At 38.9% G+C, this 72089-nt stretch overlaps 2 protein-coding genes across 3 annotated transcripts; one reads left to right on the top strand and one right to left on the bottom strand.

Moving 5' to 3' along the window:
• The first annotated feature begins 16881 nt into the window (after positions 1–16881).
• LOC306860780 (1-phosphatidylinositol 4,5-bisphosphate phosphodiesterase gamma-1-like) lies at positions 16882–59026 on the top strand. 2 transcript variants are annotated; one of them, XM_079402697.1, is made up of 33 exons: positions 16882–17104; positions 17616–17897; positions 24908–25060; positions 25176–25269; positions 25789–25836; positions 27101–27185; positions 27397–27480; positions 28087–28109; positions 28931–29000; positions 29123–29224; positions 31065–31183; positions 34138–34223; positions 35354–35474; positions 35589–35757; positions 35859–35981; positions 36073–36174; positions 41094–41281; positions 41566–41766; positions 42199–42318; positions 42399–42579; positions 43200–43277; positions 43383–43486; positions 45547–45640; positions 45741–45807; positions 46635–46786; positions 46993–47089; positions 48762–48986; positions 50121–50269; positions 51139–51253; positions 51342–51503; positions 52564–52652; positions 52735–52979; positions 56502–59026. In XM_079402697.1, the coding sequence occupies exons 2-33, from the start codon at positions 17681–17683 to the stop codon at positions 56539–56541; spliced, it is 3903 nt and encodes a 1300-aa protein (XP_079258823.1). In that variant the 5' UTR covers positions 16882–17104; positions 17616–17680; the 3' UTR covers positions 56542–59026. The 2 variants fall into 2 exon arrangements, with proteins under 2 accessions (XP_079258823.1, XP_079258822.1); XM_079402696.1 differs by having other exon boundaries at positions 45738–45807.
• LOC306860781 (zinc fingers and homeoboxes protein 3-like) lies at positions 58283–71109 on the bottom strand. The gene is made up of 3 exons (XM_079402698.1): positions 70986–71109; positions 59864–63262; positions 58283–59750 (listed from the first exon to the last, which is right to left on the bottom strand). Exons 2-3 carry the CDS (start codon positions 63114–63116, stop codon positions 59740–59742), a joined length of 3264 nt encoding a protein of 1087 aa, XP_079258824.1. The 5' UTR covers positions 63117–63262; positions 70986–71109; the 3' UTR covers positions 58283–59739.
• Between the last annotated feature and the right edge of the window lie 980 nt (positions 71110–72089).

Raw genomic sequence — 72089 nt, 5'->3', positions numbered from 1 at the left:
ATAATCAAGTAAACCTAAGCTGCTTCATTCCAGTAAATGTTTATCTTGAAATATTACAGATAATATAAAAGTTATTCTTACATTTATGAAAAAATCCGTATAGATTTCACAACAAAAAGACATGTGAACCACAACCTTTACAATTATACTAAAAAGGCTTTTCTTGGTAAAAATGTATAAACTATCAATCAGACGACAGAAGGCATGGAGTAGTAGATTGTGTGCAGAAGGTTTTTCAGCAAAGTATTAGTCATTTAGAGGCTTTAGAATTTGCATATCAAATATAATACTGTAGGCTTTAATGTGATGTGCACCGTCGGCTCTGTTCTTTAGACATCAATTCTGAATAAACATCTCCAGGAGTTGATGGATGGGTTGACGCATCCATTACCCTCCAACAGCAGCTCAAGGAACTGACCAGCCGTGAGTCTGTCTCTCCTCTTTTCCATGTCTGTCTACTAATTGGCTGATGCCCAAACAGTTTTGCAGTTTCTTTATTTATAGCTGGTATTTTGTTTCTAAATTCTTTAAATGACTTAAAACCCCTTCATCCTGATTGTTATAGCTGATGATAACATCCCTGAGAAGATCCTCTCATATAACAGAGCACTGTGGCTGTTCTCTGAAACCACCAGAGGACACCACCAAAAACCTTTGAGAAACCCATGCACAATTTACAGACCAAGGTATGAGTGATTAATATCACCATCAGTAATTTGAATTCTGGCCTTTTTGCTGTCATCAATAAACAGAAACCTTGTGTATCGGTATTGTAGGTAGACGAGAAAAACAAACAGCTCTCTGCTGCCAAGAAGGAACTTAAAGCAGCCAAAACCGACACCAAGACGCTTCATGATGAGAAAAATAAAAACTAAGCAGTCTTTTATTTAAATCTTTTGTTTTCATTTTCTGAAAAACGGGAAACTGATCCAATATTTATTAACGCAGGTAGTAAAAAAGAGATATAAAGGATTGTTAAATCAGAGCCATACATGTTTTCTCTGATAAACGTGTGTGTTTGCTGCGTTGAGGGCTGTGGAGACAAAGAAGGCAGTGCAGAGGATATCTGAGCAGCTGATGCGCTGATTTGTGACTGCATGTTTTGATTTTGAGTCCGGGGTAAGTATACAGCACGCTGCTAACACTCCCACCACCTCTACTCCATCTGTTTCTCTGCACAGACCCTGTGCACGATCTTCCCAGATGTCCTTCACTCCGGCACCAGGACGCTACGGACCCTGGGTGCACCAGCAGCGGAAGACGAGAGCCAGACCCCGGGCGACGACCTCTCTGCCTCCAGTCTTCGAGTTCTCCACCCGCAACCGCTTCGCTCCCCTCCGCGAGACGGAACACGACACTGTAATCGTTGGAGACTCCATCGGCCGGCACGTCCGTGCTATGTTAGCTGAAGGTTAATTGCACACTCACTGTTTCCCGGGTGCTTGTGTTCTCGATGTTTCTGCGCTCCTGAAGGGCGATGAGAGCATTGGTGCTGTTGTGCTGCACGCGGGGGTTAACAACACCAAGCTGCGGCAGACGGAGACACTGAAGAGGGACTTCAGGAGCCTGATCGAGACGGTATGCAGCACATCGCCCGCGACAACGATCATCGTGTCAGGACCGCTTCCCGCGTATCGACGAGGACACGAAAGGATCAGTAGATGTTTTGCTTTAAACGAATGGTTATTGTCATGGTGTAAAGAACAGAAACTGCTCTTTGTTAATAATTGGAATCTTTTCTGGGAGCGTCCTAGGCTTTTACGTGCTAATGGCCTGCACCCCAGCAGAGTCGGAGCGGAACTCCTGTCGGACAACATCTCCAGGATGCTACGCTCCATCTGACTAGTAAGCCAATTCTTAAATCAAGTCAAGTCAAGTCACCTTTACTTATATAGCGCTTTTTACAATGCAAATTGTGTCAAAGCACTGCACAATATAAAAAAAAAAAAAAAAAAGGAAAGTAATGTGTCAATAAGTTTAAATAGTGTCTTTGCAATAAGGTCGGCGATATCGCTGGAAATGAAGCGTCCCCAACTAAGCAAGCCAGAGGCGACAGCGGCAAGGAACCAAAACTCCATCGCTGACAGAATGGAGAACAAACCTTGGGAGAAACCAGGCTCAGTCGGGGGGCCAATTCTCCTCTGGCCAAACAAACCAGCAGTTCAGTTCCAAACTGCAGCAAGTCAGATTGAATGGGCTCAGCTGGTTCCAGTGGTCTTTTCCGATGGCTGTCTAAGTGGCGGGGTCCTCAATGGGGATCTGTCTCTGGCGTTCATCCAGGTGTTTGGCCTCTGCCTACGATCAGGGACACATACGTCATCTCCCGGCGCTGATCCTCCATCTCAGGTGTTCGGTCATCTCAGATCATGTAATGGTTAGATCCAGACTGAAGTTCTGTAATTCCTGGCTACCACGGGATGTTAATCCCGTGGCAGAAACGTAGAGACAAGCAGAGACATGATTAGCGTAGCTGCTGTTCCATCTAAGCAAAAATAAATTGTTCAACCCAAGCTAAAGAATAATAATAATGTACATTTGATCAGATATAACTGCAGTGCAAGATTATAAAATGCATTATGTGTATGCTTGGCTAAAGAGATGTGTCTTTAATCTAGATTTAAACAGAGAGAGTGTGTCTGAACCCCGAATGTTATCAGGAAGGCTATTCCAGAGTTTGGGAGCCAAATGTGAAAAAGCTCTACCTCCTTTAGTGGACTTTGCTATCCTAGGTACTACCAAAAGTCCAGAGTTTTGCGACCTTAGAGAGCGGGTTGGATTATAGCGTGGTAGAAGACAAGTTAGATACGCAGGTGCTAAACCATTTAGGGCCTTATAGGCAAGTAATAATAATTGGTAAATGATACGGAACTGAATAGGTAGCCAGTGCAGAGACTGTAAAATTGGAGTAATATGATCATATTTTCTTGATCTGGTAAGAACTCTAGCCGCTGCATTTTGGACTATCTGTAGCTTGTTTATTGAAGATGCAGGACAACCAGCTAACAGTGCATTACAATAGTCCAGTCTAGAGGTCATGAATGCATGAACTAGCTTTTCTGCATCAGAAAGAGGTAGCATGCTTCGAAGCTTGGCAATGTTTCTAAGATGGAAGAATGCTGTTTTTGTAACATGGGAAATATGATTTTCAAAGGACAAGTTGCTGTCTAAAATAACACCCAGATTTTTTACTTTAAAGGACGTAACAGTACATCCGTCTAGTTGCAAATTATAATCCACGAGATTCTGTGTACTGTTTTTTGGTCCAATAAGTAATATCTCTGTCTTATCTGAATTTAGTAGGAGGAAATTATTGGTCATCCAATCTTTTACACTTTTTACACAATCTATTAGCTTAGATAGTTGAGAAGTTTCATCTGGTCTTGTTGAGATATATAATTGAGTATCATCAGCATAGCAATGAAAACTTATCCCGTGTTTTCTAATAATATTTCCAAAGGGCCAACATGTAAATTGAAAATAGCAGAGGACCTAGGACAGATCCTTGTGGTACTCCATACTTTACTGGTGATAATTGAGATGACTCCCCATTTAAATGAACAAAGTGGTAGCGATCGGACAGGTAGGATCTAAACCATCTTAAAGCCTGTCCTTGAATACCACTATATTTTTGTAATCGATCTATGAGTATATTATGGTCTATAGTGTCAAACGCAGCACTAAGATCAAGTAATACTAGCAATGAGGTGCAGCCTTGATCTGAAGCAAGTAGTAAGTCATTCGTAATTTTAACAAGTGCAGTTTCTGTACTATGATTGGGCCTGAAACCTGATTGAAATTCTTCATAGAGATCATTTTTTTGCAAAAAGGAGCATAATTGAGTAGACACAACTTTTTCTAAAATTTTTGACATAAACGGAAGATTTGAAATGGGTCTGTAATTTGCCAGTTCATTAGAATCTAGTTGTGGTTTCTTAATAAGAGGCTTAATAACCGCCAGCTTGAATGGTTTTGGGACGTGACCTAAATATAACGATGAGTTAATAATATTGAGAAGCGGTTTTTCTGCTACGGGTAACAACTCTTTCAGTAGTTTAGTAGGTACAGGATCTAATAAACATGTTGTTGGTTTAGATGCACTAAGTTTATTTAGCTCTTCCTGTCCTATAGTTGTAAAGCACTGCAGTTTTTCTTTGGGTGCGATGAATGAAGCTGAAATACTAGACGCAGTAGAATCTACATTTGTTATTGTATTTGTGATGTTATCTATTTTATCAGTAAAGAAATTCATAAAGTCATTACTATTAAACTGTGGGGGAATATTTAGATCGGGTGGCGTCTGTTTATTTGTTAATCTAGCCACTGTGCTAAATAAGAACCTTGGATTGTTTTGGTTATTATCTATGAGTTTGCGGATATGCTCTGCCCTGGCAGCTTTTAGAGCCTGTCTATAGCTGGACATACTGTTTTTCCACGCAATTCTAAAAACTTCTAATTTAGTTTTTCTCCATTTGCGCTCAAGATTACGAGGTTCTTTCTTGAGAGAATGGGTATAACTGTTGTACCATGGCGCAGTACGTTTTTCTCTAACCTTTTTCAATTTGAGGGGGGCAACAGCTTCTAATGTATTAGAGAAGATAGTGCCCATGTTGCTAGTCATTTCGTCTAGTTCATGCGTATTTATGGGTACACAGAGCAGTTGAGATAAATCAGGCAGGTTATTTGTGAATCTGTCTTTGGTGGCTGGAACAATAGTTCTGCCCAGACGATAACGCGGAGCCATATAACTAATATCAGTAATAGGCAGCATGCACGATACAAGGAAATGATCAGTAACATCGTCACTTTGAGGTACTATATCTATATCAGTAAGATCAAGTCCATGCGATATAATTAAATCTAGCGTATGATTAAAACGATGAGTGGGCCCGGTGACGTTTTGCTTGACTCCAAAAGAGTTTATTAGGTCAGTAAACGCAAGTCCTAACGCATCATTTGTATTATCAACGTGAATGTTAAAATCTCCGACAATTAGCAGTTTATCAACATTAACTAGTAGATCTGAGAGGAAATCTGCAAATTCTTTTAGGAAATCTGTATATGGCCCTGGCGGTCTATACACAGTAGCCAGAGCAAGAGATAGGAGAGATTTATTTTGCATATCTAACAGTGTAACATTAAGCAGAAGTATTTTGAATGAGTTAAACCTCCTGTATCCTGTTTTCTGAGTAACATTGAGAATATCACTATATATTGTTGCAACACCGCCGCCACGACCAGTCTGACGGGGCTCATGTTTATAACAGTAGCTTGATGGAGTAGACTCATTTAGACCAAAATATTAATTTGGTTTAAGCCAGGTTTCAGTCAGGCAGAGTACATCAAAATGATTATCTGTGATCATTTCATTTACAATAACTGCTTTGGGTGCGAGTGATCTAATGTTTAAGAGCCCAAGTTTTAAAAATAGTTTTTGTTCACATATTTTGCGTTTTTCTGGTTTAATCACGGTCAGATTTTTTCTAGATCCTGCATTGAATTTATATTTTGATCTCGCTATTCGGGGAACAGACACAGTCTGTATAGATTGGACAACGCAATTACTTCTATTTTTTAAGTGGGTAGAACAAAAGTCGTCATAGCAGTTATTTGAGAATTGGCTTACTAGTCAGATGGAGCGTAGCGTCCTGGAGATGTTGTCCGACAGGAGTTCCGCTCCGACTCTGCTGGGGTGCAGGCCATCAGCACGGAAAAGCCTAGGACGCTCCCAGAAAAGATTCCAATTATTAACAAAGAGCAGTTTCTGTTCTTTACACCATGACGATAACCATTCGTTTAAAGCAAACAGTCTACTGAACCTTTCGTTTCCTTGTCGATACGTGGGAAGCGGTCCCGACACGATGACCGTCGCCGCGGGCGATGTGCTGCGTACCGTCTCGATCAGGCTCCTGTAGTCCCTCTTCAGTGTCTCCGTCTGCCGCAGCTTGATGTCGTTGGCCCCCGCGTGCAGCACGACAGCACCGATGTTCTCGTTGCCCTTCAGGATCGCAGGTATCTGCGCAGAAACATCGAGAACACGTGCACCGGGGAAACAGTGAGTGTGCACTTTACCTTCAGCTGACGTAGCACGGACATGCCGGACGATGGAGCTTCCCACGACCACAGCATCGCGTTCCGTCTCGCGGAGGGGGGCGAAGCGGTTCCGGGTGGAGATGAAGGACATCTGGGAAGATCGCGTTCTGGGTGCACAGGGTCTGTGCAAAGAAACACACGGAGTAGAGGTGGTGGGGATGTTGGAAGCGTGTACTTTACCTTCAGCTAGCGTAGCACGGACGTGCCGGACAATGGAGTCTCCAACGATCACAACGTCGCGTTCTGTCTCGCGGAGGGGGGCGAATTTGTTCCTTGTGGAGATCTCGAAGACAGGGGGGGGAGAAGTCGTCACCCGAGGCCTGGCTCGCGTCCTCCGCTGCTGCAGCACCCAGGGTCCGTGGTATCCCAGCGCCGGAGTGAAGGACATCTGGGAAGATCGAGTCCTGTGTGCACAGGGTCTGTGCAGAGAAATACACGGAGTAGAGGTGGTGGGAGTGTTAGCAGCGTGCTGTATACTTACCCCGGACTTGTGAGCGTCAGCCCGGGATGTTTCCAGCGCAGCTCTCCGTTCCTTCAGCTGGGCCTTTTTCTCCAGCAGGTCGTGGATCTGTTTCTCCACGGCCTCCAGCTCCAGCTGCACCGAATGCAGCTCGAACGTGTCCTCACCTGCACTCAGAGGTAGACACAAATCCGCCATTTAAGCAAGTAACAGTGAAACGATAGTAATGTGTGTGAATAGAGGATTTGCAATGTAAGCGAGATTAGCGGCTGCCACGCTGCCGATGCTAACGGGCTATAAGCTAATAGGAGACTCGAGAATCAGAATAAAACTAGTGATAAACAGGCACTCTGATCGGATTTGTTATAGAACGCTATAGTGGATATATTCACACGTTATAGAAAAGCCGTTTGAATAAGGCAGTCGAAGCCCCACTGTCGTCGTTAAAGCAGGTTCAGTGGCAAACGGTTCCGTATAGCGCACTAACTAACAACCCGACCAAACGCGCCAACCCGTTTGACTAAGGCTGTCAAAGCCCCACTGTCGTCGTTAAAGCAGGTTCAGTGGCAAACGGGATCACGGAGAAAAAAACAAAACAAAAAAGGCGAAAAGGGCAAGGCCCTGTGTGTGTGTGTGTGTGTGTGTGTGTGATCTCAGTCTGGGTGTGTGCCGGAAGCGTTCTCTGGTGGCAAGTGTCCTCTGGTGGCCGGGAGCGTCCTCAGCAGTCCAATCTCTGATACGTGATCAAAGGCCTAAATAACTGCTATGATGACTTTTGTTCTACCCACTTAAATGATAGAAGTACTTGCATTGTCCAATCTATACAGACTGTGTCTGTTCCCCAAATAGCGAGGTCAAAATATAAATTTAATGCAGGATCTAGAACAAATCTGATCATGATTAAACCAGAAAAACGCAAAATAAATGAAGAAAAACTATTTTTAAAGCATGGGCTGATAAACATTAGATCACTCGCACCCAAAGCAGTTATTATAAATCAAATGATCACAGATAATAATTTTGATGTACTCTGCCTGACTGAAACCTGGCTTAAACCAAATTAATATTTTGGTCTAAAAGAGTCTACTCCACCAAGCTACTGTTATAAACATGAGCCCCGTCAGACTGGTCGTGGCGGCGGTGTGGCAACAATATATAGTGATATTCTCAATGTTACTCAGAAAACAGGATACAGGAGGTTTAACTCATTCAAAATACTTCTGCTTAATGTTACACTGTTAGATATGCAAAATAAATCTCTCCTATCTCTTGCTCTGGCTACTGTGTATAGACCGCCAGGGCCATATACAGATTTCCTAAAATAATTAGCAGATTTCCTCTCAGATCTATTGGTTAATGTTGATAAACTGCTAATTGTCGGAGATTTTAACATTCACGTTGATAATACAAATGATGCGTTAGGACTTGCGTTTACTGACCTAATAAACTCTTTTGGAGTCAAGCAAAATGTCACCGGGCCCACTCATCGTTTTAATCATACGCTAGATTTAATTATATCGCATGGAATTGATCTTACTGATATAGATATCGTACCTCAAAGTGATGATGTTACTGATCATTTCCTTGTATCGTGCATGCTGCGTATTACTGATATTAGTTATATGGCTCCGCATTATCGTCCGGGCAGAACTATTGTTCCAGCCACCAAAGACAGATTCACAAATAACCTGCCTGATTTATCTCAACTGCTCTGTGTACCCATAAATACACATGAACTAGACGAAATGACTAGCAACATGGGCACTATCTTCTCTAATACATTAGAAGCTGTTGCCCCCCTCAAATTGAAAAAGGTTAGAGAAAAACGTACTGTGCCATGGTACAACAGTTATACCCATTCTCTCAAGAAAGAAACTCGTAATCTTGAGCGCAAATGGAGAAAAACTAACTTGGAAGTTTTTAGAAGTGCGTGGAAAAACAGTATATCCAGCTATAGACAGGCTCTAAAAGCTGCCAGGGTAGAGCATATCCACAAACTCATAGATAATAACCAAAACAATCCAAGATTCTTATTTAGCACAGTGGCTAGATTAACAAATAAACAGACGCCACCCGATCTAAATATTCCCTCACAGTTTAATAGTAATGACTTTATGAATTTCTTTACTGATAAAATAGATAACATCACAAATACAATAACAAATGTAGATTCTACTGCGTCTAGTATTTCAGCTTCATTCATCGCACCCAAAGAAAAACTGCAGTGCTTTAAAACTATAGGACAGGAAGAGCTAAATAAACTTATCAGTGCATCTAAACCAACAAAATGTTTATTAGATCCTGTACCAACTAAACTACTGGAAGAGTTGTTACCTGTAGCAGAAGAACCGCTTCTCAATATTATTAACTCATCGTTATCTTTAGGCCACGTTCCGGTTATTAAGCCTCTTATTAAGAAACCACAACTATATTCTAATGAACTGGCAAATTACAGACCCATTTAAAATCTTCCGTTTATGTCTAAAATTTTAGAAAAAGTTGTGTCTGCTCAGTTGTGCTCCTTCTTGCAAAAAATGATCTCTATGAAGAATTTCAGTCAGGTTTCAGGCCTCACCATAGTACAGAAACTGCACTTGTTAAAATTACAAATGACTTGCTTCTTGCTTCAGACCAAGGCTGCATCTCATTGCTAGTATTACTTGATCTTAGTGCTGCGTTTGACACTATAGACCATGACATACTCATAGATCAATTACAAAACTATACTGGTATTCAAGGGCAGGCTTTAAGATGGTTTAGATCCTACCTGTCCGATCGCTACCACTTTGCTCATTTAAATGAGTCATCTCATTTATCACCAGTAAAGTATGGAGTACCACAAGGATCTGTCCTAGGTCCTCTGCTATTTTCAATATATATGTCGCCTCTTGGTAATATTATTAGAAAATACGGGATTAGTTTTCATTGTTATGCTGATGATACTCAACTATATATCTCAACAAGACCAGATGAAACTTCTCAACTATCTAAGCTAATAGATTGTGTAAAAAATGTAAAAGATTGGATGACCAATAATTTCCTCCTATTAAATTCAGAAAAGACAGAGATATTACTTATTGGACCAAAAAACAGTAAACAGAATCTCTTGGATTACAATTTGCAACTAGACGGATGCACTGTCACGTCCTCTAAAGTAAAATATTCTGGGTGTTATATTAGACAGCAAATTGCCCTTTGAAAATCATGTTTCCCATGTTACAAAAACAGTATTCTTCCATCTTAGAAACATTGCCAAGCTTCGAAACATGCTACCTGTTTCAGATGCAGAAAAGCTAGTTCATGCATTCATGACCTCTAGACTGGACTATTGTAATGCACTGCTAGCTGGTTGTCCTGCATCTTCAATAAACAAGCTACAGATAGTCCAAAATGCAGCGGCTAGAGTTCTTACCAGGTCAAGAAAATATGATCATATTACCCCAATTTTACAGTCTCTGCACTGGCTACCTATTAAGTTACGTATCATTTACAAAATATTATTACTTGCCTATAAGGCCCTAAATGGTTTAGCTCCTGTGTACCTAACTTGTCTTCTACCACGCTACAATCCAACCCGCTCCCTAAGGTCGCAAAAAAGGTAGTACCTAGGATGGCAAAGTCCACTAAAGGAGGTAGAGTTTTTTCACATTTGGCTCCCAAACTCTGGAATAGCCTTCCTGATAATGTTCGGGGTTCAGACACACTCTCTGTTTAAATCTAGATTAAAGACACATCTCTTTAGCCAATCATTCACATAATGCATCTTATAATCTTGTACTGCAGTTATATCTGATCAAATGTACATTATTATTATTCTTTAGCTTGGGTTGAACAAATCATTTTTGCTTAGATGGAACAGCAGCTATGCTAATTATGTCTCTATTTGTTTCTCTGTTTCTGATTAACATCCCGTGGTAACTATGAATTACAGAAGCTTCAGTCTGGATCCAACCCTTAAATGATCTGAGATGACCGAACACCTGAGAAAAGATAATGCCAACCTCTCAGAGGACCTCAGAGGATGCCAACGCTCAGACAACATACAGAATTACCAAATTTTGCCATAAGTTAAATATATTAAGGTTCTGCAATATATAAATATATTGTGGAAACTTAATTTCCTGTAGAGCTGCTTTGCAACGATTTGTATCGTAAAAAGCGCTATACAAATAAACTTGAACTTGAAACTTGAACTTGAACATGAAGCTGGAAGTTCAGGCCACAGATCGTGAGGAGAATAAACAGATTACATTAGGCACATCTAAACTCAACTACCTGGACCTGTGAATCTCAGTCACCTGTAAGAGAAATCAGTGTTCACATTGACTTTGGCAAGTTGGACTTAATTCTAGTAATCTAACCTAAAGTACTAGTGTGGAAATAGTTTTAAGGTTGCATATGTCCCTTCAAAGTAAAGAGGGGAAAAACATGCAGGCAAGAACAATGGGCTCTGGCGGTTTTCCTCTTGTATGTAATGTCCGTGGGTGGGAATAGTGGCGGTTTAGGCCCCGATAAGGGTCTGTGCCTGAACCAGACTCCTGCCTCTGTGTGTACTGTCATCAGCCCACCTCTCGGCTTATTTTTGGAAAATATCCCTACTATGACACAATGGCCCGTTCACCAGTTTCTAAATGCAAGGACTGTTTGTTTTGGAAAAGCGTGGAAGAATATCCCTTTGACCTTTACTCATGCTAAGCGTGTGTTTGTGAAAGAGACTTTCTCCAGCCACGACATCTTGTTTACTCCTTTCTTCCCTTCACAGGTGCAAAAAATGGGGCGTTCCCATTGAGAAGATTTACAACAAAACACAGCGAGAAAAGTTTGCCTCGGTTATCGACATGACAGATGAGGACTTTGAGTTTTAAAGCTTTTATTTTATTGCTATTATTTTGATGAATTGTATATCAAGAAAATTTAGCACAAGGTAATGTAAAAAATGCAGAACAAGCCAGTAGTTTCTCTCAAAATGTGGGTCTACATGAGTTCAGTGGTTATTTGTTTAACCCATACTGCATTTTTGAAAACAGAAGAGGGCCTGATACTGAGCCTTGCTGAACACCATATCTTTATTCAAGAAAGGCTGTAGTTGTTTCATATCATGCTGTGATAATAATGAGATACTACAACCCCTGCAATCCTTAAATGAAAGAAATCTTAAATGATAAATTGTGTATAAATCGAGTTAAAGGAAAAAAATAAGTTTTTAGCCGACATATAAATAAAAGCGATCAGAGGCACCAATGTCATGATGACGCATTGCAACAAAATGTGAATACAGTATTTTTTTGTTGTTGTTTTAATGTTTCTATCAGGGATGTACCTTTAATTTTTTAATGTGTGCAAAGAAATTTGTTTTACCAAAAGAATATGATTTTAAATATAGCCATTATTACTGTGTACCCTGTTTAGCATTATCCCTATTTTTTTTTTTTTTATTATTATTATGAAATTTAATTTCTGAAAATTTGCTGTGGTATAACAGTTTCTCGTGAAAGGAAATTATTTATATGCTGCACAGAACTAGTTACCAGTATATACAGTATATAAAAGCTAGTTTATTCCAGTTGGTAACTCCTTAATCTATGAATCCATAAATGAAAAAGTCCATCATATGCACTGTCAATAGAAAAATATGTTTCTGACCACTCTGATGTACTTATAGAAATCTATTAGGTAATGTACTTTTTAATTTGAAGTCTTGTAAGGTTCTGCTTACAGTTTTTAATTGCATAGAAATGAATGCAATATCCATCTTTCACCCAAGTTTATTGCCCTGTTTTGTTTTATACCACATTTTAAAAAGTAAGAAAACACTTATCTTAAAGAAAAATATTTTTATACCTGTTGTGAAAAAGGCCCTTTCTGTAGGACTGCTTTTTTTGTATATTTTAAATGGCTATAAATTACACTGAAGCAGAGGTGGGACCAAGTCATTGTTTTGCAAGTCACAAGTAAATCTCGAGTCTTTGCATTCAATTCTCGAGTCAAGTCCCGAGTCAAAATAGGCAAGTCCAAGTCGAGTTGCAAGTCCTCAACTTTTAGCTTCAAGTCTTAAACAAGTCATTAGTGCTCTTTGCCCACAATTAGTGTCTCAGTATTAATTACCATATCAAATTTATAGTAATTTATATCAGGACGTCGGGTAGAATATGTTTTACATAGTTTAAATTCATGTGAGATGGGTGCACTTAGTAAAACTACTCAAGTTCAATTTAGGGATTGTGCCAAAATAGTTAGTAAAAGAATAGCAAAGACAACATAATTTCATAGAAATAACAGCTACAATACTTTGCATGTGTGCATAAGAAGAATATATGCTTCTAGGGCCCGGTTTCACAGACGGGGTTTAGACTAAGCCAGGATTAGATCATAGATCAATTAGGACATTTAAGCAATTTTTATAAACATGCTTAGAAAAAAAACATTACTGGTGTGCATCTTGAGAAAAAACAAAGGCACTTATATATTTAAGATCAGTCAGTGTAAGTTTCTTTCAGTTGAAACAGCTCAGAATTACATTTTAGTCTAGGACTAGGCTTAACCCTTGTCTGTGAAACCAGGGTATATCTAAGCCAATGAGCCATTATTTGGAACCTCAATGAAACAGATTTAAAAACGTGAGCAGAAATGCAGAAAGAACTGCTTTGAAAGAACTAGAAGAAATAGCTGCTACCAAACTTTACATGAGAGAGGAAACCTGCAATATGGATGCAGACAGACTCATGAAGACAGTCATTCAAAAATGCTGTGCTACCATTCTTTATAACTAAGAGTAACAAAGACTAAATGTTATACGTTAAATGTTAAGTTTATAATATGCATAATATGCATAGTTGATCGCTAAATTTAGGGTCTATGTGCTATACAGACTGATTTACAACTCGTGAATTCAATTATTTATCCCGAAAGAAATAAAAGTGAAAAGTGCCTGGTGAAGAGGCAGAAAAATTTAGCCTTTTTTTTAGCTATACATAGACTACAAGTCACAAATCATTTTGTGAAAGAAACACTTCTTCAAATTATATTTTAAAAATGATCACTAGGCCAACTGCTGCTTTTTTTCACCTTCAAATAATAGCAATTTTTATTTTTTTGCAATGATTAATTTTAAATCTATCTTAAATTAAGGTTTATCTAATAATTATTTCGCACCAAATTTTAAACCTTTAAAAATAAGCAGGTTTACATTTTAACCCATCATTTTGATCCTGGATTTAAGTAATATTTGCACCTTAACTTTAAACTCAGATTTAAATCTAGAACTTTAAACTTAATGGAGGTTTAAATAAAATAAAATGCACATGCAATTAAAATATGCAGCTGATTGAACAAAAACAATGGACATCTGACAAAAAAAAAGGTCTATAGTGATAACGACGCTGATCTGATCATAAAGTCTTTCCGAGTCACAGGCCTGAAGTCCAAGTCAAGTCTCGAGTCATGTGACTCGAGTCCACACCCCTGCACTGAAGTCATATGTTACCTGGTTAGAGCTCAGACGTTGTTGTAAATGTTATATGCAAGATAAATAACAAAATTAAACACACCCTCATTTTCTGTAATTTATTGTGCAGTATAACAATATAAGCTTGAATGTTGATTTTGCTTTGCATTAGTGTAGTGGGACATTATCAGGTTACATAATCCTTTTGTGAAGGTTATGTATTCAGTGTAATAACTGTGCATTAACTCTTAGTGTAAGCCATGTTTAGTTTAAGATTGATTTTGATTTATATAGACATTGTTTACAGTAATTTGTATATGTAATTTAAATTAAATTGGGTATTGGATGCTCTGTACTTGTATGAGACAATATTTAGTAAAAAAAAAGAAAATGCCCTATGTAGCAAAAGGACAGATTTACACATTCCTGAAGAAATATGGAAAGGGTTTTTCTTGTTTAAGCATTTGTTTATTAACATTATATGTCTAGAATAAAGGTTTTAAGGTCGTTTTCACATCCTCTGTGTCTTGTGCTTTGAACGTGTGAATGCACCGTGAAGGCAGCGATCTGCACTTGTGGCTTTGGTTTATAACCTCTTCCTATGAGGGCATTGTGCATTTGCATGTATGTCTGGAGTAACATTATGCTGCACACCAATTTTGATTTGCAGAATATGCTGTTCTAAAAAAAAAAAGGTTGAGCTTTTAAAGGAGTTTCAGAATCAGAAATCTATTGACCAAGAGAAGCTTATAAGGATACAGCTCAGGCAAAATGAATGTTTAATGATAAATACGTTGAAGAGTAGTGGACAGGCTGTCAGTTCATAAAGTGATCAGCTGATTCCTCACAGAAGTCAACATAATTAAGTCTCTCCTCCACTGACATAATTCTAGTGGCGGGTTTTAACTTCAAATCCTGGTTTGATAATGATATGAAGAAAAAGTAGTGCACATAAGTAGACTGTATCACGTATATGTTAGGTTATGTAAGATGCAATAGCAACAGAGCAGTCCTGATGTCTAATGTGCATCGTCATCTTTTTGGTTTTGCTAGGATGTGCAGTATCTAGAGCACACTGCATGACTTTGCAGCCACAATGCAATCAATGCACATGACTAGATTTTCATTTCCAGTGTAAGAAGTGAACCAGAAGTAGTTTTTAATACCTTGATCAGACTACCTAAATTAATTAAATAAATAAATAAAATAAAAAATGCAAAATTACTTATTTTATTTATGTCTTAGAATTTCACTCTGCATACTGTTTTACATAAAAAAGTACAGTTTCACATAATTTTTACACAAAATAGGCAGCACACAGTGCATACTGTGCAGCATATAATAAGCAGTACTGTATTCAAGCATACTCTTGCCTATACTTACATAATATATAGTATGAAAAAAACTTATTCAACTTATGATATTCCAAAAAAGTAGGCAAAAAGTAGCAATGCAACTGTTGCTGGTCGGTCACATGACGGTAACAACATGGCGGGTGTAGCATGTCCAGATTTCATACTATGAAACAATTTCAAACTATATGTAGTAACTACTAGAGAGTATGTGATTTCAGACGTAATAGTCTAGGTCACCTGTGTATCCAGTACACAGTACATATTGAACGATTAGCAAAAAGTATTGTATTCTGAACACAACTTTTCTTTTTTTTCACAGAAAATAGGTCAACATAACCACACTAAATAGTGTTTCACATACTTTGTACACAAAATAGTACACAGTGCACACTGTGCAGTATATAGTAAGCATTACACTTGTAATGTATTGCAAATTTTGCCTAGGTCATCTCTGTGTCAAATTCATACAGACAATTCAAATACTGTGTGTAATATACACACTGTCAACAATAGCAAGTATTGTATTGTAGTATGCTATACTAAACAGCCATAATGCATACTATTTAACACACTTTAATAAATAGTATGCAGTACACAGTGCATGCTGAACAAGCAACTAGTATTCAATTCTGAACATAACCACACTGAATAGTGTTTCATATACTTTGTAGATAGTAGGCAGTGCACTAATGTTGCCTAGGCCACATGTGTGTCCAGTTCATACAGGAAAATGATCGCTTATTTTGTTTACTGTGTTGAGACTTGCTGAAATGGCGTTTGGTCTCATACTGTATGGCGTATCTCCTGCAGTGGTCAGTGTGTGCACTTGCTTGGCCATTTGTTGTGATAAACAGGAAAGTGGGTCCAGCTACCCATTTGTTAGATGGGTATAAAAAAGGTTATTATACTGCGGCAGCCGTCGTGTGAAGGCCTCCTCGTGCGACTCCATCACTTTTTATTTTTCCTCTTTTCTACTTGTTTCACTTCTGTTTCAGTTTTTATAACCATTTCTTACTCTGTGTAAGTAAGCTGTTGTTGTTGTTTTAAAACATGTGTGCTTGGCTCGGTGTTGATGTCTGTATAAGTTGTTTATTCACTTTTAGTTGTATTTAATTTGAGTTATTTTAGTACTTCATACTATATGGAAATTAAATAATATATATGTTGGATTTATTTTGCAGTTGTTTTTTGGTGTTTGGCTTAGTGTTATGATAGAAGCATTATTCTTTTGTTATTTTAATATTTTGAATTGTTTTTAGCTTATCTTTTAGTTTTCATTTAAATGTTCAGTATTTATGTAATTTATTTTCGTAAATGTGTGTATATAGTATTTGCAGAGTTTTGACTTTTAGTTACTTTTTCTTATTTGTAAGTCGCTTTGGATAAAAGCGTCTGCTAAATGACTAAAAAATAAAGTCAAATTAAATGTGTAGTATACACACTGTTAACGATAGCAAGTATAGTATTGCAGTGTACTATTCCAGTCAGGCATAATGCATACTGTTAGCCCCACTGAGCAGCACAGAGGAGCCACAGCGCTGCAGCGGCGTCTGGAGAGCGGCGCTGTGTCTTTAAGAGGCCGAGCTCCGCTGCAGCGCTGTGGGATCTGCTGATGGGGGAAGGGCTCATGGCGGAGAGCAGACCTCACACCACCGCCGCTCCGATCCGCTGAACCCGCACAGGACGACATGAGCGCTGCTGAGATCGTGTTTCTGCTTCTACTGAGTCCCACAGAGCCAGCTGCATCCATACACGGTACGACAAAACAAACCTGTGTTATTATGATCATCGTTACCAACAGTATACACGCTCCCATCTCTCTATTAGCCTTTCAAATCTGATCGGTGTGTTGAAACTATTTAGAAATGTGTCGTTTTTAATATTATTATTAATAAGCATCAGTGTTTTTTTGTTTGTATGCATTGGTTGCATCTGTATAAAGTGATCTTATTGATTGCATTCAGCTAAATAATATTAGATGAGCTCTATTTAAACACACTCGAGTTCAGATTACAGTATGCATTAGAGGAAGGATCGGTGTTGTTCATTTATATGTTATAATAATCCATGCATTATCATCAGGCATTCACCATATTGCATTTCTGTCATGTATAATCTGTGTATATAACCACCAAAAAGGCCAGTAAGTTAAATGGACACATGTGGATGATTTTACAGCAGGCCTCTGTGTGTTTTCAATGCTGCTATTATTTCATAGTGTTGTTTTGTGATTTTTCTAATGCCCTTTTCTTCCTTATTTTCATAGGTGTCCTCATCAGGCCTGGGAGGCTGTGAATTATTCGGAAAGGAACTGAAGAACAAACAGGGGAAATGGCTGCGACCGCGGGCTTCGCCTCCAATGGACCTGGACCCTGGACGCTGAGCGACACCGAGGTGAACAATCTCTACCGGGATCTGGAGCTGGGCACTGTATTGACGCTCTTTTACTCCAAGAAGTCCCAGAGGCCGGAGAGAAGGACGTTTCAAGTCAAGCTGGAGACCAGGCAGATCATCTGGACCAGAGGAACGGATAAAATCGAGGGCGAGAGTAAGTTAAGGCTGGTTTAAGTTAACATTGGTGGGTGATAAATCAGTGCTTGGCATTATGGGTTCAGAAAAGGGTAGTTGGTGTTATATTTGCATAATTCATAACCACAGTTTGGGTTTTGAATGTGCTATTAATAAATATGCTTAATGCAATTTCCTTTATAGTGGTTGTTTATAAAAGCCTATTCTGTTTGGGAACCTGCTGTTAATGTTTTCATATGAAGAGCTTCATATTTTAGTTTTCTTGGTAGAAAATGATGGGTGTTATGACTGTTTGGTTGGTCACACTTTAATTTAAAGTCCAGTTCTCGCCATTAACAAACTATTAACTGTGACTTTTGCCTCAATTAACTCATAATTTGCTGCTTATTAATAGTTAGTGAGGTAGTTTGTGTGTTGGGTAGGATTAGGAATATGTTCATGCAGAATATGTGCATTATAAACAGCCAGTATGATAATGATAGGCATGCTAATAAGAAACTAATGAGAACTGGTCCCTATACTCAAGTGTTACCGTTTGGTTTGATATTTGCGTAAAGTATAACAATTTTGGTTTCTACAGCCTCAAAATGCATCTTCAGCCTCTGGATTCTCAGTGATTTGGCTGTGAATTGAATTGTTGTGATCATGTTTTGTTTTGGCGAGCAGTAGGTTATGGGCTGTGTGCTAACACGTTTAGCCGTAGTGTGCTGCTCGTCTGGGCTCTGATTGTAGGGCAGGCCCATCTGCGCTGCTGTTTTCCTGCGGCGGGATGTCTTACACACAGCTGCGCTTTGCTCCGGATGCACCAGCCACACTAAACAGAAGAAAAAACACCCAATGAGCCTCAGCGAGGTGTAATTGTGCATCTGAAGTTATATGTGACGCTCTTACATCAGACGTTTAGTAGCTCTGCTGAATGTTAGGATTTAACAAACCGATCACTGGCGTGTGAGGTTGTTCAAGTCGTCGATATTTAGGTGTGTGTGGATGGATTGAATTGACCCGCATTGTGTTATGAAGCATATACTCATTTAATTTTATCTCTTGATAAGAACTGTTATGGTCACCGGGATTAGACTGAAGATGTGGAAAATCTGTAAATGTCCACATACTTGTAACTCCAGGTCTGAGAAAGTAATGGAAATGAATAAAATCCTAAAACTGCATGGGAAAATCCACAGCTTTGGAGAATATCAGTTATGCCGTTTAAATATTTCCGTGAACAAGCTAATGTTAAAAATATCCAGTAATCATACATTTATTGGTCATAAAGTAGTGATAAAATGATTTTTTTTCAAAATGAAACCAAAATTAAAATGATAATTTAGTCAAGAAATGAAAATAAAGTTAGGGTAATTGGGTTATTGAATTTGGTATTTGACATGTTTTTGGTCGAGGTTCAGCAGACGGGTGTTACTTCATGGAGACGCTGTCAAAACACGCCGTAGGAGAATGAAATTTGACTTTCATAAATGATTTTAACCAACATTTTGGTTTTGGATGATAATTTTGGGTTGCCCAAATTTCGGTGCATTTCTAGTCAAAAGATGGGAAGTCCGACATCGCTGTGTTTGATATTTGCAAGGTACTTTTGATTGGGGAAATATGGCTTACATTTGCCACTAGTTAACCACTACTAGTGAAGTTTTGGTTTCATTTGCTCTGTTTGTCACAAACACATTGTATGTTTTTAATTTTTTCATGGTGACTTGTGGAATTGTTATCCTGGCTCTATATATTCTCTCACATTTACATCTATTTGATCTTCGTGTAACATTTAGCCCACATTGTTTTCAGAGGCTGTTAATGGCAGGTCTTTAGAAAGCGCTGCTTTATGTGCAAAATGAAAGAGTAGTTTTGGAATGCAGTTTTACCGTATGGACCAGTTAAAACCGTCTCAAGCACTTGTTTGTGTGCAGCTTTTGCGTGGCAGGTGACGTACAGATTTGAACTCGCACATCTAGTTCAGATGAGCTTGGTGTGGTCTTCATGCTCAAATGATCGTGCTAACACGTTTCTTTATTTTGACTGATAATCAGTGTGTTGCTGCTTATCAGCACGTCAGATAAGCTCACTTATGAATGTTTCGGTTGGTTTGTAAGCCGAGGTGGATCTACCAAAACGTCACGCTCCGATATCACAGAATCAGCCGTTAATAAAGCTCACAGTAACCAAAGGTGTAATCGCGTGTTTGGACAAACTGTGCTTTTAGAGATTTTCATTTTGATGGATTTTCCTGGATGTTCCTGTGGTGAAACTCTCTTAAGGTGTGTGTGTGTGTGAGACAGGAAGACTCTCGGTTGTGCTTGTGTTTCCTGCTGCCCTGTTTGGAATTGTCAAGCAGTTCTCTTGCACCAAGCCTGAGCTCCAGCTGCCTTTGTCCTGTGTGTGTGCGTGTGTGCGTGTGTGTGTGTGTGTGTGTGTGAGTGTGTGTCTCAGAGAGGGGCTTCCTCCACAGGCTGTTGTGTTTGTACTCTCCAACTTTATCATATAAAAAGAAACAGATGGAGCAAATGTGGACACTAGTATCTGGCCCTGCTGACTGAGGTCATATGTTGGGTGTTACGCAAGGACTTTATTCTTGTAAATTGTGGCGAGTCGAGTTGATCAGAGAACAAATCTGACTGATTTAGTTCATGTGGATTTGGGTCAGGAAGTCGTCTTAGAGAAAGACTTAATCTAAAGAAGTTAAAATAAAAGTTTTGTTGAAATAAACTCTTGGTTTAGAGTTGAATGATATGTTAGTGAGAATTCTGTGTCTAATCTGATCGTTTGATGGAAGTAAACCGAAAGATCAGATTGATTTCTCACATCATCAACATTTTAAAGCAAATTGATCTTTTTTTTTTTTTTTTTTTTGACATTCAAAAGCTCATCTACTAATTAGAGTATTAGTAGACTGTCTGCTTAATATCTTCTAACACTTTATTTTGATGGATCCACAACATACTAACCCTGAACCCACCCTAACAGTCTACTCTGAGAGTTAGCAGACATGTAAGTTACTTATAGTTCGTAGAAAGTGGACAATCAAAATAAAGTGCAACCCATTTTAATGACAATTGACCTTAGGATTATGATTCGCCTACTTAATCATGTCTTACTCACACACTATCTATCAAACACAATATCATTGCAAGTCCTCTTAATCATTGATATACCTGGTGATTTAGGAATAAATTACTTCAAATGCATTTGATTATCAGGGCAAAGAACAAAGCACACCATTTTTTTGAATCTATTAGTTTTTGTCAATACCTAGGATCTGATTCTGAATTACATATCACCTTGTTACCTTAATGTTGGGAATATGTGAAAAGGTTGAGTTAGTATGACCGATAGGGTCCAGAGTAGAGATGCACCGATTGCAGTTTTCTTGGCCGATTCCAATTTCAGATTTATTTTTTGTAGGAAGTGTGACCTGCCGATACCGATTTATGCCGATTTTCTTTCTAAGAACTATAATTGACCGCATATATTAACAAAAATCTATGCGAATTTCAGTGCACAAATTATTTACATAATAAAATAAATTATTAAACATTACAATTCCCCCAATCTGGACTAAGTTACAGATTTTCTCTTACTTAAACAACTCTCAAAATAAAGTGCTCTGGGACTGGAAAGAGGAAGAAATATTTACCTGATGTCATGTCCTAGTATGTTTGGTATGCCCCCCCTAACCCGAGTAAATGTCATCTTTCACATCAAATTCTTTCTGAAACTGTAGTGTTTCTATTGAAATGAAATCAGTATGAACAAACTCTATGTTTCCACTGCTGAGGAAACAGAAGCTGCATCTGAAGTGACATTAGATGCATTTACACAGTTTGGTGAAGCTGAGGTGCCATGAATGCATTTACTCTGCAACATTTCAAATGCATAATTTAATAAGATTAATGTTTTTTTAAGTGTTTTTTATATATATATATATATATATGTATGTGTGTGTATATATGTGTGTATATATATGTATATGTATGTATGTGCACATACACACATAATAAATATAAACAGTACACTCACATGTGTTCTGTAAACACTTTTATTTTGTATGCGATTAATCATCTGACAGCACTAGTTTGTACACCGTGCATGTGTGAAGTGTCTTCTGCTCCTCGTATGTGATTGGCTGAGCAGCACTGGGGCTTTTTGCTGCTGGTATGACTGGTTTGTGTTTGTGCGATGCTGACTGAAAGTGGAGAGAGAAACGGTGTTAAAGTCTCGGTACAGAATAAATATTGGTGCAGCTACATTTAATGTATACAGTGAAGACCATGCAGTGTTATTTTACATTTGATTATCAATTTCTGTACCTGAATACTGTTAGACTTACCTGAAACATAGTTTATTTCATTTGTATCTTTGCTCTATTATATTTATCTGTGCTTGTAATTTGTTTATTGTCTTTGCTGATTTACTCACCTAAAATCACCCCATCATTGATTTATTTATTTTCCAGTTAGATGTATTCCAGACATCTGGTGATTTTTATTTATAATTTATTTATTTTTCCATATCGCTATATATATATATATATATATATATATATATAATTTCTAGATTATAAGTAATCAGCCTTGTGAAGGCCACGTCGTGCCTATCAACGACCCTTAGCTGCTCTAAATCACTGGGATTATTGCTATATTTCACATTTTCAGACCTCTTAAACCCTAAACAATATTATATCATTAAAAATGCCTGTATTGGGCTCTATAAGTGTCACTCTGTCTTACAGTTTAAAGACTAAATTTGATTAGTTTCTACAAAACGCTGTAGTTAGGTCCAGAATAATACAGAATTCACGGTTTATGACGTGACTTCATAAGGAAACGAATGTTACTGAAAAGCTAGATGGAGCTGGTGTTGTGTCGTATTTAATGACACCTGTGTCTTTGTCAGAGCAGCACAGGATGAGTGCGGTTAGGAGAAACGGGAGACACACACACACACACACACACACACACACACACGCACACACACACACACACACGACTCTGTCTTCTGCTGAGACTTACAGCCAGGCTCCAAAATTAACCTTTTGCCACCCCTTTAAATAGGCAAATTGAGCCATGAATTTTGAAAATATGTACATTTATTTACAAGCATATATTTATATTAATATATTTTATATTATATATAAATACATATATTTAATATATAAACATAACATATTTTTCTGAAATATATACATGTATGTGTATTATATATATTCATGATAGGCTGTTGAAATATCAAAAATGTGTCTTAATCAAAACTTTGCCAGTGGTTTTATTGCTGTCATTTTTTTTTAGTTGGCGACTTCTGTTATTTTTTTTAAATATGTGGTCTTATGGTTATGGTAACTATGAAAGTGTAATACTCCTGCAACTCTGACAGAAGAGCACTAGCAACGCTGAGGTCACGGGTTTGATTCCCTGAAACGTATCCAGTGTATAGCTTGAGAGCAATTCAGGTTGCTTTGGACACTAGTCTGAATGTGGTAAAATGAGTTTTCCTGATGTTGTGGTGTTTTGCTTAAGTTACTGATTACATGAGTTATAAAACTCTACCTGTTTTCTGAAGTAAGTCTCTGGTGTCTGTGTTTTATTGCGACCTCCAAACGCAGGTAATCTGGTAATCAAGTGGTTTTTGCTGCAGTAAGCTTGTGAAGTGGCTTTGATACTGCATTAGAGACATTAGAGGAAGTGTTTAAATAATCCTGTCCAGTTAAACAATACTGAATCTAATAAGAACATGAATGGAACTACACTACCATTCAAAAATCACTGACATTTCATTCTTTTTTTATTTTTGAAAATATTTGTATTCGGCAATAATGAATGAAATTGATCAAAAGTCACCGTAAAGATATGTCTAAAGTTATAAAAGTTTCTGTTTCGAATAAAAGCTGTTGTCTTGAACTTTCGATTCAAATCATTTAAACATCAAAACATCCTGGGGAAAATCAGTTTCTGCTAAATTATAAAGCAGCACAACTGTTTCAACATTGATGATAATGAGAAATGTTTCTTGAAATCAGTATATTAGAGTGATTTCTGAAGGATCATGTGACTCTGAAGACTGGAGGAGTAATGATGCTGGAAATACAGATTTGATCACACGAATAAATTACATTTTAACACCATATTCATATAGAAAACTTTAAACTGTAATAATATTTAACAATATTACTTGTTTTACTTTATTATTAATCAAATAAATGCAGCCTCTGAGCAGAAAAACACTTCTTTCAAAAACATTAAAAAAAACTTACCAACTGCATTGAATCCGATTGCTATGAATTACCAAAAAGTGCTTTTTAAATCCTGAAGTGAATCGATTTCAACCCAAAGAGTCACACTATTATGGGTATGAAAGGTTCATATTTTGTTTTGGGAGTCCCTAACAACAGGTTGACATGCATGCAAGGTCAAAAAACACTTTCATTGTCTTATAATATGCATTTATTTTTTACCTTATTTACCCAACGACTCCCAAACGATTCACTCAACGATCCATTTTTCCAAACCCCTCCTTTGTGACGCTAATCTGTGGCGATTGTTCTCATTTTCATCTCATCTCGCCTGTAATGCCTGATAAAGCAGTGTTTGAGTGCAGTGCAGTCCGAAGGCGGCACCTAGTGGCAAAGAATGAATTTGCATTTTCATTCAGACCAAGGCAAAAAGACCAACAAGTGGGCGGCAATATGCTAATGTTTCATGTTGACGTCAACATGAAACGGCTTGGGATTTGTTTTAAAAACGACTCGTTTCAATGATTCAGAGTCGACTCTTTCTTTTGAGAGACAATAACTTTATACACGGAGCACTTTCAGATTTAAAACTTTGCAGGATGTTTCCATTCACTTAGAGCTGTGTTACTGCATGAATGATCATTTTCAAAAATCCATAATAGGGGCACTTCAATAAATACCTAAATGTTTCCTGTTGTGATGAAAAAAAAAAAATCCCACTGTATTTCATTGCAGTTGAATCCTTATTCTGAATTGTTTGATTTACTCCGGTCCGTCTCTCGTGTCTCTTTCAGTTGATATTCGGGAGATTAAGCAGATCCGCATGGGCCAGAAGTCACGGGACTTCGAGCGGTATGTGGAGGACTCGACCGCCCGGCCCGACCAGGCCCACTGCTTCGTCATCTTCTACGGCACCGAGTTTCGGCTCAAAGCGCTCAGTTTGGCAGGTAAACCATAACTCTGCTGCTGCGCATCGCTTCTGCACACACACACACACACACACGCTCTCTCACACACACACACACGTATTCATGCTGGTGTTGTTCTGTCTGTGCACCGCAGCGACCTCAGACGAGGAGATGATCATGTGGGTGAAGGGTTTGAACTGGCTGATGTCCGATACGATACACTCCCCCACACCCCTGCAGATAGAGAGGTGACCTTTGACCTTTTACATGCACCCATTCCTGTAGATATCGATTGATGAAAACCATTAAGCTCTGGGTTCACTTATGTGACCCTGGACCACAAAACCAGTCATAAGGGTCAATTTTTTTTTATTGAGATTTATACATCATCTGAAAGCTGACTAAATAAGCTATTTTTTAAATAAGATACCTGATATCTGGTGCAAAATCAAAATATTGAGAAAATAGCCTTTAAAGTTGTCCAAATGAAGTTCTTAGCAATGCATATTACTAATCAAAAATGAACTTTTGATATATTTATGGTAGGAAATTTACTAAATATCTTTACTTAATATCCTAATGATTTTTGGTATAAAAGATAAATGTATAATTTTGACCCATACAGTGTATTTTTGGCTACTGCTACAAATATACCCCAGAGGCTTAAGACTGGTTTTGTGCTCCAGGGTCACATGTCAAGTGTAAAAGTGCCTGAAATGTGAACATTAACGTGTCCTGTATTTTCTTTTTTCTCTTGTTGTACCCAGGTGGCTGAGAAAGCAGTTTTACGCAGTGGATCGTAACAGAGAAGACAGGTATGTTTCGTATCAGTGTATAACAGTGTAATGGAGCGCACAACTTCTGGAAAAACGATCTCTACAGGAGATACTGTGCATTTGAGCTGTTTTCCTGCCGTAGAGATTAATCTCATCTTTCTTGCCATATGTCTGTGTTAAGAGGTGTGTGCTTTAAGGGTAGAAATGGCTGCCTCAGAGGTACCAGGCCTTATCAGGCCAAACACACACACACACACACACACACACACACTCACACACACTCCTGTTGGGTAAATAGAGCTCAGAGACGGCACGTCCTGCAGCAGGAAACAAAGCTCAGAACATGAGTGTGTGTGTAGGAGTGCACACACACACACACACACACGCTGAAGGTAAATACAGAGAGAGTGGCTGAAAGACACGTGAGCTTTGTGTGAGGTGTTGCATTCGGATGAAATGGTGGTCGTGTGGAGATAAATGCCATTTCCAGCTTGTCAGAACATTTTTGACTAAATCAAATAAGTGACGTACACAGTAGAAATTAATCATCTTTTCCACTCACATTCAAAATATGCCTCTTCACCTGTACATACTGGCAGTGTCTCTGTTGTTTTTTGTTATATATATATATATATATATATATATATATATATATCAACATTTATTCAAATGTGAAGACTTATTTTGTTAGAAAAGATTTAAATCGCTTTTTATTAATTTAACACATCCTTGCTGAATACAATACTCATTTCTTTCAAGAAAAAAGAAATATTACTGACCCCTAACTTTTGAATGGAAGTGTATAATGTTACTAAAGTTGTATTTGAACTAAATGCTGTTCTTTTTTAACTTTTTATTCATCGGAGAATCATGAAAAATATCACAGGTTCCAAACAATTAAGCAGCACAACAGTTTTCAACCTTGATAATAAATCAGTATATTATTATGATTTCTGAAGATCATGTGACACTGAAGACTGGAGGAATGATGCTGGAAATACAGCTGCAGATCACAGAAATAATTACACTTTACAATATATTCACATAGAAAATAGTTATTTTAAATTGTAATAATATTTCACAATATTACAGTTTTATGTATATTTGATCAGATAATTCAGCCTGCATGTGTATATGTATTCAAAACTTTCTATTATATTAACATTGCTAAAAGCTTTTTTTGTTTGAGCAACACAAGTTTTCATTATTTTGTGAGAAACACGAGAGGAATAAACACTGAAAACACTAACAGGACTGAATTTCCTCATGAACCTGACGCTGACGTGGTTTTGTTCGTTTGCAGAATTTCCTGTAAGGATCTGAAAAGTATGCTGTGCCAGGTCAACTACAGAGTTCCCAACATGAGGTTCTTACGAGAGAAACTTCCGGTAACACACACACTCTCTGCAGGATCATACGTCACTTGCCTGTTATCTGGTTTAATTATCACACTGTTAACTGCAGTAGTGTCACACTGGATGTTTTGTCGTTATTTTGTCTGTGTAATTGTTTAATCTGTATTAATGCAGAATGCAGCACAGTTCTTTTTTGTTTTTCAATGCATTATTCATGATGTTTTTCATGTAATATCTTGGATAGGATGGAGAGCTGAGGAATGGAGATGTATCCTATAGTCATTTCGCGCAGTTGTACCGCAGCCTGATGTTTGACGCGCAGAAATCAGTAAGTCATGTTTATTTGTGTGTGTTATTTATATGTAGGTGGAGCAGGGCAAGAGGTGAAGCCTCTTCAGAGCCATTTAAACCCATCAGTCGTCCCCTTTTGCACCGCTTCTCAAATGGCCTTCACGTCAATACTTCCCCTTTTAAAAAGCCACAAGATCCATCGGCTAAAAGCCATTAGGCCACACTCAAGCACACACACACACACACACACACTCAAGCACACACACACACTCTCACACACACACACACACACACACACACACACACACACACACACACACACACACAGAGACAGATGCGGCACTGATGACCCCTGCACTTAAAGCTGTGTGTGTGGATTGCATCACTTGTGGTCTGTGTGGCTGTTTGATATTGCATCAGTTTATTAGTGTCTGATGGGTCTATATATATATATATATATATATATATATATATATATATATATATATATATATATATATATATATATATATATATATATATATATGTGTGTGTGTGTATAATGTGTGAATCTGGGTGTTTTACTGTAGTGGGTGTAGATACAATACATCAGATATTTATTGTATTATTGACATAATCAGAATTTTGTTCTGTGTTTCTGTAGATGGAGATTCCACTGCTGCAAAGGTATTCACTCGCTCTCTTATTTACTTATATAAGATAAAGTATTTACAGCACGCGTCTGAAACGTCTCCTGTTTGATGTGCTCATAAAGACGTTCTGCGACTGAATAAATGCACTTCTTGTCAAGAAAAAACAGACAGAAACAGCAGTTATGAGTGGGGTGTCTAACCCTAGGCTCCGCCTCTGCGTTAACGGCGTTAAATAATTTTAACACAGTAATCTGAAAAAATTAATCGCCTGCATTAACGTACTAATTTTGACAGCACTAATATAATATATATATATATATATATACACACACACACACACACACATCCTCTATCTATACCTGACCATCTAACACTAGCACACTCTATTCTATTTATATTCTGTCTACTCATTTTCTTTTTATTTATAAAAAAAAAAAACCTTGGTCCTTTAACACTTGCACTTTTTACAAAACTTGCTTTCTTTTTATTTAAAAGAGAGAGCCTCTAACACTAATGTTCCCTATTCTTTTTCTATTCTATCTACTTGTTTTCATTTTATTTATTAAAGAAACACCCTTGCTACATGCACTGTGCTAGGCTAACCGGGACTGGTCTCAGCACTTGTGTATCATTGCTCTTTTGTTGTTCTGATTGCTTCTGTTGTCCTCATTTGGATAAAAGCATCTGCTAAATGCAGTGTAAAAGGAAATATATTACTGATGAATTGTGCACAATACGACCTGTTAGTAAATGGTCATTTATTGTATTTTACACACTGCTTAATTCATCTGACGTCTCTTGGGTGTCCAGACATGCTGCTGTAACACTGATCTGTGTGTTTGTGTGTTTCTTCAGGCTGATTGAGAGACCAGAGCAGAAGATCTCACTGGAGGACTTCCAGAACTTCCTGATTGAATATCAGAAGGTTAGATAGTCACTTCTCATGTTATTACTCAAACAAAACTTTTGTTGTTTGTACAGTACAGCGTGGCGTGTTACAGAATCTGTACTCCAGATGTTTGGTAATAACTCTGTGTGTGTCTTCAGGAGCTCTGGGCTACAGACAATAACAAGGTGCAGGAGTTCATGTTCCAATACCTGAAGGATCCTCTGCGAGAGATCGAGCAGCCGTACTTTCATCAAGACGAGGTGACGTTTACATACACGTGAAGTGATTAGTGCATTCTGGGTACGCATTTGGTAAGTTCCCTGGGAAAGAAGCCAATAGCTGTGCAGTTGCAAGCACCACGCTTTACCCACATCACCACTTCCTGCTGTGTGACCTCAGATCTTTGTTTGATATGCCTGATCTGCCTCGTTCTGACCTTAATTACTTGCTTTTGAATTTCCATCTACTGTTTAAAAGAACTATTTAAATGAGGTGTATATTTATTGAACTTTCATGAAGTTGTAGGCAGTGTTGGGTAAGTTACTCTAAAAAAGTAATTAATTACTAGTTACTAAATACATCTTCAACAGTGTAATTAGATTACTGTACAAATTACTCTCTCCGAACTAATTACTTTCTAAATCCTGTATCAGCCTCGACAAGTTAACGATACAAGGATAGACATGAAACGGTTCTTTTAAGTCTTTCAACTACATAAATCACACTTTAGATTAATGTCAAAGACTTTTGCCTCGATACTCCTAATTACTGCTTATTAATACTTAATAAAGTAGTTAATTGGGTAGGATTAAGGATTTAGAATAAGGTCTTGCAGAATAAGACATTAATATGTGCTTTTTAAGTAATAATAAACAGCCAATATGCCAGTAATATTCATGCTAATAATGAGAATTAGACACTAAAGTGTTACTAATATTCTTATTAACTCACCACAGTATTTAAAGTGAGAAGGGTGCATAAAAAGCATGCATTTTAAGGGTAGAGTTTAGATTTTGATGTTAAATCCACTATTGTATTGTGTGGAAATGTTCTACAGTCAATACACAGTATTAGGTTCAATTACATAATAAGTAACTGTAATTAAATTACAGAAAAATAAGAGTAATCCTTACTTTTTCAAGGGACAAGTGATTAAATTACTGTAACTAATTAGTTACACCCAACACTGTAGCTTATATTTATGATCAGTGTTGGGGGTAACGCATTACAAATAGCGCGAGTTATGTATTCAGATTAATTTATTAAAATTAACGTTTTTAATTTACAGGAAAATACGTTTTCAAATAATTAACGCCAGTTACTGATGCAAACCTGCGATAATTAAATGTTAAGTAACACAAATATCCTTTGTATTTAATCCCATTTTTATTAATGTCTTTGCTGCTGACAGCAAACCATAGTAATAAGCAAAATTACTCTAGATTAACATTTGTGCTTCTTTATTCATTGCTGAAGTGTGTACTTTCTTCTTTTACTGTTCTACTGGTTTATTCACTTCACTTTTGGTGTGAAAGGGCTGTTACATTTACCAAAAACATAACTTTTTATAATAAAAAAAACTATCAAGCCCAGTCCAGATTTATAAGTAAGGCAACAGTAACGTAACGCATTACTTTCCATAAAAAGTAACATAATTAGTTACTTTTTTAGGGAGTAACGGAGTATTGTAATGCATTACTTTTAAAAGTAACTTTCCTCAACACTTTATAATATTGTTTATTTAGTAGCTAATTGGAATGGATATTTTCACACAAATTGAGATCTGACTGCATTTTATTTATTCTCGTTTGTTTTTAAACAAGTACGACTAAGTATGAACTCCTGTAAAGTAAGTAGCAAACCAAATGGCTGATTTCATATTTACTTTGACCTCCTGTCCTTGTAGAACCACTTTTCCTAGTTAATGTTCCCTTCACTTATAATTTGTTGAGAAAGAGCAGAAACAATGACTTCTGTGTTTTGTTTTGTACCCCTTCGTGTGAATTGGTGTTTAGCTGTAAGCCAGTTAGTGTTGAACAGGCTACTTCCTCATGTTTCCTTGCTGTTTTTAACATAAGCGTCATGTTTTGCGGTTCTCAGCTCCTCACTTATCTGTTCTCTAAAGAGAACACTATCTGGGACTCACAGCTCGATCAGGTGAGGGCCGAGGACATGAACAACCCCCTGTCCCACTACTGGATCTCCTCGTCCCACAACACGTGAGTAAAGAAGTGACCAGCGCTCCCTCTAAACTACACACTGATGTGAGGAAAAAAACAAACAAATGGACTCAGTTCTGCTGGTCTGGTGTCTTTTCAGTATGTTTTCAGTAATTTCAGTTATACAGTGCTGATTAACCAAGAAGCTGTATGTTCATTAAAATTCTCTCAAAGGAAAAACATTCAAAGGAAAGCCTTTGGCGTGAGTTGCAGAAGGCATGGGATAACATTAGAGTTGAAGTTCTCAGGAAATATATTGACACTATTATTGACATACCAAATATTAAAGTTAAAAGTACAGTAAAAACAGTACGACTCACTTCATCTCATATTTGTTGTGCTCAGAGAAACAATCTGCATGTTTTTTGAACGTTATGAAATTAAATTATGACCAAAACTATCAGTATTTTCAGATCTGTCAGGTTTTCTAACAATTTTGGCCACCACTCTGTTGGTTTGTTAGAATATAAAATTGATCACCCTCAAAAACAAAAATGTTTGGTGATGGAGAAAGGACTAGTTAGTTAATTAGTTAGTTATAGTATAAAATGAATCTCCCTTGTTAGATGATGGGGACATATTTGGTTGGTTGATTGATTGATTGATTAGTTAGTTAGTTATAATATATTATGAATCCTCCTTGAGCAGTAAAGTTAGATGATGGGAAAAGATTTGGTTTGTTAGTTAGTTATAGTATTAAATGAATCCTTGAGACAGGATGTTAGATGATGCGGAAATATTTGGTTGATTGACTGGTTAGTTAGTTATATAAAATGAATCCTCCTTGATCCATAAAGTTAGATGATGTGGAAATATTTGGTTAGTTGGCCAGCTAGTTAGTTGGTTAGTTTGTTATAGTATAAATTAATACACCTTGAGCCATAATGTTAGATCAGGGGTGTCAAACTCCGTTCCTGGAGGGCCGCAGCCCTGCAGAGTTTAGTTCCAACCCTGCTCCAACTCACATACCATATAGTTCTCAAATAAGCCTTAATGACTTGATTAGCTGGATCAGGTGTGTTTAATTAGGGTTGCATCTAAACTGTGCAGGCCTGTGGCCCTCCAGGAACGGAGTTTGACACCCCTGTGTTTTTTGGTTAGTTAGCCAGCTAGTTAGTTGGTTAGTTTACTAGTTATAGTATAAATTAATACACCTTGAGCCATAATGTTAGATGATGGGGAAAGATTTGGTTAGTTGGCCAGCTAGTTAGTTGGTTAGTTTACTAGTTATAGTATAAATTAATCCTCCTTGAGCCATAATGTTAGATGATGGGGAAAGATTTGGTTAGTTGGCCAGCTAGTTAGTTGGTTAGTTTACTAGTTATAGTATAAATTAATCCTCCTTGAGCCATAATGTTAGATGATGGGGAAAGATTTGGTTAGTTGGCTAGTTAGTTAGTTATAGTATAAATTAATCCTCCTTGAGCCATAATGTTAGATGATGGGGAAAGATCTGGTTAGTTGGCCAGCTAGTTAGTTGGTTAGTTTACTAGTTATAGTATAAATTAATCCTCCTTGAGCCATAATGTTAGATGATGGGGAAAGATCTGGTTAGTTGGCTAGTTAGTTAGTTATAGTATAAAATGAATCCTCCTTGAGCCATAATGTTACATGATGTGGAAAGATCTGGTTAGTTGGTCAGCTAGTTAGTTGGTTAGTTTACTAGTTATAGTATAAATTAATCCTCCTTGAGCCATAATGTTAGATGATGGGGAAATATTTGGTTAGTTGGCTAGTTAGTTATAGTATAAAATGAATCCTCCTTGAGCCATAATGTTACATGATGTGGAAAGATCTGGTTAGTTGGTTAGTTTACTAGTTATAGTGTAAATGAATCCTCCTTGAGCCATAATGTTAGATGATGGGGAAATATTTGATTATTTAGTTAGTTAGTTATAGTATAAAATGAATCCTCCTTGAGCCATAATGTTAGATGATGTGGAAAGATTTGGTTAGTTGGCCGGCTAGTTAGTTGGTTAGTTTGTTAGTTATAGTATAAATGAATCCTCATTGAGCCATAATGTTACATGATGGGGAAGGATTTGGTTGGTTGGCTAATTAGTTAGTATTTATAATACATAATAAAATGTATTAGCATAAATCTATTACAGAGTGTATGCCTAAAAATAAAATAATTAATGGGGAAAACCCGTCTGGTTGGTTGGTTAGTTAGAGTATGACATGATTCCTCCTCAAATAATTTAAATGTTAGTAATGGGAAAATGTTTTGAACAGATTCCAATGAGAAACAATATTCTTGTTAACATAAAACCATCCCCATTAGAACGCATAAGTCTGTGAGATGCTTTCCACATGATGCACTCCTACATTCTTATTATTGTGTAAACCTCTTATTCCCAAAGATCATATATATATAATATTTATATTTATTTCAGAGTTGTGGCTTCCTAATGTGCAAATCTAAAGTGTGATGTTGAACAACCAACACAATATGCAACTTGAACAAAGAGCAGTCATCTGTGAACGTGTATTGTGTATCTGTCAGTAAACGTGAATAGAGAGACATGTCTTGCACAGATGTTGGGGAGTGTCTGAATCTGAAAAGGGCAGATGAGTTGAGAGATTTCTGTATCTGTTCATACGATATGACTTTCAGGCCGGTTAAGTGTTACTGTTGTTCATTGCATACTTTAGCGTTGAGGGCATAATTGATTTTAAATCCTAGCATTTGTTTTCTTTCGTGACTCCAGAACAATTAAGGTAGATTTGTGTTTAACTGGTGTAACTAGATGATAAAGCTGTTAGGTAGTTTAAGGGGAAGCAATTAAAGACTGACAGAATGGAATGAATCCTTTAACATGTTTGTAAAGAATATTTGTGTGATATATGAGCTGTAGTAGAGGTGAAAGTTTATTGATCTTGAGAGTAAGGTGTGTGCCAGTACTGATGTGTGTTATGGAGCATCAGGCCCTGACGTGTGCTTGTATTTTTAGCTATCTGACAGGAGACCAGTTTTCCAGTGAGTCGTCTCTGGAGGCGTACGCCCGCTGTCTGCGGATGGGCTGCAGATGCATCGAGTGTGAGTCTCAACGCAACACTCAGCCAGCTATTACTAACGTTGCACACTGCTGTTGATGAATGCAAACATCTTAAAATATTTCTGTTTCTTATCTAGAAACTAACATGCTGATAAAATGAAACAAATAAACCAAAAGAAACTAACCGATGAAACAAACAAAAAACATAAAAAAAAATAAAAAATAAAAACCATGAAACAAACAACGAATAAATAAAAAACAAACACATGAAACAAACAACAAATAAATATATGATAAAATTTGATATGTTTGTTTTTTTATTTATTTGTTGTTTGTTTCATGTTTTTTTTTTAATGTTTATTGTTTGTTTCATCGGTTAGTTTCTTTTGGTTTATTTGTTTCATTTGTTTCATGTGTGTTTGTTTGTCCATTGTTTCATCGGTTAGTTTCTTTTGGTTTATTTGTTTGTTTCATGTGCTCGTTTCTTTTGGTTTATTTGTTTGTTTCATGTGCTCGTTTCTTTTGGTTTATTTGTTTGTTTCATGTGCTCGTTTCTTTTGGTTTATTTGTTTGTTTCATGTGCTCGTTTCTTTTGGTTTATTTCATGTTTGTTCCTTGGTTTTTAATTTTTTCATGTATTTGGTTCTTTTGTATTGTTTGTGTTACATGTGTTTTGTTTCTTTCGGTTTGTTTGGTTGGTTGTTTGTATGCTTGTTTTGAATTTTTTTTAAATAGACTTTATTATCTTTAAATGTAACAAACACGCACCGTAACAATAAACAGGCAAACAAAAAGTGCAGAAATGTATAACAATTATATTTATTTTTTAGGAACTGAAATTTGACTAGAACAATTTTTTTTTTTTTTTTTTTTAGAGCTAGAGCTATGAGACTAGACCAGGGCTGACCAAACAGGGCCAGTGTCCTGCAGAGTTTAGCTCCAGCTTGCCTCAACACACCTGCTTGGAAGTTTCTAGTATGCCTAGTTAAGAGCTTGATTAGCTGTTTCAGGTGTTTAATTAGGGTTGGAGCTAAACTCTGCAGGACACCGGCCCTCCAGGACCGAGTTTGGACGCCCTTGGACTAGACTGACATGACCGTATCAATGTCCTTTAAGTGTGTTGTTGTGTCTCTGGCAGCTGGTTGTAACGTGTGTTTGTGTGATTTTGCAGTGGACTGCTGGGACGGTCCTGAAGGGATGCCTGTTATCTACCACGGTCACACCCTCACCACCAAGATCAAGTTCAACGATGTGCTTTACACCATCAAAGAACACGCCTTCGTTACGTCTGAGTGAGTGTGACGTCTGCACACACCTGTGCTGTGTGTGATGTTTTCATAAGGTCATCTTCTGAATGCGTGTTATGCAATAGTCATTGTGATTCCTTTACATGTGTTTGCGCACAGCTATCCCATCATCCTCTCCATCGAGGACCACTGCAGTATTGTCCAGCAGAGAAACATGGCCACCCTCTTTAAGAAAGTGTTTGGAGAGATGCTTCTGACCAAAGCGGTGGACATCTCAGCCGACGGTCTCCCCTCGCCCAATCAGCTCAAGAGGAAGATCCTGATCAAGGTGAGAGCCCATTGGCTACATGAGAGAAAATGACATTTTGTAGCTATTTATGTTAAGATTTTCTCAACTAAGCACCTTCATTGATGGATTGATGTATTCAGCACAAGAAATTAGCTGAGGGAAGTGCCTACGAGGAGGTCTCGTCTTCAACGCCCTACTCGGAGAACGACATTAGCAACTCCATCAAGAACGGCATCCTGTACCTGGAGGATCCCATCAACCACGTGAGATCCCCTTCATCTGCTCCAATAGAGACGCTAGATCTGTTGGCAGACTGTTGAGACTCATCGTGGATGTTCACTGTTGTCCTCACAGGAGTGGTATCCTCACTTCTTTGTCCTGACCAGCAATAAGATCTATTACTCTGAAGAGACCTCGAGTAATCAAGGGAACGAGGATGAGGAGGAGCACAGAGAGGTGAGGTTTCAGTCGTGTAATAGTTGTTTAGCTGTTTTCACAGAAGTGTAGCTTCAGGGTCCCCACGAGTCGCAAAAAAAATCAGTTTGATTAAATTCAAGATCTAAAATGGTGTAAATCTTAATAATCATTAGGGACAGACAAACAGGAATTGCAAAATGATGTGAAACTTAACCAACATTCAAAAGGCTATGATTTAATGAAATAAACGCTCTCTGTCGTGTTCGGCTCTTGCTTTCGGAGCGTTTTGCAGTGAATAAGCCAAGCGATTGCTTATGATCTTGATGATTTATGACCGTGTTTGCTTAGTTTTTTATATTGTAATATGTTGTTAATTGTTGCAACAGTGCAAAATTTAACTCTCTCGTCTGCTTGAAGGAGCAGCTGGAAGTACTAAAGCATAAATATTTGAAAATTAGAGTCATCTATCTGTCTGTCTCTATCTATCTCGCTTTCTCTCACTGGGCCGTCCTGTCATAAGAAAGAAAGGCTAAACTTTTAATGCATTCACAAGTATTGGCACAATAATCGCGGCTCTTTTGTGGACTTGTTCTTCACGCAACAATGTGCAGAAACACGGCAGCTAAACTCTAAAACTTCACAGAGTAGTGTAATCATCATAACGTTATGTATATGACAGTCCAAGTCATAGTTATTAATATTCTGCATTCATTGTTGTTTGACCTCAATGTAGCGCTTTACTGCAGGGCAACTCAACCAAATGCATCATATACGAGATAAATGATATATAGCCTATACACATACAGTATGTGACAACACATTCCTTCGTTTCATAATACTTAATTGTAAACGGAGATTGGTGTGTTTACAAGACGTATATGTGCTGAATTGTGCATAAATGATCCACAACGATGCCGTGCTATGGGCCATTGATAGAGGCTGCAGCGGAAGTGTGGTTATCACTGCGCCCTTTTCTCAAATAATGCTTCTTACCTTTTCTGTGTTGTCTGTTTTCCAAGTTGTTGGTATATAATCTATAAAGAAATAAGATTTTACTTGTTTGTAACTTATCTGGCCACTCAGACCGCTGACTCGTGAGATAATGTGCTTAGCATGGCGCTGGATGGTTTCTATTCTCCGTCTCCGGGAAAAGACCCTTTTTTTAAACGGTCTTGAATCTCCGGTACATTTGAGCGTATTATCTCAATTTACTCAGTCATTTCCCTTAAATTACCACATCATGATAAATTACTTCAAAATGACAACATTTATGACCAGACGCACATTTTTCCAAGAAAATTAAACACATCTCAGTCCGGTTGAAGCATATTAAACTCAACACAACAACGTAATCCTGATAGAATAGGAACAAAGCCATGAATCCGAGTCAGCTCTTGTTTAATATGTATTTCCCAGGGCACATTAGTGTGTGTGTGTACATATATACTGAGTAAACCCTGTGTGGAGTATTTGAAACTTGCAGTTACGCTGTCTTTTAGTTGTTTCAGAACGAATGTAAAAACGTTCGTACACAGCAGATGCTTTTCTATACTGTTAACTAGATTCTTATTATCATGCATATTTCTAACATTAGCTGTTTATTAGTACTTATACAGCACATAGTAATACCTTATTCTGCATGACCATATTTTAGATCCCTTAACCCTAATAAAACCACAGCCTTTCTTACTATTAATAAGCAGGATATTAGGATTTCACTGAGGGGAAAACGCTTGGTGAATGTGTTCCCAATCTAAAGGGTTACTTTTGGTCTCAAGTGCTCTTTAGAAGACGTCTTGTAGACGTACGCTTGCGGTTTATAGTATCTTAATTTAACACCGTCCACAGAAAAAGCCCCCAGTTTCGGTAGCGTCCAGAGAGCTTCCTGTGCTGCGTTCGATTCAGGTAAATTGAATTAGGTGTGTGTGTTTATTTGGTAGCACTTTATTTTAGGGTCTCTTAACTAGTTGCTTATTAGCATGCATATTACTAGAATATTAGCCATTTATTAGTAGTAATTAAGCACATATTAATGCCTTATTCTACATCCCTAATCCTACCCGATACCTTTCTAACTATTAATAAGCAGCTAATTAGGAGTTTATTGAGGGAAAAGCCATAGTTAATAGTGAATAAGAGTTCCCTATTCTAAAGTGTTACCTATTCTCTTTTCACATACATATATATTTAACTCTCATATTCATATATTTTACACACAGGTTTATACATTTTGCTCTTATGAAAATGTATTCAAAGTATACATTCAATATTATAAAAAAATAAATGTGTGTAAGAAGAAAGTGCATGTATGTCTAAAGAAAATATGCATATGTAAGAGAGGAATATATGTGTGTGTGAGAGAGTATAGTGGAAACAGAAGACGGGTAGGCGCCGCCTCAGCCGTGTTGCCAGAGACACTTACTATAAGCGTCTGGTTTTTTCCACTATATGACAATTTAGGAAGTGAATACAGTGGGAGGTGGCAGAATCAGGTTAGGGTCAGCGATATTTTTATATTATTTCCATTACTCAAGATTTGTACTCATTGTGGTTTATTTCTTTTTAGATAGTTTGTTTCTCGTAGCAATATCTGGCAACACTGCATCTCCAGTATTTAAACTGACTCGTGTCTACTACACCAGACGCAAGCGGCCCGGCGTGATACAGTATACAACCTATTATAATGATGCTGTCTACACGGGATGCGGCACAACGTGATAAATCCCGCCAGTAAAACTGATGCATCGTTCTGTTCATGACGTACTGACACAAAGTTCAGATGATTTGCAATAGTCACGTTGTGGCGTCCAGTGCAGACTACTAGACTGTTACAGCGCGGCGCGTCCGGTGTAGACACCGTGTGACAGAAATCACAAATGGTCCATATACAGCGCGGGAGGGTTATTCCTGACAGGACACCATTCGGTAACACAAACGTAGTGATCATCATGATATTACAAAGATGCACCGAAGACGGACACGAAGAGGAGAGAATAGTCGCGCAAGCAGATAAAATACTGTACCAGAGAACACATTCATTGTTTGAGATGCTCGAAATACTGGAAGAAAACCATGAATATTGAATTGGGATGGGGGTTATGGATACATACAGTATCAAATGAGTGTTTATAAGCTGTGTACAGCAGTGGAAACGCTATATTGCTGTTCTAAAAGCGCCATCTGCTGTCAGAAAGAGAATTTGACCGGTAACAGAGCAAAATAAACAATTAAAGGTGCCACAGGTGATTGTCTTCAGAAACATTTTTTATGCTGGTTGAAAGTCTCTTCACATCCTGATAGCAATCATTAAGTGAAGTGGTGAATGTATTTATCTGTATTTATATATTATGTGGAAGGTGTTGGCCCAAGAAATGTTCGTCCGATCAAAACGCTCGGTCCGACGCAGGCTTTCCTACCTGCCTGTCAACATATGTATTTTCGTTCCTCTGTGCCTGTTCACACAGACAGGGTTCGTCATCAGCGCGTTCACGCACGCTGTGCAGACAGCTAGAATAGCAGGCAAACATCAACAACCCGATCTTCCCTCCTGGTATTGTAGTACTTTTACTAACTGAACTATAAAGTTTTCTCGCCGGTGAATGACACGTGTAGCCCAGCGGTTCCCAATTCCAGTGCTTTTGCATGTCTCTCTTAGTTAACACACCCGATTCACATAACCAGCTCGTTAGAAGAGAGCTCTGTGCATGAACTGTGTTCTGATTGACATGCTCCCTACACAGTGTTCGTTGCTCCCTACTCCCTGAGCAGGAAAATCCGTCGAAGTTTAATTCACTTTGGAACATTCGCTCACGGATTTATCCTGCGCTGCGTCTTCACACACAGATGAAACTTACTAGAGAAGTGTGACATAATATACCTCTGTAAATAAATACAATTTAAATTCATGTCTCGCACACTTTAATGCCCTTTGTATGGTACACTCGCTTTGAACTGGAATCATGGCAGAATATCTGGCGATGTCCACTTCACAGGGCACTTATGACTTCCGTTCGAACAGAACAAACGTCGGACGTGATAAGATATGAAATGTGCGGGGAGGGCGCGAGGACTGTAATTGGAAACCGTGGATGTAGCCTATTGTGGTACCGTAATTTAATGTGGTCTCTGGTATTCTGCTCTGTGAGCGTATGTGCGTTCAGGGGGCGTGGCTTTGGACGGCGATTGCAGGGACATTCGCTTTCAGTGCTATCAGGCTAAAGTTAGCATTTTCCGAGATCATCTACTGCACCTTTAATAAATGAAAATAAATAGGCAACGAGTATGGGAATCGGCCCATTTTAATATAAAAAAATCAATTGGAGTTGGTCACGAAAAATCCTGATCAGTGCTTCCTTTGTGCATAGATCTGTAGAACAAGTGGGTTACATAACGATATTTTTAAAATTAAGATAAAAAAAAAAAAATTTACTTGAAAAGAAAACAGGATGACTTTGATTAGCATAGTTGTGTTAGGATGAGCTGAGCAAGTCTGCACATGTAATTCCTACTGAAACAGGAAGTAATGGATAACAAAAAAAAGGGTGTGTGAGTGAAAGGAAAATGTATGTGTGTGAGAGCACCAGAATGAATTATGTCTTGTACGGCCCCTCCGTACAAGCCATATATACACACATACATACACACACACTGGATACACTGCCTTTATAAAGTTTGGGATCAGAAAGGTTTGTAATGTTTTTTTTTTTTAAAGAAGTCTCTTATGCTCATCAAGGCTGCATTTCTGCATTTATTTGATCAAAAATACAGATTTTTTTTTTTTTTATATTATTGCAATTTTTAAAAATGTATATTAAAATAGAAATTGCAATGATATTTCACAATATTAGTTTTTTTCAGTATTTTTGGTCAAATAAACGCAGCCTTGAGACTTCTTTAACAAACATGTAAAATCCTGCTTGACGTTGAGCGTTCAGACTGTAGCTGCTCCTCTTCTCCAGACCTGTAACGGCATGGACCAGCATGTGACGGAGAAGTGGTTTCACGGGAAGCTGGGAGCGGGGCGTGACGGGCGTCAGATCGCCGAGCGTCTGCTGTCGGAGTACTGTCTGGAGACCGGCGCGCCGGACGGCTCGTTCCTGGTGCGGGAGAGCGAGACCTTCGTGGGAGACTACACTCTCTCCTTCTGGTAACCTGCCCTCCTCACAGAGCAGCGGCTGACCGCTTGCTTACTGGAGAGCCTGAATTCAGAGATTTCAAACTGATGTTTAATCTCTTAAAACTAAGCCAAATACACTTTTGCAGTTTTTAGCATAAATAAATGATAAAAACATGATATAATTCAGCCATAATATTTCTCCCCATGAAAATAGCCCAAGATGCTGACATGGTATTAAATCATAATAGACTACTCCTGCCAGCTGAAAGCGTGAAGCGGCTGTGAAATAAGTGTTTTGGGTTGTTTCTGCTCAGGCGGTCCGGTCGGGTTCAGCACTGCAGGATTCACTCTCGGCAGGAGGCTGGCAGCCCCAAGTTCTACCTGACGGATAACCTGGTGTTCGACACGCTGTTCGCGCTCATCACACATTACCAGCAGGTGCCTCTGCGCTGCAACGAGTTTGAGATGAAGCTGACCGAGCCGGTGCCCCAGACCAACGCTCACGAGAGCAAAGAGTGAGTCCCACGCCCACAACTGACCCAGCTGATGATCCAAGCGACTTACAGAAACAGTTCATTACATTTACATTTAAACACATTACATTAACACAATAAAAACATGATAACATGGTTATCTGTTTTTGCAAATAAACGCTTATGTATGTATTTGTGTGTGTGTGTGTGTGTGTGTGTGTGTGTGTGTGGACACAGGCACACATATATTTACATTTAGTCATTTGGCAGACGCTTTTATCCAAAACGACTTGCATATATACATATACACACACATATACATAAATGTGTACATGTATATGTAAAAATGAGCAAATAACTCATTAAAATATTCAGAACTTTAATAACCCTCTGGTCTCCCAATAGTAAGAGCATCTCTGAGCAGCTTCCTTTTCCCGGGCTAATTTGAGCGTGTGTTGGGTGTTTTCTGTGCAGGTGGTATCACGCGTCTCTGTCCCGCAGTCAGGCTGAAAACATGCTGATGAGAGTCCCGCGTGACGGGGCTTTCCTCGTTAGGAAGAGAACAGAAGTCAACTCTTTTGCCATTTCCTTCCGGTGAGATCCAGACTCCCGCTCTCATGTTCGATTGTGTCCTTGTCTCTGCAGCTCTTCTCACTCTCGTCTTTCTCTCTCAGGGCGGAGGGCAAGATAAAGCACTGCCGCGTGCAGCAGGAGGGACAGACGGTGGTTTTGGGCACCTCAGAGTTTGACAGTTTAGTAGATTTAATCAGTTACTATGAGAAACATCCACTGTACCGGAAAATGAAGCTACGCTACCCCATCAACGAGGAAACACTGGAGAAGATCGGCACTGCTGTGAGTGATCTGCACGACAGACCCGTTACATCACTGCTTAAAAATCACAAATCTGTCAATATATACATAGTTCGCACAGATATATTATGTAAACACAAACTTTTATTTTAGATGCAATTAATCACGATTAATGGTTTGACAGCACTAGTAGAAATCTGACGGCATGCATACTGAAAATCTCGATTTGTCTCGCTGAGATTGGTGCTGTTAAAATAAGTGTTTGTGAGAGGCGCCCGTGTTTAGTTTACTTCCTTCAGCTGTTTGTTGTGAGTTTCTCAGAATGCGGTTGGCTTATAATTAGTATCTAGTAGGCCTCAGACTGCACACAGAAGCTGACCAGATCTGATCCCCACAGCTCTAATGGGATTGGCTGGTTTTATGCAGTTTCCAGGGGGTCATTTTGTTTGTTTGAGTAAAGTTACTCTCTTCCTTTACAGTCTTTCTTGGAAGCTGCTGTTTGATTATTTGAAAGAACTAGCAGGTTTTGCACCAGATCTGTGTATTATTGTGGTTGTGGTTTGCAAGTTTACCTATTAATTGTTAGTTAGACCTTACCGTCAGGTGGTTTTTGAGTGGCCTGAGTTAAAGTGAAAGTTCTTCCTCTTCTTGTCTGAATGCAGGAGCCTGATTATGGATCTCTGTATGAAGGCCGTAACCCTGGATTCTATGTGGAAGCCAATCAGATGCCCACGTTTAAGGTACCCCTGCTCTCTCTGCATGTACAGTGTGTTTCTGGTACTGTTTGCTTTAGTGTATGACGGTCCTGTGCGTGTGTGTGTGTGTGTGTGTGTGTGTGTGAGCAGTGCACAGTACGAGCCATGTATGAATACAAAGCCCAGCGCGATGATGAACTTTCCTTCAGTAAGAGCACCATCATTCAGAACGTGGACAAACAGGAAGGAGGCTGGTGAGTACAAGACACTGTCTATATATATATATTGTGTAGTATCTGAGCAGACCAAAATATATATAATGTTTTGTGAAATATTATTTATTTTAATTTTTGGGGTGAAATTTGTCGACGTGTTATTTTCATGTCAGTGAAATACCATTACAGTTTTACTTAATATTTTGATTTAATATATTTTCTGCTTTCATGTTTTCACATTTTCAGTATGTTTTTGTCATTTTTCTTCATTTTTTTTGTTCTTAATGTCTGTATAGTTTTAATTAATTTCTTTATTTAGTTTTAGTTATTTTAGTACATCAAGTTAAGCTCAATGAACATGAGAATTGTTTTCTTTCTTTTTTAGATGTTATTTCAAGTAACGAACATTTATTTTTATGGTTTTATTTAATTATAATAATCCTGATTTGGTGTTAAAACAGGACTGAAGTTCATGTCAGTCACTCCAAGTGCACACTACAGTGGTAAAGCTCATTGCATTGGACATTGTGACAAGCAGATTGTAGTGTACGCCTGATGCTCTTGTAGTGTGCACACTACTGAGGGACGATCTGACTAGCCACAGAAGCGACAGCAGATTTTAAATCTGTAGTCTGTGTGCATAACACATTGCTGTGAGCGTTAGGTTGTGACAACTCTCAGAAGGCTCTGCTTGTTTGAGTCCCTTTCCTACAAAAATAAACTGAAATAGTGCTAAACTTGGCTCTCAAGAGGCAGAAATACAAAATGAAGAAGTGGCTCTAAAATACAGAAGTGCTAAATGAGGCCACTAATTAGGTAGGTAAATTAAACTAAACCTAAAACAAGTGACGTCTGACCTGAGACTGTGTCTCAGCCCACTCATGCCTATAATGATAACTATATCAATAAATCTAATTGTCCTGATGCTATGAGGTTAGTGAAGTCCAGTCTGCAACTATAACAGTAACGACACAGAGGAACAAGATCATTGAAATTAGGGATGGAGCAATTACTGGGTTAACGATAAATCATGATGAAATTCCCCACGGTTAGTATTACTGTTTCATATTTTAAGCATCATTAAAACCATATTCGATTACCGCCATTTGAACACCTGAAGATAAATAAAAACTGTCCAGCATAAAGTCTCATGTGAGCACAGCACAGTAGTTCTGTTTTGAGTGAAAGCATGGAGGAAAAGCTGGGAGGATTTAAAAGAGTGCTAAGGGAATTATACAAATGAAAACAGCTGTTTCTGCTGCTCCGTCAGCGCCACCTGCTGTCAGAGACTGGATTTACAGAGACTTACATTCACTTTCAGTCTGTGTGCAGTTTCTGTCTGGACCAAACACAGACCCGATTCACATGGCCTTCTGTAAACTTGGACCGGTTGATGAAAAACAAGCGGATTCTACACGTTTAGACAATTCGGTCAAGTTATCTAGAATTATTTATGGAGCAGATAAAATACACGTTCATTTATTAATCAATTATCATTTTCATTTTGACTTGACTCTTTATGTGAGTTCGTACATGTTGTCATTTAAAATACAGACATTTTAAGTTTTTCAGTGTTTATGCAAGCAAAAAGTCATTTTATTTGTTGTTTGTTGATTTTAAATATAAAACTTGGTGAAGTGATTTATGTGTCGGTACTTCTTGAACGTTTCCAGCACATTTTAACAATACCGTGATAATACTGATAGCATGATCATTTTCATACCATTAAATCTCTAATTGAGATGTTTTTCAGAACACCTTTTTCCAGCTGATGAAGGTTAAAAGCATTGACAGCCAATCAGAATCCACCGGACTTTAAAGTGGCAGATGATAAAACTGCAGTGTTTATTATAAACGCAGTGTTGTCCGCTGTGGTCAAACATAATTTAAATATTTTTTTATATTGTGCTCCATGTCCTGCATGGTTTCAATTTCTTACATTAATATCTCACTAGCCAGAAAGTCTCATGTATTTGCCAAAGCCTATTTTTACTTGCATTAGGTGCGTTGTTTGTGTTTTTGGAGCCCCTTTCTCTCTTTCAGTCTTGATTTGGTTCACAAGCACCATGAGGGCTGTGTGTGTTTGTGTTCCCGCTCAGGTGGAAGGGAGACCATGGCGGGAAGAAGCAGCTCTGGTTCCCTGCGAATTACGTTGAGGAAATCAGCCCGACGGCCGTGGAGCCTGACAGATCAGTGAGTCCTGCGTGTGTGTGTGTGTGTGTGTGTGTGTTGTGTTGTGTCAGAGGCGCTCTGAGCTCCGGCCTTTACCCCTGTTCTCGCTCTCGCTCAGCAGACCACAGAGAACAGTCCTCTGGGAGATCTCCTGAGAGGAAGTGTGGACGTGTCTTCCTGTCAGATCGGTGAGTGTGTTCCTCTTCCCTGACACACACTCGGCATCAGATCAGATGTTTGAGACACACACACACACACACACACACACACACACACACACATATTAGGTTTGAATTTAGATCAGAGCAGTCTGAAGATTTAAGATAATCGTGACCAATTTTTTAGCTAATTAAATTTTTTGTTAACATAATAATAATAATAATAATAGTAGTAATAACAATAATAATTATTATTATATCATAATTATTAAATTATTGATGTTATTAATTTATTTCCATGTGCTACAATGATTTATTTTTTAAACTATATACAGTGGTGTGAAAAAGTGTCGGCCCCCTTCCTGATTTTTATTTTATTGCGTGTTTGTCCTACTTTAATGTTTCAGATCAAACATATTTAAATATTAATCAAAGATAGCACAAGTAAACACAACATGCAGTTTTTAAATGAAGGGTTTTTTTATGAAGGAAAACAAAATCCAAACCCACATGGCCCTGTGTGAAAAACACCCCAGCAAATCCACCTCTGATACAGAACAGAAACATGTGGACTGCAGCTTGAGTTGTATCAGGGATGCCAGTTTATGCTACTTTTAAAATGTTTCTGCGGGTTGTTTTTCAGTCCACGGTTAAAGCGACCCCCCCCCCCCCCCCCCCCCCCGGGATCACTATTTTGACCGAGGGCATTCCCAGCAGAGAGGAAAAGCATAAAACTAGCTTTTTGGGCTAGTTTTGAATTGCACTTGGGCTGGTTTTGTTTTGACAGACCTGGCAACCCTGAGTTGCATGGTGTTTGATGTTGTCTTGTGTTAAGTGTATATATATCTCTCCTGTAGTGGCCAGGCCTGAAGGGAAGGGCAGCAGACAGTTTGTCTTCTCTTTGGTGCCGGTGGCTTCGCTTCGCCTGGACATTGCAGCCAGTTCCCAGGAGGAGCTAAAGGACTGGGTGATGAAGATCCGTGAGGTCACCATGACCTCTGAAGCTAAGGTCAGCTCTGAGAACATATCTCCTCTGCAGTAACACAATCAAACCGACCACCTCTGTTGAGTTTGATATGACTGATTATGTGTTCTCCTTGTAAATCATGTGATCGAATGCATCTAAAATGTATGCAGTTTCCTAAGAATGTTTTGTGGTTTTCGACACACGTACTTGACCGTGTCTCTGACTAATGACTATTTGCTCTCCTTCAGCTTGAGGAGGGTAAAATGATGGAAAGAAGAAAGAAGATTGCTCTAGAGCTGTCAGACCTCGTCATCTACTGCCGGCCGGTTCCTTTTGATGAAGACAGTAAGACGTCCGACGCTTTTAAATCTCTAACTCCTTTCATATCGTGTATTACCCACAATTATCATTAACTAAAACCATTAAAAAAATAGTATGTGAAATAAAACAAACATGAACTAATATATAAAAAAACTTGTACTAAAAAAAATGAGATAAAACAAGTTTAAGGTGAATTACTAAAGTAAATTAAATCTAAAAATGTAAAGAAAACTACACCCATTTAAAAATATATGTCAAAACTTAAAACTTTAAAATGAAAATGCAAACAAGTATAAAAATCAAATTGGAAATATTAACAGAAACTAACAGTACATCAGTGCTACTAAAATAATAAAGTGGCCCTAACTCTTTTTGATAGCTAAGGCTGGGCTATATAGTTAGTCTATATAATTATTATTCACGTTTATAAAAAGACATGTTTGTTTGCATGCTCATTAATAATAACCTAAGTAGAAGATCATTATTTTTGCTTTAATAATTCTGACCAAAACTCAATTCTAAAACCAGGTTAAAATAGTGCAAAGCTGACAGTAATGAACTCTCTGAATTAACACAGTTATTTTTATATGAACAAACTAACTATTGCGTAGCAAAGTTTGCATATATCAGTAAACATTGCAATGTTTAATATGCTAATGGCACACATTAACATGTTTGAATGATGATAATGCATCCTTAAATCTCATTCAAATATATTATACTGATTCCTGAAAATAATCACGGCACTTAAGGCTGATGTTTTAATAGCTTGGATTTAAACTGAACACTTTCATTCTTTCAAGGGGTTACACCGTTAGTCTAGATGCTCTCTAGAAAACCTAATGGCCAAATAAACTGGATTCAGATCAGATATTCATTAGATTTATAAATTACTGTGAACGCGTTTTACTTGAAACGTGACCGAGACTTGGTATAAAATCTTTACCACTTTATATAAAATCAGACCAACTATCATTATTGAATGGGTCATGACTTCAGGATATTTTCCAAAATGTGACCCTGCAGGTCACTGGGGATATTTGTAGCAATAGCCAATAATAGACTGTATGGCTCAAAATTATCCATTTTGCCTTTATGACAAAAATCATTAGGATATGAAAGGAACACTACACTTTTTTGGGAAATAGGCTCATTTTACAACTCCCCACGAGTTAAACAGTTGAGTTTTACTGTGTTTAAATCCATTCAGCCCATCTCCGGGTCTGGCAGTAGCACTTTTAGCTTAGCTTAGCATAGATCATTGAATCTGATTAGACCGTTAGCATTTAATACTCTGTATTATCACACTGATGAGTTTATTATTATTTATTATTTGGTCATTTAGCAGATGCTTTTATCCAAAGCGACTTACAAATGAGGACAACAGAAGCAATCAATTGTAGTATTAAAACAACTAAAAACAGATCCAAAGCTAAAGCTTTATAAATACTACCTGTACACATTTAAAAATAAATTAAATAAAAATGCATACAACAAAATTTCAAAACTTAACTTTTTTAAATGAAAATCAAAAAATAAAGCTGAAAACAATTCAAAATATAAATTTCAATCAGGTGTTTGATTAGGATGAGTCGGTGTGTCTCCAAGAGCAGGGTTGGGAAACATTACTTTAATATCAAATGCCATGCAGCTCCTCCTCAACACAAAAGCTGAAAGCCTCTCCGGTGTCTTACAGAGATCGGCACGGAGCGGGCCTGTTTCCGGGACATGTCCTCGTTTCCCGAGACCAAAGCGGAGAAGTATGTGAACCGCATCAAAGGAAAGAAGTTCCTGCAGTACAACCGGCTGCAGCTCTCGCGGATCTACCCTCGCGGTCAGCGCCTGGACTCGTCCAACTACGACCCGCTACCCATGTGGCTGTGCGGCAGTCAGCTGGTGGCCCTTAACTTCCAGACCGCAGGTGAGCTCAGGCCAAGGGTTGAGGCATGACATGTTGTAGTTGAGTCCGGGTCATGGTCCTGCTTGCTTTGTTTGCTTAGGCTATATGTTTATTTGTAAAATCATCCACACAAGCAAAGTTGGTTGATAACATAAGTGCAATAAAGTAATAGCCTTGTTAACAATGACTTGTATAATGTATTTTATATATGACAGAATTAAGCATGCCATGGGAAAGTCAATCTAGCTTACCGTTTTCTTATATTGATATTCTTTATTTCTTACTCCAACAGTTCATCAGGCTCTTAATGATTGAGTTGATGGCATCTCTTGGAATATGTGAAGCCATCATTAGAAGCCATTATTGTCACATGGATCTCGATTCTGCTCTTAAGTGTACCATACTGTATTCATCATTACCAGGCCAATAATGACTCTTTATTCATCTATATAGCGTTTATGAAAAACAGCCTGCACATTTAGAAACAATATCTACAACATGGCACGATTGTAATATAAATCTATAGGAAAAGTCTGTTGTTTTACAAGACGTTAGACAACATTTACCACAATAAATAAGCCTACAATAAAACGTGATATTCTAGTAGTTTAAAAACACTTGAATATATGTTAGTGCTGGATCAAGTCCTCTATTCATCAATCTTTTTAGTTTATTTGCCTTTTTTAGATGCTGTTCGATACAACTATCTGGAATCTGAGGGTGCAAAAAAAATCAAAATATTGAGAAAATCGCCTTTAAATTTGTCCAAATGAAGTTATTATCAATGCATATTACTAATATATTTATGGTAGGAAATTTACGAAATATCTTCATGGAACATAATAATATCCTAATGATTTTTGGCATAAAAGAAAAATGTATAATTTTGACCCATACAGTGTATTTTTGGCTATTGCTACAAATATCCCCCAGAGACTTCAGACTGGTTTTGTGCTCCAGGGTCACGTGAAATTCTTTGTTCAGACAATTGTGTTTGAGTAGTTGGGACAACATTTGGGGCAATTTTGTTGGTTTGACAAGGGTTTTTATGTAGTTTCAAGAAAATAGACTCTGGATGTGCAGTTTTATTTCTCTCGCTCCTGTCCTCTTGTTCCTGTCGTTCTGTCGTTTAACAGAGCGCTCGTTTCTCTGCAGATAAGCCCATGCAGATGAACCAGGCACTCTTCATGCTGAACGGCAAGAGCGGTTACGTGCTGCAGCCGTCCATCATGAGAGACGATAGCTTCGACCCGTTTGACCGGCACTCTCTGAGAGCAGTGGAGCCCATCACGCTCTCCATAGAGGTACACGTGCACTACGACAGGGTTTCTGCCGCTCTTAGGCTCTTCCACAAGTTAAAGATGTTAAAGTGCATTTAAAGAGTCTTCTGTAACACTTTAGTTTAGGGACCAGTTCTCTCTATTAACTAGTTGATTATTAGCATGCCTATTATTAACATATTGGCTGTTTATTAGTGCTTATAAAGCACATCTGAATGCCTTATTCTGCTACATCTTCACCCCATAAACTTAACAACTAACTTACTAAATATTAATAAGCAGCAAATTAGGAGTTTGAGGCAAAGGTCATAGTTAATAGTTTGTAAATAGTGAAAATAGTCCAATTTATTGGACCTTTAAAATAAAGCAAATTAATAAAATGCTTAATTTGATATTATATTGTATTAACGAATAGAAGTTTAATTTGTATGTGTCATGCAGCAATAAATGCAGTTACAGCCAAAATCCACAATTGAGACCTAAAAAGGTTATAAAGACTTAAATTGATAAAGCCAAGGCATTAAATGGTGCATGCACTGCAAAAAATGAATATCTTCTACAATACTTCTGTCTTGTTTTCCAATAAAAATATCAAAGCTTCCTTAAATCAAGATACACTTACCTGAGATGCAAATTGGAGCATATGAAGTTCGTTCAGTTTATGCCTTCAATTTTCTTACTACTTACTCTTACAAGTCTTAAATTTATCTTCATAAAACCTGCAGAAATATGCAGCTGTGGCTTGGGGATTTTGATTTCATAACTCTCTCAAAATATTACCATGTACAGTGTTCGGTCTGTGCTTTTGTTCACCGGTTATCAGCCAATACTGATCATGTGAGGGCGACCAAATAGTTGCTAATGAAGGAAACTGAAAGTTGGTGTGTTTTAAGGTTTTGGGAGCGCGCCACCTGCCCAAACACGGTCGAGGTATCGTTTGCCCTCTCATCGAGATCGAAGTTTGTGGAGCAGAATATGACAACGCCAAGCAGAGGACTGACTCTGAAGGTAAACATCTCTTACAACAGAAACACGAGAGCAAACATTGTAAGGGTGTGTGCGGGGTCACTGAAATATTTACCTGTTTTACTCTCAGCGGACAACGGTCTGAACCCCACCTGGCCCAGAAAACCCTTCCGATTCACCGTGTGCAATCCTTCCTTTGCCTTCCTGCGCTTCGTGGTCTATGAAATCGACATGTTCAACGACCAGAACTTTCTCGCCCAGGCAACGTTCCCCATCAACTGCCTCAAAACAGGTACGCAAAAGAATGACCGCTTTTGTGCTCTAAATACATTGTGGTGTCCAGTCCTGCTCCTGGAGGGCCACTATCTTGCAGAGTAGGGCTGCACGACTACTCAAAATCGGGTCGAAATCGATATTAAATGGAGGCGGACAGTAGTATTTTTACTCTGCTTTAAAAGTACTTTTCAAGTGTCTGTACTTTATTAGTGTTTTTCTTTAGAAAACTTTACTTCACAACATTCCAAAGTATAATATTGTACTTTTTACTGCACTGCGCTTCAAATTAAATGTCTTTTAATTAGTCCTGTCAAACGATTAATCGTGGTATTACATAGCCTCAAGGACCTTTGCAAAAATAAAAAAATATGCAGACTTTTATTTGTGTACGAGAAACCATTAAACTTTGCATAAAGGACAATGCCACCTGTTGAACCATCAGCCCATTTCGCCGTGTTTACTTGGCCTCCACAAAGCATGCGTTAAAGAGACCCAAGGCCTTGAAATATTGCATACTGCCCTAACGAAAGCCAAATTTTAAAAACTTTTTACAGTACCAGTCTTTTTTATAGACCCTTGAACTTGGCAAATTTTGTCATCGGCCCATTTTGTGTCATGGTTTTTGCACCGCCACAGAGGATGTTACATTGGACATTATGCCTTGATATTAGAGGTAATACAATAAGAAAAGCCCAATTTTGAGCAAGTAGATCTCTGTTAATTCATGTGCATCCATGCTCATTTTATTCATAGTGATGCACAAAGGAAATAGGTTATATAAAACAAGAAATTGTAATGCATAAGCATGCGAAAAATTCCCATGCGCATGTGAATAGTTTCTTGAGCGCACAACAAAGTTTCTTGTGTGCATGCAAAAGTCTGTATTTTATTTTAGGCACTTTGTAGGTGGTCAAATATAAATCTGAAAATAATACTCTGAGCCATTTATGTTAAATATGATCTGAGAGGTTTGGAAATTTGAGTCTGGAAAAGTAATTTTAAAAAGGAAAATGAGTAGGAACCCTGTCTTCAGGATGAGGAGAAGAAAAAATAATGTCCCTAATGTCTGTCTGTAGGCTACCGGTCGGTCCCGCTGAAGAACAGCTACACTGAGGATCTGGAGTTGGCGTCTCTGCTGGTGCACATGGACATCATCAGAGGAAGGGTGGGCGTCATAGCATGTAGAAACACACTTTATTCATCAGCTGATATGCTGTATCGTAATGGCCGCCTGGTTTCTTCTGCAGCATGAGAACGGTGAGATGCTGAGTCCGTTCTCGGCAGCGGGGGCGATGGCCACGCAGGTGGGCCGGGAGCGGATTGGGGACACCAGCTCCATCTCCTCCACGTCCTCCATGTCCCCCCTGCCCTCATCCCCGGGCCAGGCGATGGGGTATCGCGGGCGGGAGGGCTCGTTCGAGGCCCGCTACCAGTCTCCTCTGGATGATTTCAGGGTGTCCCAGGAGGTGCTGTTGGACCAGGAGAACAGGAGGTACGCTTGGTCTAAAAATGGTCTATTGTCAAATTATATGGCGCATGTTGTTGCGACAGATCTTTGTATTTGTGTTGTGCCATACATCCGAGTGTAACAGACTATTGAGAAAGGAATAAATGTAGGGCTGGGACTTAATGCATCGGTTTGTTGAGTTTAAGAACTAAATGATTGGAGACGTCTAGCATAGGTCACTAGGGAGAAGTCTGAAACATCCATTTGACATTTTGATTAAATATTTTGAGGCTAAAAAAATTAAACATGCATGGGTGGAATCATTCACAACAAGGTCTGTGACATAGAAAATAGATGGGGTGAATTTTAATTTCATGCCAAATTTAAGATGATACATATTATTATAGTTGTGATCATGGGTTACATTTATCTCTTGAGTCTGCACAAAAATGAAGTCTTTTTGTTCCTGCATCAGCTAATTATTCACACGTTTTAACAAAAACTTAAGCTTAAAAGTAGTGTCCTACCTTGGTGAAGGGTTAAACGGCTTCCAGCAGACACGGCATCAGAGCGATTAACTGAAAGTAAACCGGTCATTCAGGTAGATTTGGATATGTTAATGTTCAGTACTGAAATGTGTGAGTCTCTCTTTGCTTCTAGTGTCTCGTGTAGGTTCTCAGTCGGCGCAAGCAAAAAATAAATAAGATCTTTGACACAGTGTGCTGTTCATCGGTCAAGAATAACTGAGTTTGCCAGCATTTACTAGACTGTGTGCTAGTTTTGACCAGTTTTGTTGAGTGGCGACACTTCCTGATTTAAGCATCGGTTCATTTTTAACCAGAAATGTGCACTCTGCTTTTCAGATATATATTGAACTTTTCAGTGGCTTTTTTCCCCCGTTGCTAAATCCTGTCACTTCAAATCCAACCGACTGGTTGACACCAAATATGCGGCACAGGAAACCAAACTCCAGATCAATAATGGGACTATATTCATAAATCGCATACCGTTGTTTCCTGCACTTTCTACCGCCTTTTACCGGAATTAAAATTACTTGTTGACCGTGTTTGGGAAAGTAGCTTTTAAAAGTAATGCATTACAATATTGGGTTACTCCCTAAAAAGTAACCAACTGCGTTACTTATTCTCATCTGGGCTTGCTTGCTTTCCCTAATTTTCATATCAAAGGATGAACTATGTAATAAAGATGTAACCTATTGCTTATTTTGTTAAACAATAATTCAACTGCTAAATCTGAAACTGTGACTACTGGTTGATTATGTAGCTTATTCTGACCTAAAACCTAGAAATTGCCATTACTGTTTGACATTTAATGCTGATAAATCTGAAATCAACTAGAGATGTAACAATATAAACATTTCCTATCATGATTATAGTTACCAAAACTATCATGCTATCAGTATTATCACGGTATTGTTCAAATGTGCTGGAAACGTTCAAGAAGTACCGACACACAAATCATTTCACCAAGTTTTATATTTCAAATCAACAAACAACAAATAAATGACTTTTTGCTTTGCATAAACACTAAAAACAAACATGTACATTTAAAATGTCCTTATATTTGTACGAACTCGCATAAAGGGTTAAGTCAAAATGAAAATGATAATTGATTAATAAATGAACGTGTATTTTATCTGCTCCATAAATAATTCTAGATAACTTGACCGAATTGTCTAAACGTGTAGAATCCGCTTGTTTTTCATCAACCGGTCAAAGTTTACAGAAGGCCATGTGAATCGGGTCTGTGTTTAGTCCAGACAGAAACTGCACACAGACTGAAAGTGAATGTAAGTCTCTGTAAATCCAGTCTCTGACAGCAGGTGGCGCTGATGGAGCAGCAGAAACAGCTGTTTCCTGTAACCTCCGTTGCGATTAAAACACTACTTTATTAGGTATTACACGGAGCGAAGATGAAAACAAAATGCCGTTGAATCGTTTCTGAAGACAGTCAGAGCCTTCAGAGGTAGATTCATTTAATTAATTAATTTGTATAATTCCCTCAGCACTCTTTTAAATCCTCCCAGCTTTTCCTCCATGTTTTCACTCAAAACAGAACTACTCTGTGCCGTGCTCACATGAGACTTTATGCTGGACAGTTTTTATTTATCTTCAGGTGTTCAAATGGCGGTAATCGAATATGGTTTTAATGATGCTTAAAATATGAAACAGTAATACTAACCGTGGGGAATTTCATCATGATTTATCGTTAACCCAGTAATTGTTACAGCCGTAGTTACAACAATAGATTAGATAATTTCCAAACTACCAATGTTCATAACTGTGACTGGGTTAATTAGGAGAGTTCAGATGGTCTCTCTGATTGGCTGCTGCTCGTCAAGCTTCAGTGTGGACCGGATCTAAAGCCCAAAACGCACTGCACGATTTCAACAATCCTATAAGATCATTGCATGTCACACTGTGCGACGTGGATCTAATGAACTTGGCTACGACGTGTGTGTAGACCGTACGATGATGACACCTTTGACTCGTACCCTACAGCGCACGTTTCTATAGAAGAATAAAACGTCATCCGCTTGCGTTGGTGGTAAACGAGAAGAGCATGATAAATCACACTTTAGCAGTTGTAGTTTTTATGTGTGCTTAAAGAGGAAGGGATAAGAGCTTGAGGAAAGCAGTTTTATGTTTTAGCGCTATGTCGCGTTCATTTCATGTCGCATTTTTATTGGTCAGTAAACGTGGATCGTAGCAGCAAACGGTGTGATTATCATTCTGTATCACAGGCTATCTTTGGTCGCAAGACCGTGACAACGGCCATCTTTGAACATGTCCGACATCAGAGCACCGATTATGAGCCACGATCACAGAAATCACCACGATTGTTTCACGATACCAATCTTTGTCTGGGACAGCCGAAAACCGTGCAGTGCGTTTAGGGATTAAAGGGTTACTCCACCCCAAAATGAAAATTCAGTCATTAATTACTCCCTCTCATGTCCTTCCATCCCGTAAGAGTTCATCTTCGGAACACAAATTAAGATATTTTTATATATTTTCTATACCCTCCCATAGACAGCAATGTAATTAACACCATCAACGTCCAGAAACGTAGCAAGGAGATCGGTAAAATAATCCATGTGACATCAGGGGTTCAACCGTAATTTTATGAAGCTACGAGAATACTTTTTGTACGCAAAGAAAACTAAAATAATGACTTTATTCAACAATTTGTCTCTTCCGCGTCACCCTATAGCGCCATTTTGGAGAGTATCCACTGGATGCTAACAGCATACCACACGGCTACGTTTTCTACATTTTTCTTACGCTTTGATTTGAATGAAAACAGCGTATCCGTGTGGCGCGGCTGAATCAGAAACGCTGTTAGCATCCAGTGGAGAGCTCTCAGAATGCATCAAAAATATCCTCATTTGTGTTCTGAAGATGAACGAAGGTCTTACGGGTTTGGAACGACATGGGAGTGAGTAATTAATGACAGATTTTCATTTTGGGTGAACTAACCCTATAATGCTGATGATCAGAAGTCAGGTTGAACTCTAATGTGTGTGATGTTTCTTTTCTCCTGCAGGCTCCGACGGGCTCGCGTCAGCGCCGACAACCGAGCGTAACCCGAACGGCCAAGCGTGCGACGGACGGACGGAGCGGACGCAAGGCCAGCGACAAGGGTCCACAGAGCTGATGATGTCAAGGACTGCCGTGAAACTCGCTTCTGTGGAAACCGTCATCGCCAGCGTTTTCGGACAGATCTCCCTCTCTCTGCGACTCTCTCCCGCTCCGGGCCGCGCGGGGGGTGAACGGAGCTGCGGCTCACGGACAGAAACGAACAATTATCTGCTTCGCTACAATCTGAACCTGCGGCGGACGGGACGGGGGTGTTCTGATGCAGCGCGAGACTCCAGGACAAGGCCAATGTTTCAAAATTGAGTGGGGGCTGTATCATTCATCACTTTGAAACCGATTCCAGGTTAACATTTATGGAGTAATAATACTTTTTCTTTACTCTATCTCTGGCTTATATATATATAAATATATAAATGTGTGTGTGCGCTCTATTTTGCTGTCGGTTAGAAAAGCGTTGCAGCTGATCTGCTCTCAAAGAGCCTCTCACTCCAGATTTTTATTTCATTTCAGATTATTTTTTATTATTTAAACATGTTTCATAATGTTGTTGTTTTTTTCAATACGAGTATGTTTTAAGATGAAGGCTTGGCCTTTTTAATTGCGTTTCTCGCATTCTTGCGCGCTCTCTTCCCTCTGTCCGAGTTGATGGACTAAAGTGTTTGTCCCAGGATGCTCTTGTTTTTTAGACCGGCAGGTGGCAGTATGGGAGATCTCATTGAAGCAGTCGCTGTCTGAGCTCCAGGAAGACATTCTTCGACATTTAACAACCTTTATTTTGCTTTAAAAGAGTTACAACGTTATCAAGTGACCAGAGAGCAATATCACTCTGCTTGTTTTCTGTTTTGCCAGTCTGCACGGGTGGACTTTAATTCACAAACCGCTCAGGTGAGGTTTTCAGGCTACGGGAGCATCAGAAATGTTGTGTATTTAGTTTACAAAACTTGGACCATCTCATTTCAGAACGTTTTATCCCTCTAACACCATTTCTGAGATCATCAAGTACTGTTTCTCCGCATTTTAGCAATTGAGAAGTCTTGTTCCTGAACGCTTTTTATGTTTGGTCTTATCTGATCAAAATAGGGAGCACATTTTATGTATGATTTAGTAGCGTTAACCATGATGTCTGTTTAAAGAAAGCCAAAGGTTGACTGTGCAGGTGGTTTATACAAAACAATTGGGACCAAAATAAGTCTGTCTCAGTTCATTGGGTTAGTAGAGCACCCAGAGCGTTGAAAATTCAGAAAATATAATGGATATGTTTTGCTTTTTTCTTCTTCTGTGGACAGGAGTAAGGTCATTTTGGTCAGTCTTTCTTTAGATGTATACCTTATGTCAAGCTGTCATTTAGTTTTGTGTTATGCCGTAGTATTGCCCTAATACAGACTGTCATTGATTGATAAACAGGCTAAGACTGCTGAACCTCAGTATTTACAGTTGATGTACAGTAAAAACAAGGCCATATTTATTGTAGCTCTAAGTTTCATGCAGTTCTCTTGTTTAGCCAGTAGAGGTTGAGATGTTACTGAACTGCACACATATACATGCCATCTAGAATCACTGAGTGTCTAACAGCCATATACAGAAGCCATTGTGATGCTGTTGCATTATTTTTCCGTCACTGATGCTTTACCTGGCTCTCCGTTTGGCCATGGGGTCCAGGTCTGTTTTATGGAGCAGGGTAACAACGGAGAACTTGTTTGCCTTTTTTCCCCTCTTTTTTTTTTTTTGCCTTGTGGCTGCTATATTATGGCAGTATTGTCACAGTATTTATTTGGTTCTGTGCATGACAGCTCAGAGTCTGAAAGATGCTCCAGAATTTACTCAATTTCCCCAGACTGGGCTTATACAGGAATGCTAACCAATTAGAAAATTGTAAACAAGGGGCATTTTAACATGGAGGGATGTGCAATTCAAGCAACCAGTTTGCGCCTTTGGATGCATGCATAAATTCTGGCATTCCTCTTTTTTTTTTTTTCTTCCAGTGATTTAGTGTATAGAAAATTGCTTTATGCAATCTAGAAATATTACAGAAAGACACAGGGACCATAATCTCTTCCTGAGCTTTGAGAGGAAAAGACGAGGCCAAACTCCTTTAGAGGGAATGTGCTCAAGTTCCCTTACATTTATTCCTAATTAGCCAACATTCCCTCAATTTGTTTTCAGTGTTAATCCCTTTTCTTGTCCTTCTGTAGCCCTTCTCCAGTCTGTAAATTAGTTTCTGCTGTTTTCTTGCATCATCTTTCATGTGCCTTGGTGTATGTATACGTGTATACATCAACGAAAGATTCCCTGTTGGACATGTATGCCTTTTTCTATGTTTCTTGCATCAGCGTTTTGTTACCAATGTTCTTATTTACAAACCAAGCCTTTTCTGTAATGTGCCTATGCTATATTGGAGGAAGTATACGTTTTAATTTTGCTTTTCATATGAAACATAATCAAGCCTGAGAATAAAGTACTTATTCAACAATGAAAAGATGTTTTTCTTTTCAATGACCATTTTTTAATATTAAACTTATTCTGCAAATGATATTTGTAAAAATCATACAAGCCTAAGCGTTCACACTGGTGAATCTGTTTTGACACAAATAATCATGATTTTATGGGTCTTTCAATGACATTTCGGGAAAAAAAAAAAATAAAATTGCCGTGGTATTGATGCTCACCTACAGCATATTACTCAACCTCTCTGAGGTGCAATTATGTCAGTCATATTTTAAGAAATACAAAAGGGCTCAATGAGAGCTGTGCAGTTTGCGCTTCGTACCACCATAAGTCCCCTAAAAATGGTAATTCCTCCCCAGAAGAAAAGGATAGGAAATACACATCGAAGAAAAACGTCTCCGTGGACTTCAACTTGGATCTATCACTTCACAAAGACGAGGTCTGTTTTCCCCTCTATCCTATCCAAATAGAAAAAGCAGCTGGCTGGTGAAGGGGAGCATCCTGACCTTTGATAATCCACACCATGTCTTGAACAGTGGGACAGCTAGTAACTCTTGGAGAAAAAGGGAATATTCATTGGGGGAGTTTTTTTCTTTTTGCAGAGATGTTATCCAGTGCTCCTGTTAAAGTATAATCTGTCATTTGTTTAAAAAGAAAAATGCCTTCAATTAAAGGCCACATGTGCTGTAAACCCATCGGCTGATATCGCTTCACATTCATTCAGACATCCACTTTCCTCTTCAGTCAGACTCTGTGAAAACAAACGCACAAATATTAAACAAAAACAACCTCATACTGGAAACAATCTAAGGGATAATCCCATCCTCAAAAGTAAATGGCTAAAATGGCAAAAAATTAAATCACCTTGTTTAGTATTTGTTGATATCTCAACTATTGACTTGGTGGTTTGATCCTCAGAGATTAGGCTGCTTCCTGACTGCTCCACCTTTACATCTTCATGGTCTGGATGCTGTGACGCTGGAGCAGCTTCAGTTGGGGTTTCAGATGATGATCCAGTCATCACATCTGTGCTCTCAGAGTTCCTTTCCTCCAATAAAAGTGGCGGCTTGTTTGCAAACCACCGCCGGATTGATTCCTCTCCTAACCCACTTGATTTGACCATCTCCTCCAACTTAGTCTCATCTAGTTTCCCATGTTTGTCTAGGTGCTCCTTTAGGACACTAATGTTATCTTTCTGGAAGTCTTCCTCGTCTACCATGGTTTGGTAACTCTCAAGCCACTTGAGCTGACCGTTCTTCAGGACATAGCGGCAATCTCCAAACCAACGTACCACCTCTGGTCGTGACAGGCCCGTTTTAGTTATCAGCTCATTGTACTGGGGACTACTGGGCCAGTGGGTGCGTGCAAAGACTTGCTTCAGCAGGTGGAGCTGTTCGGGCGTCTTCTTACCTCGGTATGGGGAGGTCTGAGGAACAGTCGTCTGAGAGATAGATTGTGCCACCTTGGTAGCCTCATTCAATTGACTGCTCTCTGGTTCACCTTTTCCATTAGATTCAGTAACTTTCAGCATTTTGAGATTGATTTTGATAGGGTTAACTTTCGGCTCAGTACCGGTCTCATCCTTCTGTTTCTCCTCTTTGTCGTCTTGTGTTTCCTTGCAGGAATCTATAGCTTCATGGGTCTCCTCCTCATTGCTGGTTTTTTCCTTGTTTATTCCATGCTCCTCTGCTTCTCCCACCAGATCATCATCTTCTCTTTCTGCCCTCTCAGCTTCCTCTTTCTTCTTCTCTGCTGCTACCCTCCTCCGTCGCTCAGAAAACCAACCGTGGATCTCACGGCGTGTCATCTTCGTTTCTGCTCTTAACCGGTCGACTTCTTCACTAGATGGATCTGGGTCCTGTGCAAAGCTGGCCTCCAGAGCACGAACCTGGTGGGGGTCTCGCTCTTTGTACCGTACCGCTGTGAAATCTGGCGATGGGGGTCGTGGAGGACGCCGTGTTGGAGTTGGCGGGGATGATGTCTGTGAGGGGCTGAGAGGTGACTGCTGGGGAGTTTTGGGCCTCTCTGGGGGTGAACTGTTTTCGGACAGGTCCACAGCAGCAAGAGTATCCAGTTGGGAAATGCTACCACTAGTTTGACCTCCGCCACTTGACCTTGAGCCCTTCAGATTCCGGAAGTGGTAGCGGCGGTCGCTGAACCATTTCCGCACTTCGCGTACAGACAGACTAGTTAGGCTTATAAGTCGGTCTACTTCCTCTTGATTAGGAAACTGGCTAACAAGGAAGCTCTCCTTTAAGGCTGCCAGCTGTTCCTGGGACTTTTTGGTTTTGTTAAAGCTGGGGTCCAGGAAGTTAGTGGTGGAGAATATACGAGAGTTCATAGAGATGGGAGAGTCTGATTTACTTCGTACGGCGCTATCTGTTGTAGTCATAGATGCCGAGGTCGTGGCTGGAGTGGTACTGGCAGTTGAAACAATGTCCTTGCTGTTAATGTTGCTTTTAGCTTCAGAATGGCCTTTACCCTCACTTTTCACAATGTTACCGTTGCTTTGAATGCAAGTGGCATTAGTACCCGGTGTATTGACCTTACCTTTACTGTTGCTATTTGACTTGGCAGGGCTGCTGCTACCAATACTGATTACACTAGCCTGGCTACATAAGCTGCTAGTACTACTAATACTGCTTGAACCGCTGCTAGTACTCGCATTGCTGCTGCTGCTACTACTGCAATTTCCACTACTGCTGCTACCAACAGTGCCTAAAACCATGCTGATTCCTTTATCGGCTACCAGGGCTGCGGTTGGTCTGGCCTGCATCGTAGGCTTTGCAGCAGCCTGAGGTTTAGGTGTTACGGCTAATGCAACGGGGGCACTGCTGACCTGAATTCCATTAGCCATCATTGGCTGGGTGAACATCACCCCTCCTTGCCCAAGAAGGCTACCTTGCAAGATATGAGGGATGCCGGTTGTGCCCAGAACTGTGATAGTTGGTTGAGTATTGGTGTGGTGGGTCTGACGTTGCTGTTGGCCGTTTGAAGGTGCTGCCTGTATGATTGTATTGAACATTTTTCTGCGGGCATCTTCAATTTCTTCTGGAGACCAGCTGATTCCTTGTTTCAGCCTTTGTGCTGTGAACCAGATCTTGATCTGCTCCTCGGGATACTTGGTGACTACAGTAAGGTAGCAAAGCTCAGCCTTGGTTGGATAAGGGAACTTGCTAAAGGATGTCTTTAAGAAACTGCTATTGTCCATGGATGCGTTGTAAGTAGGAATGCTGCTCAGGGGGATCATTACTTTTGGAAGATTCTTAGTACTTGATGATGAGGATACCGAAGAGGAGTGGGATGAGGAGACCGTGATTGGAGCAGATTGTTGATTGAGATTTCTGTTCTGCACAACGGATACGACTTGTGTAACAGCTGTCTTTAGCATGGGCAAAGCACCAGAGCCATTCACAATCTGTATGGCCGATGGTAGGGCAACTTTGCTGGCTGCTCCATTGTGTACAATAGTGGGGACATGAGTGACTGTAACTTTAGGAGACTCACTTTTCTCCGCTGCTTTGGTAATAACGGGGGGAGGGTCATCAGTTGCAGGGTGGGAAACTAGAATCCTTTTGGGTTCTGATTTACCCTTCAGCATTTTCATGATTGGTGTCTTGGTGATGGATATCTCAGATTCTTTAGAGCTAGTGCTTTCACAATGCTCCATGCAAAGACTCTGCTCTACTATCAATCTATTGTCCATCTTTTTGAGCTGAAGTGTGGTGTTTATTGTACTCAGATGGACACGGGCATTGTGCAGTGCCAAGCCCTCAAATTTTGCAGCACTTATCCCGCAATCAATGCAAAAAAAACAGGGGTCAATGCGGAAATCTGGGTGCCCACTGTAGACATGATCAAGGAAAAGATTTAGGTCATGGGTCTCAAAGTTACATGGCCTACAAGTGTAAATGCCGTCATCTTTATGGGTATCACCTGCTTCTTGCCCGGATGACTCATCCAAACTTTGACTGCTTTTTCCACTTGCTTCCTCTGTAACGGAAAAGCCAATGTCCTTGGTTAAAGGGGACAGTCTGTCCCGCTCAAAGTCATCCTGCAGATGCATGGCTTTTACAGGAATCATGCATGGAACGGTCGACTTCCTCTTGCTAGCCATATTTCTGTCTACTTAGTCTCCAGTGAGAGTCCTGATTAATTATGATGGTTATCCACTCTTATTGAACATCCACTGAGAACTTGTTGATGGACATTATCATCAGTTCATTATAAGTATGTCCTTAAAGGTTTCGGGCATCAGAGCATCTGTAAAGAAAAAACAACAGCTTTTAAGAACCACAGAACTCAAGCTCAATTTAGTTACTATACTAAAATAACAAAAAAACTGTCTATTGCTCTTCTATCTTTAAGCGTCTTTTCACTTACGGTACAAAAGAGAAGAGCTGCTTTTATGTCTGTCTCTGATTACTGAGCTACTTTTAAAGAAGCTTTTACAGCCTCTCATTCTGTTTACGGAGCATCCTCACATCCCATTCCCTCTCAGAAAAAGTTTAACTTTTGTTGTTTTAAGTGAATGACATGCTATCAATCAAACCCAACTGATTTTTTTCATACCACATGTGAGAGAACATACATTTCGATATGCACACATCTAATGTTCAACAGTGTATTCACTAAACAACAACACAGGAAAAAGCACTGGAGTTAATTTCTGATTCAAATGGCTGTGACTGCCAAGGCCTACTAGAAATATAGGTCACTTCCAATTCACTAATCTTAGACTGCAGCAAGCAAACATACCCAGGAACAGAGCAGCAGTTTCTTAGCTGCAAGTTAACCCTCCAAATGATAGGGATTTGGGGCCACAAAAGGCTAAACATATAACATGAAAGGACCACAACGATGACAACGAAAACATGTTTTCAATAACAGAATACCGTATGACCAATAACCAAGCTGAAAAGAGCAGTGCAGCTTTCTCCAATTCTACCATGTCACAAAGGGACATAGGAAAGGCTTGATCTGATAACATGGTCTAGTTGGCCCCTGCAGGTAGATGCTGTAATCACACCATCAGGATCCTAAAGTATTATTCTCCACTGATGGCCATTATATTTTGCAAGCCATATATATATATAGACCAATTTGGAGTAGACATTAGTTATAACACTTGCAGCTGTGCACGCATTGTGGTGGCAGAAAAACACTGGTAACAAGTCGAGGGACAATAAGCCCTTTCACACATACAGACTTTTCCGGAAAATTACCGGTAAATTGCCGTAAAGAGATCATGTGTGAATAGGACCTTTTCAAAAACACCGGTAAATTCGTTCTGGCAATTTACCGGTATGAGAAGTTGTAACATTACCAGTAAATTGCCAGAATTCTGCTGTGTGTGAACGCAGAAGGAAAATTACCGGTATGAGCACGTACGAGTTCAGAACGAGTTGACGTAAGACTCTACTCCGGGCCAATCATAACACACTGACACAGATGACGCATTCACTCCACACTTCCCCATGTATCCACCCATGTCCGTCGCACAGACCTCTGCATTTGTGTAAACATAACTGGTTTTTTTTGTTTTTTTTCCAACTGTTCACATTTACTTAAGAAAAAAACCTGGATACTCGCCAGGATGGCCATTTTTGTGTCATTTTGTGTGTATTTGGCCACTTAAGTTCGACAACAAACTACGTAAAATAACTCAATATGATACTCGCTATAGGCGGCTTTGGATGTGACTGTGAGCGCTCAGCCTTGAAACAGCCTCTGGAGAGCGCGACTACCTATTGGCTTAAAAAGACGTGCAAATTATACATTTTTGTGACGATGCAACAATGACCCGATTAAGCAAGTTACAATTTTGTCAACTGTCCCGAAATGCGAGTGAAAGTCTTGGATCGGTGTGCAGCTGATGTGAAACCCCTTTGAGAGAGTGAAAGAGAGAAGACACGGTCCAGCTGAATCACTCACACTGTTTTCAAATGACTGATTTAATCTGCTAGTTTGTGAGGATTTATTTACTCATATACCGAATAAATGCTTGCAAGAATTCCCCTCATTATTAACTTGAAAGCTGCGAGGATGAGTAAAACTATGTAATATACACACAATCCCCCACCAAATTCTGGACATGATTAATTATAACTATTACAGAGATTTGTGAAATAAAATTTCATTATTTAAAAAATAATTCCCCCAGGCCTGGAAATTGCTGTTTTCAAAATGTAATAAAAGCCAGTGATGCACGCTGTTAATCACTTAAGCTGGCCACTAACATGATCGGCTGAATGCTGCGTTACCTCTCCCTCCTCTAATCACATGGCGGATCCATCACCCCGCTTTGTTCCAGGACCTCGAAATTTACAAATTAAGGTCTGGTTTGTAGTCGTCTATTACGATGTCTCTGGGACAAAAGCAGCAGCATGAATGCAAAAGTTTGAAACAAAAATTAAACCAACAAAAAGACTGACCGCATATACCCCTCCATGTTTACAAATACAAGCGCAGCCATTGGAGGTTAATGATGTCACAGAATTTACCAGTATATGTGTGAATGGTGCTTTTTCTGAAAAAAGACGGAATGTCGTTGCCTGTGTGAACAGCGCATTTTTGAATTTGCCGGTAAAGCCGTTCCGGTAATTTTACGGCAATTTACTGGTATTACTGAGTGAAAGGGGCTACGGGTAAAATCCATGGAATGAGAGGAAAAACTTATTGCTGTGCCTTTGGTTGTCAGAATACTGTCATCAGAATACTGTCATCAAATACGCCATTTGAAACTAAACGCAAAAAAACCCAAAAAACAGACAGACTGTGGATAAAACCTGCTATGATTAATCTACTTTTATAGCTTAAGTTTGATTTAAACAATACATCTACATAATATTCACAGTTCATGGGGGGACATATTGTATTAGCCCTAAAGTTACAGCATGAAATACTGTTTTACATCACATTTACCCATTTTATCTCACAATTCTGACTTTTCCCCCTAGCAAATACAAGTTTAAATCTCCTAGTTCGGACTTTATAACTCAATTTGACTCCACAATAGCGAGTTTGTCAATTCTGAGGAAAAAAGCCAGAAGTGTGGGAACTCATGATTCTGAGCCGAGGGGAAAAGAGAGAATGACGAGTTGATTTTCTTAGAAGAACTGTGAGATATAATCCTATTCTGAGAGATTAATTGCGATATTATTCTTTTGTCCCATGGCTTCCATAGACTGCTACTTAAAAACTGTCATTTACTGCCACCAGACACAAAACATTACCACTGTTTGCAAACACCGATTGGTCTATATAAATCACTATTACTTTGTGATGGTTAAGTAGATGTTTTTCCAGCGCCCGACTTTTGGAGGGCTCTTAAAGATGTGAAATAGACTTTTTTCTTATCTTCTCTGTCTGCTGCTGTTGATATCACAAGCTGTACATATTGTTCTGGTGGCATCAGCCACTCTTGTCATGATGTGATTTTCCTGCAGCTTCAGAGTGATTAGTCATAGTCACATTTCATTTATGGCTCAGATTAGGATTGTGTCTCGACGATAGTCAGAGATATCACCTGTGGCTGATGCCTTTGACGACATTAAGACTATTATTATTATTATTATTATCTAATATTAGGGCTTATTTGTCCAATCAGATTCCTTTTTATAGTGTTTTATAGTATAACCAATCACGATTATGTTGAGTTTATGTACGCAATGGCCAATCAGAGGCATGCAAATGAGTCATCACTGAAACACCAGAGTTTTGTTGTTCTTTGCGCAAGCATGCTAACTGAATTCAGTGCATATACTTGCGCTAGACTGAAGTCAGTGATGATGTGATGCCTTAAAATGTTCTGTGAGTGTTCTCATGCAGTAACACAGCTCTAAGTGAATGGAAACATCCTGCAAAGTTTTAAATCTGAAAGTGCACCGTGTATAAAGTTATTGTCTCTCAAAAGAAAGAGCTGACTCTGAATCGTTGAAACGAGTCGTTTTTAAAAAGAATCCCAAGCCGTTTGATGGTGGACCGTTAAAACTAGCGGTTTCCCCATAGCGCTGTACACAAAGCAGCATGCGCTCACAAACAATGCTTCAAATGAAATCGACCAATCGCCACAGATTAGCGTCACAAAGGAGGGCTTTGGAAAAATGGATCGTTGAGTGAATCGTTTGGGAGTCGTTGAGCAAGTAAGGTAAAAAATAAATGCATATTATAAGACAATGAAAGTGTTTTTTTGACCTTGCATGCATGTCAACCTGTTGTTGGAGACTCCTCAAAAAAACTAAATATGAGCCTTTCATAACCCATAATAGGGGCACTTTAAATGACGTGCTTGTCTGGGGGGCTTCGACTTTGCAAATGACACCCTTACACAGCCACAATATCCTCTTTTTCCCAGAAAATGCCCTTCATTGCAGCTTGCTGCGGCGTTGCTGTTTGGCTCAGCAAAAGGGGGCATGGTCCTGCCAATGCTGCTGGGTCACATAACCAACACAAAAGGGCTGCGTGATAGGCGGGCCTGACATCCATCAAGCTGGTCAGACCCTGAGGACGAGAAGACAAGTGGGGGTTGGGCCGAGGTGTGAGTGTGCACATGTGTCGGGGGCCATTAACTGTCTCAGGAAGCAGTGAGGTGTTTCAGCAAGGAATTTTTTGCCTTGATACCAATTCCCCATCCCTACCCCCCTCGCACACACCCTTTTCCACCCTCATCCAACAATCACACAGCCGTTACCCCCCACATCTCCTCCTCCTCCTCTCTGGCTCACTCCAAAGGCTCTGGAATGCTCCACCATGAGCTGTTTAGCGAGCGGTCAACCTGGGCTATGAACAAACCTATGGACTGTCTGCCCATTTGTTTGCTTAAAAATTAGCAAACCCTTTGACTCTACAATGTTAGAAAATGTCAAGATTGGGCGGACCATATGTAAAAGTTACGAATTCATAATTTAAAAACATGCATTGACAAACCACTATATTGCCAAGAAATACTGCAGGATTAGTCCTGGATCACTTGTTTGGCAATACTTAAGTGCAATGTTTGTTCAAAAAGGTACAAATAAATGAGTGTTCACCATACCAAACGTTTGAGACACACTTCAAAAAATTATTTTCTTAGTATTTTTGTCTTGTTTTCTAGTATATCTAAATATTCTTGAATCAAATGCATTTACTTGACAAGTTAAATGACTTAAGATTTTAAGTCTTGTTTTCTAAAAAAATATTTATTTATAAAGTATATAGTTAGCTTTTGCAATCTGCCAGTGGGGTAAAAAAAATAATCTTAATTCCAAGGCCAAATAAAATAATTTTTCTTGACAATTTTGCTTGTTTTAAGCAAAAAATAAAACATTTCGATTTTTTTTTTTTTTTTTTTTAGAAAACAAGACCATTTCTTTAGTCATTTTACTTGTCAAATAAATGCATCCTGATTGAAGAATTCTGAGATATTTATACTAGAAAACAAGACAAAGATACTAAGAAAATAATAGTTTTCAGTGTATCATCCTCAGACTAACAGAATATCTTTGTCTCTCTGGAGAACATGTAAATAAACAACGACGCAATAGTACTTAAACTGATCAATTCTGAAGAACCACACGGGTGTTTTATAAGAGGGCTAATGTGTAGTTGGGGTTAAAATCTATTCTCTATCCGTTACGTTTGCTTTGGCGAAAACACATGTACCCTTACCCTCCCCCATTCCCTCGCTCTCCCTCAACAAGTTCAGCCCAGTCCGCAGAGAGACGGGTCGTCAGCACCACTGGTGTGTCACTGTCCCCATGGCAACCCCCCCCCCCCACACACACACACACACACACACTACTCTGTTTCACGTACACACACTGAATCAACGCACTGACGCACTTATTCGCTCAATGGTCAAGCGGGTTCCTGGCTCGCCCGGGCTTGTTTTTCCGGACGCTGCGAGTGGCGAGAGCAGCCCTGATCCTGTTTCACTGTGTTTGATAGGTGCGGTTGTTCTCACTCATTGTCCATAGCGTGGCGTCCCCTCATTCCCTTCTCAAAGCCACCAATGCACGTTTATGCAAAAACATGTTTCTTAGTCGCAATTCAACAAACGTTAACATGCACTTAGGACACTTTATTTTAAGATCCAACTCTCGCTATTAACAAAAACATTAACTACGACTTTTGCCTCAAACTACTAATTAGCTGCTTATTAATAGTTAGTAAGGTAGTGGTTAAGTTTATGTATTGAGTAGGATTAGGGATGTAGAATAAGGCATTAATATGTGCTCAATTACTACTAATAAATGGCTAATATTCTAGTAATATATATGCTAATACACAACTAGTTAAGAGACCCTAAAATAAAGTGCTACCAAAAGTCAAATCTAAGGTAAAGTTTTCACAAGTTTATCCACTTTTTTTTTTTCATACTAACAACAATATGCTTTGAAAATAAGACCCCTTCATCAAATAGGCCAATGGCGTAGGCTGTTTTATGCATTGCTTTTTGATATGTATCGCTCAGTTATTAATATTGAAAATGCAAGTTCAACTGCACAATACAGCAGAAAGCACCAAAGAACATTTGGCTTTCTCTGCGCAGAGTGGCACAGATTCGATGTCACCAGCACCTAAGGTGTTAAGGCTCAGTTAAAAATGGAAGAGTGAGGGGGAAAAATGGCGGCACACCACACGCTCTGCTGTCCAACCTAAAATGGCTGACATCACAGCCTCCTGAGCAGCCAGGCTCCTGCTGACCAGAGCCGCTACAACACACAGCCCTTGTCCTGATTTCAGACGCCTTCGCGCTCAGGACCGAGCCAAGGGAGCGTTTCCAGGTTTTGTTAGGGGATAGATTTGCAATAATCCCACCTAAAACCAGGAAGACACACTAACAGAACTTTTAACAGAGAGTAAATGTTTCCATCTCCATTTAGTGTTCGCTGATGATCTAGGGTTGATTTCTTTCTACAGTCGTAAAAAATGTTAATAGCGTTAAAACAAATCAGCAAGAGAGTTTAAACCTAACAGGTAACAGCTCTGATGGTCATTGAGATGTAAAAGAGCATTGTTGAGGAGGTACAGATGGTAAACCTGTCAGAGTCAAACACCACGGCCTGCATCTTCAGTGTTGATGGAGCAAGATTATATTCAATCTGTATGCGTTTCACTCTTCACTACTGAACTTTAATGACTGAACACAACAATCTACCACCTCTAGGAGTGGACGATCATTCATAAATTACACTAGGAGCCGAATGTTTTACAGAGACTGATAGTGATGCTATAGTGCGGGGAAATAATTACGTATAATACAGTTTAATAATAGCAAATACAATGGATGATTTAAATAAGCACTGGTTAAATATTACATGAAAAAACAACAGATTTGACATTAACAACACTACATATGGAGAAACTAAAACGTTTGGTAACACTTTATTTTAGGGTCTCTTAACTAGTTGTTATTAGCATGCATATTACTAGTTATTATGCACATATTAATGCCTTATTCTACAGCCCTAATCCTACACAATACCTAAACTTAACAACTAGCTTACTAACTATTAATAAGCAGCAAATTAGGAGTTTATTGAAGCAAATGGCATAGTTAATAATGAATAAGTGTTCCCTATTCTAAAGTGTTGTTTATTGGTCAATCTGGCCAGTATCACCCCAGTCATCGTCCTTTGCTGATATAAGGGTCAATCACTTTAAACAAGGCCTGCCTGCCATACATTATGAGTTGAGATCATAAATACATATGAGTGGAAGGACAGTCTGGAAACATGCATAACTTACATAAACACTGTTGAAAGCAGATGATGTGCTGGTCTGATCACACACGTGAGCCTTTCTTCCAAACAAACTTTGATTTCTATGAATACTAATATTATGAAATATGATCAGCTATTAAAAACCACAAACATCTCCAGCCCTGCTTCCTGTCGCCATTACACACACACCGCCTCACTCAGACTAATGCTATATCTGCTGTAATGATGGATTGTGGCGTCGATGTGTAACAATAAAAGTCAAACAAACACAAACTCACCCGCCACACACTCCTCGAGTCCGCTAGCGCTGCAGGATCCAGGGACGAGTGCAGCACAAAGGCCCCTGACTCTTGTTTATGTTCAGTCGAGTGTGTGTTAAAGAATCTCACGCTGCACGTAACCAGCGGCAGCGTCACGTGACCGGCTGCGTCAGCGACGTCCGAGGCGTGGTCTACTCCCACTCTGCTTGGTTTCGGAGAGATATTTTGTTTGGTTTTGTGGATACAGATAAAAATAAAGAGAAAGAGTTTTATCTCATAAATCTATTACTTCTCCTAGCCACATACCATATCCACAACAATATTTTGAAACGCTCTCAGTATCAGAAAACACTAACTTGTGCCTTTTTCAGTATTCCCCTGTAAAATTATTACATTTTATTGTATTTATTTATTTAGTCATTAGCTTACTTGATTTTATATTATCTGTTTTTTTTTTTTGTATTACTTTATTCAGGTTATAATTGGTTATTTTTCTTGTTGCTATGTTGTATTGTATTTACATTTGATATATCACTGTTTAATACAAAATAATATAGTGAGTAATTAACAGAGTTGCAAACTTAGCAAATTACTCTTGCACCTAGCAACAAATTTAGCCTTTTTTTGCATTTTTTGGCAACTTTTGATACGTGACTTTGATAAGATAATAAAAAGGCACACGTTTTCCATCCAAATTACACAAAAAGAGCAAACCAAAAGTACCTAGAAGTGCACACAACACGTGAATTGAGTTAGCTGCTGTTTGTAATAGTTTCATTTAATACTAATAATGAAATAATTAACTGTTCAGTTGTGATACACTTTGTTAGAAGCGTGTACCTGCGATTGTTGATGATATTCATTTTCCAGGACATTATCCATTATCGATTGTAACCCTGTAATCCGAAAACACAATGTGAATTTAAAATCCAAAGTGCACATGCACAGCAGTGAACACACACACACACACAGCAGTGAACACACACACACAGCAGTGAACACACACACACACACACACACACACAGCATTGAACACACACACACACACACACACACACACACAAGCAGTGAACACACACACACAGCAGTGAACACACACACACACACACACACACACAAGCA

The sequence above is a fragment of the Barbus barbus genome (genome assembly GCF_936440315.1).
Source record: "Barbus barbus genome assembly, chromosome: 41".
Taxonomy (NCBI): Eukaryota; Metazoa; Chordata; class Actinopteri; order Cypriniformes; family Cyprinidae; genus Barbus; species Barbus barbus.
This window is presented reverse-complemented; position numbering and strand designations above follow the sequence as displayed.

Coding starts and splice junctions, on each gene's coding strand:
- LOC306860780 (XM_079402696.1), top strand. CDS start 17,681: ATGGCTGCGACCGCGGGCTTCGCCTCCAATGGACCTGGACCCTGGACG. Junction 43,278..43,382: donor ATCAGATGCCCACGTTTAAG/GTACCCCTGCTC, acceptor GTGTGTGAGCAG/TGCACAGTACGAGCCATGTA. Junction 51,254..51,341: donor GCAGAGGACTGACTCTGAAG/GTAAACATCTCT, acceptor TTTTACTCTCAG/CGGACAACGGTCTGAACCCC.
- LOC306860781 (XM_079402698.1), bottom strand. CDS start 63,116: ATGGCTAGCAAGAGGAAGTCGACCGTTCCATGCATGATTCCTGTAAAA.